At 45.5% G+C, this 53,450-nt stretch overlaps 6 protein-coding genes across 6 annotated transcripts in view; 3 read left to right on the forward strand and 3 right to left on the reverse strand.

Annotated features, from left to right (window-relative positions):
- Positions 1-9,431: 9,431 nt before the first annotated feature.
- LAESUDRAFT_650016 (uncharacterized protein) lies at positions 9,432-9,731 on the reverse strand (the record flags this gene model as incomplete). The annotated part of the gene is made up of 1 exon (XM_040904212.1): positions 9,432-9,731. A coding segment is annotated over one exon (300 nt), but the record flags the coding sequence as incomplete, so codon positions are not given.
- Positions 9,732-10,204: 473 nt separating this feature from the next.
- Positions 10,205-12,047, reverse strand: LAESUDRAFT_713185 (uncharacterized protein; the record flags this gene model as incomplete). The annotated part of the gene is made up of 9 exons (XM_040906947.1): positions 10,205-10,407; positions 10,486-10,538; positions 10,598-10,752; positions 10,881-11,019; positions 11,069-11,147; positions 11,258-11,366; positions 11,421-11,495; positions 11,547-11,936; positions 11,985-12,047. 9 exons carry the CDS (start codon positions 12,045-12,047, stop codon positions 10,205-10,207), a joined length of 1,266 nt encoding a protein of 421 aa, XP_040765582.1.
- Positions 12,048-18,654: 6,607 nt separating this feature from the next.
- Positions 18,655-18,912, forward strand: LAESUDRAFT_650306 (uncharacterized protein; the record flags this gene model as incomplete). Its single annotated transcript, XM_040904234.1, has 1 exon — positions 18,655-18,912. One exon carries the CDS (start codon positions 18,655-18,657, stop codon positions 18,910-18,912), a length of 258 nt encoding a protein of 85 aa, XP_040765583.1.
- Positions 18,913-31,345: 12,433 nt separating this feature from the next.
- LAESUDRAFT_713186 (uncharacterized protein) lies at positions 31,346-32,225 on the forward strand (the record flags this gene model as incomplete). The annotated part of the gene is made up of 2 exons (XM_040906948.1): positions 31,346-31,361; positions 31,462-32,225. 2 exons carry the CDS (start codon positions 31,346-31,348, stop codon positions 32,223-32,225), a joined length of 780 nt encoding a protein of 259 aa, XP_040765584.1.
- Positions 32,226-36,433: 4,208 nt separating this feature from the next.
- LAESUDRAFT_650433 (uncharacterized protein) lies at positions 36,434-36,943 on the forward strand (the record flags this gene model as incomplete). Its single annotated transcript, XM_040904248.1, has 1 exon — positions 36,434-36,943. A coding segment is annotated over one exon (510 nt), but the record flags the coding sequence as incomplete, so codon positions are not given.
- An 11,278-nt stretch (positions 36,944-48,221) lies between these two features.
- The window catches only part of LAESUDRAFT_697859 (FAD/NAD(P)-binding domain-containing protein), a gene marked incomplete at its 3' end in the record, with an annotated part of 6,741 nt that continues 1,512 nt past the window's right edge, over positions 48,222-53,450 (reverse strand). The window contains exons 3-12 of the mRNA XM_040906325.1: positions 49,847-49,933; positions 49,760-49,788; positions 49,681-49,727; positions 49,427-49,597; positions 49,145-49,366; positions 48,907-49,054; positions 48,769-48,854; positions 48,589-48,706; positions 48,409-48,525; positions 48,222-48,346 (exon numbers count right to left, since the gene is read on the reverse strand). Of these exons, the coding sequence (XP_040765586.1) occupies positions 48,222-48,346; positions 48,409-48,525; positions 48,589-48,706; positions 48,769-48,854; positions 48,907-49,054; positions 49,145-49,366; positions 49,427-49,597; positions 49,681-49,727; positions 49,760-49,788; positions 49,847-49,933 (1,150 nt within the window). The remainder of the gene's footprint in view (positions 48,347-48,408; positions 48,526-48,588; positions 48,707-48,768; positions 48,855-48,906; positions 49,055-49,144; positions 49,367-49,426; positions 49,598-49,680; positions 49,728-49,759; positions 49,789-49,846; positions 49,934-53,450) is intronic.

Below are 53,450 nucleotides of genomic sequence, written 5' to 3' on the forward strand. Positions count from 1 at the left end.
ATCTGAGGCACACGTTGAAGACGTGCTAAAAGCCCTTCCCAGGGAAGGCAATCTAGGAATCTTAGGACAAGACAAGATTCAAAACGACTACTTTCTGAGAACACGATCCAGTATCTGAGGAAGATACCCCAGAAACACGACCGGTGACTTCTGACGAAGAAGTACCATCATTTACGCTTAGCGACACCACTACAGAGGAGTTAACAGACCTCTACGATAAAAAGTCGACAGAAGCGGTTCAACTTCGACTTCAATTTAGGCTAGGACGTGCCTACGAACCAACAGATCGCCCAAGGCTAGAGCAGCTCGAGGGTGAGATCGAAGAAATAAGACAAGTTCTTCACGGAAGGGAAAACTTTGACGAAGAATCTCTACAACTCTTTGACGAAGCAACAGAACTTCCACGAGGAGAATCAATCCACGTTGAACGACAGGAAGGGCGTTCACAGAAAATCGGTGGATTACAGCCAGTTAATCCTCTCGGAACAAGAGCAGTCCCGCTCGAGAGATCTATCTCGGACAATACTACTTGACCAGATTATTCAGGAATCACACACCTCAGAAGGGACCAGCCACCCCATCTACCCAACGCACCTGGAATCACACGTTCGGTTTCAACCGGATCAAGACCAACCGGTAGCTTCCAGTTCTCAGGAAGTATGGCGACACATGCACGATATGACCCAGCTCTCAGACCACCAGTCCATCCTGGAACTTGTACCGATGCTGTCTGGAACGAGTACCAACAAGCCTTGGCACTCTATGCACAATACCAGGGAGCAATCCCCAAGCAGCCAGTGGCACGGGAAAAAAAGATGGGAAAAATCAAGGAGTTTAGGGGAGACAAACGAGAATATGCATCGTTCCTCCGAAACGTGGAACGATACCTACAGGCAAATGTGGGAGTCTACAATGATGACTTCAGCAAAATTGCCTTCGTCCTCTCTCAAATCGACTCCTCATCCACAGCAGGAAAGTGGGCCGAGTCATGGAAAGCCAATCAAATGGCAAAACACAGCAATCTGGGGACGTACCAGGATTTCAAGACGACGCTTACTGAAAAGTATGGAGGTGTCGCAACCAAAGACCAAGCCTGGCAAGTACTTCTCGAAGGGAAGTACAAGCAGGACAAGCAAACCGTCGACGAGTATATCGGAAATCTTGACATCCTCTACCGATATGCTGAAATCGACGACGAATACGCCAAGCTCATCCACTTCAAGCGAGGCCTTAATGAGAAGCTTGCAGAAAAAGTCTTCATCACGGAAAATCCGCCAACGACCTATGCAGCAGCATGCAAGGCCGCAAGAAAAGTCACGGACCTCCAGGACATTCATAGCGGAAAGACAAATATCTTCAAGTTCATCTCAGGCTCTTCAGGAAGCGGAAGAAGGACGAAGAAGGACCCTGACGCAATGGACGTTGACCGGATCTCCCCAGAAACCCATCAGAAATGTTCTGTGGGTGGACTCTGCTACAACTGCAGAAAGTCAGAACATGTCGCCGCACAATGCACGAGTCCAGAATATGATCCGGCACCAGATCGCTCAGGAAAGACAACTTCATATGCCAAGACCAAGACGTCCAATTCCAGGACGAAGAAATACTCCGGATCTGGCAGATGAAGAAAGACTTCCAAGCTGACTAAATCTTACTCCAAGGGAACGGAGAAGAAATGCCGACGAGTAAAGAAAGCGACTCTGAGGATAACTCGGAGGAGTCGGAACAGGAAGAATCAGAATCCTCATCATCGGAAGAATCAGAATCTGAGTCATCGGAATCTGAAGAAGTATCCGAACAAGAAACGGTTGTTCACAGGGTACGAAGAGCTCGCCCTGTTAAAACCAAAACAGTTCGCAAAATCAGGCGAACCAAGGATGAATCCAGTGACTCAGAAGAAGAGTCATATGTGGTTCGAAGATTCATCCCCAAAGAAGAACTTGCTAGGATATGACGGGAAGATGCACTCAAAATGCGAGGAGACCGTATCAAGAAATGTAACATGACGATGCCTCATCTCGACGATCTTCTGGAATTCGGAGACAATCCAGACAGATATGAATATGCACGCCGATATCCACCACCCATGGAAAAAGATGACCCAGAGGGTTTTGGAATTGGGTGCGCGTTGGGATCTCGTGGCACCCAGATAAAGAAACGGTCCCTGAGGAAGTAATAATATGAGGCGATATCAAACGAGGAAGTGAAATATACCTCAATATCATCTTCCAAGATTACGATGGCACAAAAACCCGAAGTATTCCAGCAAGAGCCTTAGTCGATTCTGGAGCAAAAGGAATGTTCATCAATGAATCGTTTGCGAAGAAAGCAGGACTCCATCTGCTCAAATCGCAGAAGGAAGTCAAGATTCGCAGTGTCGATGGGAGTCCCATCAACTCTACAAACCAACGATTCAAAGGAACTGTTCGTGCAGGAACGTACAAATGGAATGATGACTTCCTTGTCATCGACTTAGGAAAAGAAGACGTGATCATCGGCAATACGTGGCTTCATGATCACAACCCAATTATCAATTGGCAAATGGGTGAAGTCAAGGTCCGTCAATACGTAGAAGACGTACCAAACGAGGAACCATGGCCTTTCAAAGATAAAGACACTGTTCGTCTTCCAATCACCAAAAAGGAGAAAGCCAAAGCCAAGCGAACCTTGAGAAGGATCGACTGGTCTGATGTCGATCCTGTACCAGATGAAGCAGGAACCATTGACTCGGACCTCTTGCTTGCATACATAAAAGGTGCACCATACTTGGAGGATCAGGAAATAGGAGAAAAAGAAGCTATTTTCACCTATCAACCTGATACTGGCATACTTCAAGAAGTTACGCTCGAAGAAAAAGACCATCGCTCAGCTGGAGAAAGGAAGATGCAGTATCTTGCACTGCGACGAACAAATCAAACATCAGTCAAAAAACGACTATGTTACCAGTGCAGGAAATCAGGACATGAAGCGAATCAATGTCCAATGATAAATTCCAAAAAGGACCATCACCAGACGCGGAAAGAAGGTGATACCTTCTGGAAGGCATCAAATAAGGCGCAGGAACTCGCACAAAAGAAAGCACTCGAAGAGAAGAAGAATTCCAAGAAGAAAGTGATGATACCATCGTATCTTCTCAAATACAAGCGGATTTTCGAAGAAAAGGCATCGGAACGGTTACCACTGCATAGATCTTATGATCACAACATAGACTTCAAGCCGGACTTTGTTCCTAGACGAGGAAAGGTCTATAACCTATCAAAGCCAGAAGAAGAAGCTATGAATGCCTTTATCGACGAAAATCTTGCAAAAGGATATATTCATCCTTCACAATCTGCGATGGCATCACCTTTCTTCTTTGTAGGAAAGAAAGATGGTGGGCTGCATCCATGCCAGGACTACCGCTATGCGAATGAAGGAACGATTAAGGACGCCTATCCACTTCCACTCATATCGGACCTAATGGATCGACTCCACCATGCCAAGTATTTCGCGAAGCTTGACATTCGTGGAGCATATACCAATGTCCGAATTCGACAAGGAGACGAATGGAAGGCTGCCTTCATCACTAAGCGAGGATTGTTCGAACCCACAGTCATGTTCTTCGGAATGTGCAATGCACCAGCAACCTTTCAGCGAATGATGAATGAAATATTCGCAGAAGAAATTGCCGAAGGATGGCTATTATGTTATTTGAATGACATCCTCATCCTTGCCGAAAGCGAAAAGGAGTTGGAAAAGAAGCTTGAACGAATCATTAAGAAAATGGTCGATAACGACCTTTATCTCAAGCTAGAGAAATGCGTGTTCAAAACTACGTGCACTGAATTCCTAGGAATGGTCCTCCTCCCAGGACGACTTCAGATGGACCCAGCAAAAGTCAATGGGATCATCAAATGGGAAGCCCCAACTGGCGTAAAGGGAGTGCGAGCATTTCTAGGATTCGCCAACTTCTATCAAAAGTTCATTCAGAACTATTCTGAACATGCAAGACCCTTAATTGATCTTACCAAGACCAAGGGCGGGAATGTGTTTCATTGGACAAGCAAAGAACAAGCTGTGTTTGATCATCTCAAAAACGAGTTCGGCAAGGCGCCAATACTGGTTATGCCAGACAAAGACAAGCCTTTTGTCATCGAAACCGACGCATCGGACTTCGCTACAGGAGCAGTCCTCATGCAAAAAGACGATAACGGTGACCTCCATGCCTGCGCATATTATTCCAAGTCGCTCTCCGACCCAGAACGAAATTATCAGATCTATGATAAGGAGCTGCTAGGAATCATCCGCGCACTCAAAGAATGGAGACACTATCTCGACGGAACAAAGGAGCCATTCCTCATACGCACAGATCACAAGAATCTGACGTACTTCAGGCAGCCACAGGACTTGAACCCAAGACAATGAAGGTGGCAACTCTTCTTGTCTATGTTCAATTACAAGATTGTTCATACGCCAGGACGGCAAATGGTGCAAGCGGACGCACTTTCACGGTTGTCCGAATTAGACAATCGCCAGGATAACAAGTCACCTGCAATCCTGCTACCCGACGATCTCTTTATTGGTGCTATCGATACAGATATGGCAGAACAAATCCGACAAGCACTAACAAGAGACCCATCGGTACTTGCATATAAGGACGGCCTAATGGAAGAACTCCCAGTTCCACGAGGAATGACAAAGGACGACATCAAGGATGCTGACAACGGTTTAATTACCATCCATGGACGCGTCTATGTCCCAAACAATACAGCCTTGAAGAAGGAAATTGTTCGGCGATATCATGAAGCCACTCCCCATGGTCATCCAGGAATCTGGGTTACGCATCAGTTAGTGCACAAAGATTTCTGGTGGCCAGGAATGTATCGCTTCATCCAAAGTTACGTCAATGGATGCACCACCTGCCAGCAATCCAAAGCTGTTCGAAACAAGGTCAAAGTTCCACTACAGCCCATCGGCCCTTCGCCCAATGCGCTACCTTTCAAGCAAGTTAGCGTGGATTTTATTACAGATTTGCCGAAAAGCGAAGGCTTCGATTCAATAATGGTCATGGTAGACCATGGGCTTAGTAAGGGGGTAATTCTATGGCCCTGCAAGAAGACGATCACTGCTTCGGAAACCGCCGAGCTATTCAGACGACAAGTTTGGAAACGCTTCGGGTTACCCGATAAGATCATCTCTGACCGTGGAACGCAATTCGCATCCAAAGTATTTCAAGCACTGTGCACTGCACTCAAGATCAAGTCGGCTATAAGCACAGCTTATCATCCGCAGACGGATGGTGAAACGGAGCGAATGAATCAAGAATTGGAAACATATCTTCGAATGTACTGTGTGGAGCAACCGCATCGATGGAATCAATTCCTATCCGAAGCAGAGTTCGCGCACAATCTCCACACTCATTCAGTGACAAAGAAGTCACCGTTCGAAATATGGTATGGCTACGAGCCCCGAGGAATGCCAGAACTGTTTCCTCAGGACGAGATCCCCGACGTGGATGCAAGACTCAAGCTTCTCAGCATGGTTCGCAAGGAGGCCACAGAAGGAATCGTCAAGGCAAAAGCCCGTGTATCCGCCAGGATCAAAGGAGGATCTCCGACGTTCAAGAAAGGAGACAAGGTCTGGCTGGAAGCCACCAATTTGAAAAGACCTTACAAATCAAACAAACTAGCGCTGAAGCGAGAAGGACCATTCAGGATCAAGGAGGTTCTGGGACCACTCTCGTTCAAGTTAGACCTTCCTGCGACATGGAAGATCCATCCGGTGTTCCATGCAGCATTGCTCACGCCATATCGGCAGACCAATACACATGGGAAAAGTTATTCAACACCGCCTCCGGATCTTATCGAAGGAGAGGAAGAATTTGAAATCGAGTCTATAATTGGACACCGACTACGGCACAGCAAAAATGAATATCTGGTAAAATGGGCTGGATATCCACTCAGCGAAAGGTCGTGGGTAAAAGAAACAGAAATGGGCAATGCAGGAGAGTTGCTGAACGAGTATAAAAAGGAGCATGACTTGGCCTGAACCCTCAGTCCATGCCCTCATGCCTGTGCAACATCCCGAGTTTCTCGAATCTGCTATCACCACTTTTGTGCATCTTATCGAAGTTCTCAAAGACGTCGAATCCCACTCCTCCCACGATCATCGTTACCAGGTCTTCCAACAGCTCGGAGTCTATCTCGCTATCAGAGGGGCCGGATTCACCATCGAGGATCTTGCTGACTTCGACCATACTAACGTCGAGTTCAACACGACCCATCCAAGTCATGATGGACCATCTCATCCAGAGAGCGGACGACGTCCACGAAGTCCACCTCCTGGACGGCTTCAGGTCAACTCGACGACAGCCATATCTAACCCCTCGCCCCAGCGGGCTAATCAGAATCCCCTACCCGTTTCCATTCCAAACGGACAAGCCGAAAGTAACGCTAGAGGACGACGTCGATATCGACCTAGACGGAACATGGGGAACGTTCATGAGAATGAACTACCCAATGTACCTAACGGAGGAACTTCACCTGCCCCGGCTAGAGCCAGATTGATGCTGGACTATCCTAACAGCCATCTACGCCGGCCTTCCAGTGGGAATCCTCCCACCGTCGTATGCTCTAGATCATCCGCTACACTTTGATATCTTACCGGCAGCACTCTCATTCGCTCTGGATGCATTCAGTGTCATACACGGTACCGTATCAAGAACAATGACAATACCAGCAGAGGAACGTACGGGAATGGTGAACATTCACATCACGGACTGGTATGAAGAAGAGGAATGGCTACTCGAAGGTATAAGTAGCGGCCCTCCTTTCCCTCTACTGGACCATCGCCTCCTCCTACTCGAGTGGGAACTTTACGAGGAAATTTACCCTTGGGACAAAGAGAACTGCCCCGCTCTACCACCTCCACCAATGTCACTCAACATCCGTGTCACCACCACTGTCACTTGCAGCGCAGCGGAGCCAGGACTATTGCTCGACAGCGATGGAGATGAGCTCCCACTTCTAGGCAACCTTAGCGATGAAGCACTGGCTGAGTCATGGAGGAGTGCACGGTGGGGAGATGATGAAGATGAGACAGGTCGTTGGACGACGGGAGGCTCTTGGACGACAGGGAGAGCTTGGGGTGGCGACGATGAACAGGCAAGGAGTGCCGATGATGAACAACCCGGCTACCCTCACCATCCTGGTGCCACCTACCCCTACAACACCACACCCAAGGATGGATCGCAACCTGCCCCGGCTGACACCATTAAGGAGCAGATAAGGTACGCTCAAATGGTCAAGTCTTCGAGCAACCCAGCGGCAGGGCAGGTATCGCTCATCGCCCTGGACGTAGCATCACCCTATGATGTCTTCATTGCCATGCCACTAACATTTCTCATGGAATGTGATGGCCATCGACTCTACGTCCATCGTACTGGCACGGGCGACTTCGCCACCTTTCACACCTTCGTCTTCACTTGGGACAACCAGAAGGTCGCCTGGCATCTCTACTCAGAAGACTCACCTCATCGCGTCTTCAGTCAATGGGTTGCTCTTCTCTATCCGCCACCCCTTCCAGGCATGCATGATTGGCATCCAACACCCAACCGGACGCGCATCCTCAGCGTTCGCTTCGCGGGCAAGGAAGAAGGCGTTGAACAATACGAGGTCGAACTTTTCAGGACGTTCTCCGATCAAGTCCACTACGGAGATGCCAAGACACCTCGTGAGTTCACGCTGGTCATCTTCCAACCCCTCGTCGCCATGATCGAGAAGCCTGGGTGGCTTACCGATGGGGTCGAGGCACTGAAGGTGGTCCTTTATGAAGACGGGTCCATCTCGCACTGGGCACCCACCGAGTTCCATCCTCAACCCCAAGAGGATCTCGACGAGGAATGGGAGGTCGTACCTCATACCACCATCCCAGTCTATGGCCATGTAGGTGTCCGCGGCGGACGATGAGGGGTTAGTTTGGTGAGTGGTCGTCAAGGGTCTTGCTGGTTGGAAGGGGGAGCTTGTGTTACGGTTTCAGCGCTTCATGGTCACGTGACAGTTTACGTTGCACGTGACACTTACTATTTATGGTTCATAGGTCTTGTGGACATATGCTAGGGTTAGCAGTTTTCGTTTTTACGATTTACTCACTCAGGCCATGCAAACTAGACCTTCGTGTTTCAGGTTTCTATTTCACCTGTACTAACATTAGCTCGCCAATTACTTGGCTCGCAGCGGTTAGTATTTGTCTCGTCTATTTCATTTACTTATGAATAGCTGTAGGAGACCCCTTGTACTAGTACCCCAGACTATAGGTCTGCAACTATATAAAGGGGCGGAGCAGCAGCTGGAAGATAACCTCTTCCACCTGTGACTCTGAACGTTCTCAGTTCTAGAACCCTCGTGCAATCGTACTCGCTCTCAAGAGGTAGTAAGCTTGTACACTTGCTAGAGTCAGAACAGCGAACCTAGTAACCTGCGGGTGAATGTGCAGTAGCTGTAGCGGCCAAGGCCTAGCAAGGGTAGAGTGAGGACCTCACTGCTACATCGTCTACTAGGCTTGACCACACTATAAACCCTGCTAATAGTCTGCCTGACTATTGGGGATGTTAGGTATATTTGGTATCTAAGTCTCTGTCCACGGTGTGGACTAGTACGTGTGAGAAAGCACACGTTTCTGAACGTTCTAGCAGGGAACGCTTCATAACAAGTACTGGCAATCATCCTGCATTGCTCTGGGATTCACCAGTGGTGGTGAGCAACCCTCACACGGCAGCAAGTCTGTCAGTAGGGCTTACAACTACGTGGATGCATACCCCTCAACGTTCTAGAAATGCCTGTGATCCAACCAGTTCAGGATATTGTTTTCCCCTGAAAGTATTTGTCCACTGACATTCTCGCTTTTGCAGATCCGTTGCATTATTTTTGTGGACTTAAACGTATGTTGCTATCATTATTCGACTATCTCACCGTAAGCATCTTACACAGTGGTGTTGTTGCATTAGCGTTACGTTATCTGCCTATTTTCCTATTGGACATGTAGTTTAAATCAAAGAACTTGATGTCTGCAACGGTCGCCATTAGACTTATCTGTACATTAGTGCGCTCTTTTCATTTTTATCCGACCACGAACTCTGCACACACTTCTGTGACCACAATCTGTCTCATCCAACTAATTCATCCAATGGATGATGCAAACGTTGCTGCTTGCACCGCAGCTCCGCATGGTCGACCTCTTTACTATGCATATTCAATCGCTACTCAGAAGTGGTCCAAAGTAAATGCGTGCGATAAAGATAACTACGGTGTACAACAATTATGATAGCTGCTGCAGTTTACATGGGTCCAACCAAGAGCTAGACAACTGAAACTATCGAAAGCATAGATGGATATGCAGATGACATAGACCATGGGTGAGGAATTATGAGATATACTGTATTCACTACTGTCCCATCACATGAAGTTTAGGCTGGAGAATTTAGATAGACGTCCCTTCATAGACCCGATACTGCCTATATTTGATCCCGTCACTGATGCTGCACCTGAGAGTGTCGTGATGAGCATTCCATTGTTCAGGTACGAATCTTTCAGAGACTCTTCCGAAATACTGTCACTGCCAACATCTCCAGGTCCAGCTGACACATCGTTAAATCCATGTTGAGCCAAGTGTGCCAGACGTCTTTGCCATGGTGTCTGTTTGGATGACATTTCCGCAGGTTGGCCGATATCTGAGTTTGATCTGTTGGACAGTGGAGAGAGAGCGGGGGAAATGGCTGCATGCACTTGGACGCGCGCAAGTCCAAGTTGAGGCCGCCCGTTAATGAACAAATATCTGAGTCAGTTCCCAAATATGTGAGGTATAACATCACACCCACATGTGACATTGAGATTGAGCCAATGGCCATGACGCCGACGGAGAAGGTGTCAGCAGATTGCGCGACGACTGACCAGAGTCCATTTCCAATCATTGAAACTCCTCTTAGAAATTTTTGCGGAAGAATTTCTCAAGTGTTCCATGGAAGGACATCATCTCCGGAGGACACAGTTGTCCATGCAGTTGTAGACAGCTATCAATGATGTGGGCCTGATAAAGCCAATCGTTCAGATTGACCTGACGCAAACCAGGGGGAACAATTCACCTGATCATCAATGGCATTATGCAAATTCTTTATTTCTTCTGCCCTATCAGGATGTTTTGAGATATACTCTTCATCCAAGTATGCCTGTCAGGATGCCCCAATACCACTACCTGCTGGCACGTCGATGATGGTGTTGAGGTTCATAGCTAGAGAATTGGTTGGAACAGCCTGCGATGTCTTGGCGAGAATAGAGTATCTCAAATTCAGTCCAGCCACCTCGCACATTTTTTCTTCCACCTCTTGAATGGCACTTTGAACAGGTGAAATTTGTAAGATCTGCATGCCAATTACTTCAGAATGACAGAGAATGGTGGAAAATGCCTCCTCCATGGTGAGATACATTTTCTCAATCCGTACTTCTTACGAACCGTCAGGCGATATTCTTGTTGCTGGCCTTGAGTAGCTGAATAGTTTAATCGCACTGCGAATGATGTTTAGAGGGGACACCTTCAAGGATTATATTGATTGCGTTCTCCGTACCTGTGTTCGTGATATGCCCGGATCTGAGAGGACACGTCTGGATTAGTGAAGATGGGCAAATCCTGCCCGGGTCCGGGAGTGACAGTGGTGTATTGGATGTACTGGTCAGTCCCAAAGTGAATGTCAACTGGTAGATCTCCCATGGGCTTTAGAAGCTGGACACTGGGATGCTTGTTCAGCATTCGTTCGCAGAAAGCACCAACTTTTTCTCATTCATATCTGCGATACTGCCAGGCAGTAAGTCATCTGCCTACATCTGCACGCATTGGAGTGAGACATGCACTATGAACTGTTTGTTGTGAATAGCGGCAGGGAAGCTGCCATAGAAAGCCACTCTGAAGTAATCAGAATAATAGCGCTGGTCGGTGACGATACGTTCCAGTAGGGCAGCTTTATGATGCAGAATCTCTGCGAGCCGAGCGCTGGTGAAGAATTAGTCATTTAAAAATCGATCAACAGAGGAATGTGTACTAGTTGAACATCACCTCGGCATGCTGCACTGCCAATTCCTTGCAGATCTCGATGGTGCTCTCCCACGCTTTACCCTTACCTAGCACTACAATCAGCTTGGTCAGGAAATTGCATATTACACTCATATCACTTGCCAAGATAATCCAGGATCAACAGGTACAATGTGAAAATGTGACTGCTGTGGAAGACCAAGGTCTTCCATAGCTGGGGTGAAGCTGTTAAGATCCCAGTCATGTAGGTCTGCATGTAGCTTCAAAGTGAGGGCAGCTTCCACATAGTTCTGGGCTTGGAGATGCATCTGCGGTGACATGATTTCAGCCCCTGTGTTTGAGTGATCCACGGCAGGACTTACATTGACCAGCTGATGCACATATTTGATGTATATCTCATCTCGGCCGATCTGCTGGATGAAGTTTATCAGATGAAGCTATAACAAAGACATCTCAGCAATGCCACAATACACATCTGAAGCGCATACCGTTGCAATCACTCGATCATCTGCGAACTCTTCTGATTCAGAAAGAGCACAAACACTGAGCAAGAGATCCAAAAACATATTGACCTCTTGCAAGAAGGTATCGACAAGGGCACGTAATTGCTCATCTATGTCTGATTCCTCAAAGAGACGATGAAGGTTTCCAATGAAGAATGCACAGGTAATATCATCACCTTTGCTGTCGGACATGAACAAGGTGTCCAAATTGCTGACCAGTTCATGCTCGATGTGGTTGAAAATGCCTGAGACGTGATACTTGGAGATGATCATACAGTAAAGGATGTGTACTGCAACCAACCGCAGCTGATCGTGGTGGCTCAGACACAGGTTCACAATGTGACCGACTAATGGATTTAGTGCAGCTTGGTAGTTCTACTTTAAAGCTGAGTACATTTCCTTGATTTCGATGAAGAAACATACCTCATGCACCGTCATCATGCCTCCATTCGCTAGTTCTTCAGACCATCCAAGGGCATCCCACATCCATGATAGGAGGGCTACTCCTTCTCCTCATATGTCTCCAGCAAGATGTCAGACCGTCCGACGTTTCTACAGATTATCTGAGTTCAGATCTCAGCTTTTGAGAAGGATACTCACCCGCGGGATAAATTCCTCTATAACCAAATGTTCAGATGAAAGCACTTTAAGAAGGACATTAAATGCCTCTCGCCAAATCTTTGAGTTGACCTCGCATCACAATTCTTGGTTGGGAATGAATTCATGTTCCATCAAGTTTATGATCGAATCCATCAGCTTGAACATGTCGCACAAGTGTGAAAGAAGCATGCTCTTCTGCTCGATGCCCTCACTTAAGCCAACCATGGGGTGGATGACCAGCGCAGCCATCCAGCATATCTCATCGACGGTGATGATGCATGAAGCAGAGGTGGCTCAAGCAAGCTAAGGAGCGATCAGATCCATCTACGTAACGTGAGAGTGTTGGTAAAGAGACCGGTGCCTGCGCCTCCTACAAATGCTAGATCTCACACAAGCAGCACAGATGGATGTCTCCAGATGTGAATGCCATGAATAGCTTTGCTGAGACTCGATAGTCATCTCAGGTGTGGAGTAATAGCCAACAGAGAAAACAACCACATACCAAGCAAAACATTGAATAGGTTGGATGTCTTCACACTGACAGCCGACGTCCCATGCTTGATCTGCTATCGATGAGAGAGTAATCGGAGATTATCAGGCCAAAAGTACCGTTTCAAGGCCTACCATGGAGCTGAACGGAGTAGCATACTAGGCATTATAAAGTGCGTCGTCGGTGGCGGCAAAGGCAGAGCGCGTTGGTGAGGTGAGATGAAAGACAGAGGCAGCCTATGAAATCGACTCATGAGCGAGACAGTTTAGCAGAAGCCCAACCATCGATATAATCCTGCATGCACCATAATATCCCTATCCTGGCATATCTCCTGTCATGACAACGTTTGAACTGTCACCCTGCTGCTCTGCGACAGCCGGATACCATACGAACACCCTTCCGCAGATGCAAGCTGACAGACGCTTCTCGTTCTCCATCTGCAATAGCATAGCGAGTGCAGAAAGGTGCATTTTTTCAGCCAGAACGAGAGCGGTCCAGTACTGCTTCGCGAGTAGGATGGTGATGAACGCGTTGACGGGTTGCGTAGTATTTGTGCTTGCAGTGGTTCAGTATCAGTGTGCAAGGATCGAGCATCATGAGGTCCCTGTCAGATGCTGAGAAGATAGTTGAGGTAGCAATGAATAGAGTGCTCTCTGGAAGCACTGATGGCGGAGTGAGGCGACTCGACTTCAGAGTTCACATTCAACGTTCAACGTTCAACGTTGCAACGTACGCACTGCGTGTTGACTCAAAATATCTTGGGGGGATATTGCCAGGAAAGTTGGAATGTCCTGGCAATATCCTGGAAATATCTTTTGAAACGAATATTCTGACGATGTTCTGGACAGGATAAGGCAAGATATGCTCATGTGATTGGTGCGTGTCGCACCTTTAACACCGCAGACACGAAGCAATTTGTGCACGTGGCAAATGCTTAGCAAATGTGTACAGGTTTTTTGCCTTTGTGATCTCGATTTGCTACAGTTCCTTCCCACATTCCATATTAAGTATTTGCATATAATATTTTAGAGGAAGAAATTTAATTTATATATTTTAAAAAATGACACCATTTTCAAACTCACCAAGGACATTTGAAATTTGAATGCCATTGAATGTTATACATACATTTTTGAAGTCCAAAACATCACACATATAAAAATGCCCAATAGCAAATAAATTTAAATTTTGAGTGCTGTTGAATGTAATTATACATTTTTGAATATAAAACCATCTCATATATAAAACACCCAGTAGCAGATGAAGATGACCTTCATAGTAATCTTGGTACGGAGTGAGACAGCTATACAAAATTAAAAGCCAGAGGCCTGCTTCAGCCACTCATTAGACGTGCCCACTGCCTATTTGAGATGCACAGCCACTGCTGCACTGGCCTGGGCGCTCTGGCAAACTGGCAAATACCATCAGACCGGCCCAGTGAGGGAGCGCCCAGGCCACTGCTGCAGCAGTGGCTGCATCTCAAATCGGCAGTGGGCACCCATGCCATCACAGCAGTGGGTGCTCCATCAAAGATCCCATCAGACCAGCCCTAAACTGGAGGCCTTGAATTACCCACAGATCTGCTACGGGCGCCTCTTCTCTCTCACTTCCGCTCCACCTCCTAGGCTTTCTTTGTGCACGCACCTTAGTGTAATAATGTAGCAGCTGATGAACTCAACATAGTGTAGACTTGTGTAGACTTAGTGTGGACGTTAGCCATGGATGTTAGTGTAGACTTGCGATAGAACGACCATTCATGAACTTCTGACAACTGCATCACGACCGTGTTATGACTCGTCTCGAATCAGAGAGAAAGGATGGATACAAAAATGAGGAATCGTCGGCACACGGAGCGCTACTCACATTGGTCGCTGAACGTTTTACGTCACCCAGCACAGGCAAAGTCTCTGCGGCAAAGGAGGAGGGAGCGAGACTCATATCGGTCACGTAACGGGTCGATACACGGTGGAAGCCTGACAGCGATGCACATCATCATGCTCTGCCCATTTATCCTGTGCATCATATGTAGCCTGCCCCTTGGCTGGTGCAATGCTCTCATCAAATGGATGCCCATACCGGCCCTACGTGAGATGCACGAAATCGTGGGCACACTCGACAATTCATGATCATTTAGCACTGTTGGCTGCCAGAGTTTCATTCACCCTTCAGAGACATGAAACGGATAGTGCCTGGAAGGAATCGTAGGGTGCGTAACAGATTTCTAGGAAATGAGACATGCACGTTGACTGATCTTTTCTCCACACCTGCTTTCTAGCAGTTGTCGATGTTCGATCTCGTGCCTTCATCTGCAACATATGACGAGGAATATGTGACCGTACAGCTTTGCGGCACTAACAACAGCGATCCGGAGGAGCAAGACTGCGGACCATCATCGCGAACGCCTTCGAAGTCACCGCAGAAGCATTGATGAGAGAATTGAGCAATCGAATCTTGGTGTGCAAGTTTATCGTCAAACGCCTTGCCTCGTGGAAAACAGCATTGGTTTGCTCACAGTAAGTGATTGGACATTAAAATCATTGTGATTCATCTGAAGGTATGGCGATATAGATCTCCAAGCTGCTGTTCTGCCGTCCACTTTCATGCACTTCTGTGGTGGTATCCTTCTGATCTTCCCCATTGCTGATGAAGAGGGAGCATATGTAGATTGCAATCAATCCTCAGACCAAGGTCTGTTCGTATACATGCGCTATGGATTTATTCTTATCATCTTTCCGGTCTGCCTCATCTGCTGTGGGCACAAAAGCACCTATCAACAGTTCTGAATATGCGCGTGCACGTCGCCAGCTTCTAGTCTCATTACCTCCCCCATGGAAGCATTCATAACGGTGATGAACGGGTTTTCTCACTTGGAAATTGATTGTTCGACATCAAGTTCCACAAAGGCGGCCATAGAAAGGTATGGCCATTTGGTTTAGCAGCACTATTACAAGCTCACACCTATATAATGACAGCATTCCAAGGCCGGAAGTTGTCAAGAGGATAATGAACGTCGATAGTATGCACTCTCGAGCGGAAGTGACTTGCGCACTTGCAAAACTCATATCGTGCGCACCTAGACTGGTTTCAATGAATCCAGAGGTCACAATCAGCGTGACTCCTCCTCTGAGCAAGGTCGTCCAGTCACTGTCTCTCGTGGAGGTGCATCACCGCTTGTGCAACTGCCAAGACCAATGGTGCCCTCTCCATATGTCAATGGCCCAACACACTTTGCAAAAAAAAAAGATTCCTCAATCAGCTAGATTGCACTGAACAGATGAAAGGAAAGTTGGTCGGACAGAGCTGTCGCAAATCATGCCACATACCATTTCAAGCCAAACTGTCTCAGCTCAGAAGCTCAGAGGAACTGCCTAGCAGACCTGTGCAGAGAAGGCCGAAGAAAAGACGGGCCAGTCCATTGCACACGCAGCCCCTTTACCATCCTCTCGCCGATGCTCTCCGTCTTTTTCTACTCATCTAGGAGCTAGACATGCGAGTTTGGACAGTCGCGTGAGCAGCGATCGTCGTTGTACCTGGATGAGAAGCGAGAGCGTGAGGGGAGTCAGGAAGCTCACGAAATATCTCATCAGGCACAGCACGTGAAAAGCGTGGCTCGAGAGGAGGATGTGAGGCTGAGAATGAGTTGGATTGTGATAGAGAGAGGGGTCTAGAAAGGTAGAGACTTCGTGATAGAGACAGGGAAAGAGAGCACAAAGGAGACAAGGATTGTGAGCATGATCGGGACAAAGACAGAGATTGGGACCAGAACGGGATAGACATTTCAGGGACAACAAGGACCGCGATCAGTCCTGGGGGGGGGGGGACATCATGAATGTTGCTTTCATGGCTTCTGTGCAAACTGTTCCCTCCATGGACAAATGTGGCCTCCTCACAAGGCTCGATCTACCAAGACATTGAGAGACTGAGCATCGAGAGGAAGCGTTAGGCAAGAGAAGATATGCAATTGATTAGTGGACTCAACAACTTAGCACAGGCCTAGCATAGAATCATGAGACATGAATGCATGACCAGCGACGGAGCATCAGTAAAGGGTCAGTGCAATCCCTTGATCACCAGTTTTGGCGGAGAGCCTTGCACACTCCAGGACCATCAGAACCCGCTACTGACATTGTGGAAATAATGGAATCAGATGGAGAGAAAAGGCACCTACTGTCGGCACAGATACAGAACGAGACTCGCGCTGACAGCACACGGAATGAGGCTCACATCGATACGTGGGTAGCATATGCGAATTAGGTTGATCATTCTAATAGTATGTCCATCCTCCCACCAGTGACATTAGGTGATTATTGTTTGTTCAGAGCATCATGAAGGTCACCATCCAATACTGCCGATCCGCTGCTATACAGCACCATCCAGAGTCGCTGGGACCCGCTAAACATCAAAGGATGTTTCCTGAGGTTTTCGTGCCATTTAGCTGAGCAGCTTATTGTCTGTTCTCGGTGCCCCCCCTTCGATCCAGAGCTGCTATTCAGAATTGAGCTAGTGTGATGGTTTTGATGGTACATCTGTCCTCCTGCCTGTATCTAGCTGAACAACTTATTGTATATTTTCAGTGCCCTCACCCAGAGCCACCGTCCAGAGTTGTTGGTGTCATCCGCTCATGCACCCTTTCCATGATGGGCAGCGTACATGAGTTAAGGTGTTCATTTTGATGGTACGTCCGTCCTTCCACCGGTTTCACTAGATAGGTGCTTATTGTCTATTAGGAGCGCCCTGAATGTCGTCATCCGTAATCGCCTTCCAATATCGCTATTCAGCACCATCCAGAGTCATTGGGACACTCTAAGCGTCGAAAGACAAGATTGTCAGTCGCTTTCCAGAATCAATCTTGCCATCTGACGGACTCGTCCTAATCAAGCAATTAAGATGTGATGCTTCTCTAATTGTCCATTCTCAGAGCCATCACCAGAGCATCCAAAATTGTCAAGACCCTCCCGTGAGTTGCAGGATACGAAAGATGCACGTGGAACTCTCTGAGGTGGGTGTTTCATGTCGTGCCCATTTATTGTCTTCTTACTTGTCCTTTCTAACTTACACCATTTCCTCATCTTCTCGCAGCATGACTGGCATTCGTGTACGTGAAGAATTCCATCGTTTACACTTTCATGTAATGTGTGCGACAGTTTACATTTAAGAAGACATTGTACGGCCATGATCTTTCTGTGAATACTGTGGCTGTCAGCCATGACGGTCTGACATTGCTCACAGGTGGTTTGTTTTCAACATACGCTGCTCACCCCCAGTTCTCACCCAAGACATTGCAGCTGATGATGGACGTGTTATTGTTTGGGATCTCGAGACCACGCGCCAGATACAGGACATATCATGCATGTTTCACGGCTAAGTGGTTTGCATATGCTGGATTGATCTTGGCAAGGGTGACAATCTGGCTTTCATCATTGGCTGTGCTGATGGCAGCCTGCAGGTTTATCAGAGAGTGGACTTGAAGGTGCATCTCGCCAGCAAATAAGCCATGCATTACCTACTGTTCTGCCACAGGCCCCCTTCACATACTGTTCTATGACGGTTGGCCACAAAGCCTTCGTTCAAAACATTAGCTATGATCACAGTAGTGGTCACATAACCAGTGTTGGCGGGGGCACAATTCAGCTGTGGAAGCTGATCACAGGCAGTTTGTCTCCATTTTCTATTTCTATAACAGTGATGTACGTGTGCCTCATGAACCTACACACAGGCTGTTTGGAGAAAATTTCTACAGACTTTGAACAGGAGGGAGTAATGGTGCAGAGCGTTCACTTTTTAGACAATGGAACCAACGTCATTCTTTGTCTCTGCGAGTCACATGAAGTGTATGTATCTAGGTCAGTGTTGTTCAACAAGCCCTGCTGATTGCCAACCCTTCATAGACTATGCTACAATGTGGACCCTTGAAATCTGCAGTGGGCTAAGCAGATCCCAACTCACATGTGCGTAGTCATCCATGTTCACTTACCCATAACCTCAAATGAATCCAGCGATCATTCTATGCTCTCTTTCAACGAGCAGTCTCTGTTCATCTCGAACCTTCTTTCTGGCATTGATCAATACAGACTGCCATCCATGGAGCGAACTCGTTCATATTCCTATCCAATTCTATGCAACTACATGATGCAAGTCAGCCTCTTCGACAACGAGGTTGTTATGGGTGGGGATGATGGTTTTGCACGAGTATTTGACATCAGGACTAGGCGATTAACTCAGATGCTCGACCATTCCCATGGTGAGCAATGTGCAGTGGCTTAGACGTGAGGTAATCTCACGCTTCGGTCTTCTTTCAGACACGACGCTGGTGCAGATTGTTTCTGTAGGTTAGATGCACCCTTTGCTCAGGCATAATGCTGACATCCTCGTAGACACATGAAAGTGAGCAGCAGTGCCTAATTGTGACTGCATTCACCGATGATGGCCCATCGGAGCTGAGGATATGGTCATGCGTAGGTTCATAAAAACAAATACATCTGACTTTAAGTTGATTGAATGCACTGTAGAACTTGACTTCTCAAAGCGTGGTGCCCTCGGCTTCTTTCACGTATTGGGTCCAATTGTTCCTGGTAGCATTTTCCACTGCCATGTTTGTGAGCTTTATTACTTCGAAAAGGCGTGTGGATCTGTGGCAATGGACCACAACGCAGGCACTGGGTGTGTTTGCAGTAGAAGCCGATGAAATTGTTGATACGTAGTGCCATTCACCGGCTTTCTCTCATTGTGTTCGATAAAGTTTGCTAGCATTCCTGTGGAAGCGGGTTTCAAGGCTTCAGTAATGACAAGCAAGAGACTAACTAGGCAAGTTAAGAGCTGAATAGCCACTGCCGCAGTGTCTGCAACCTTTCAAAGTTTGCAGGCTTGATGATCACACAATGTACGATGCTCACAGTGTGCAATAGGGAGTGCAGAAGATGTCTGCAGGGGCAAGCGATGAACTAGAGTGAGACTCATTCATTGCTTCCTACCCAGCATCGTGGGAACTGTACACAGATTTATTGCATGATTCAAGGTATTGCCACTCTCTTGACATCACCGCACAGGTGCTAAATCATTTTCTATTGAGACTCATGGATTAGCACCATCTGATTGTCACGGTAACACCGGACAAGAGATCAAAAAGACTAAAAAGGGACAGTCACGTGGAACGTGCCGCCCTGATCCCCCTGATCCCAAAAGTATCCCCCTGATCCCTATGTGGCGCAAGAGCCTGTTGACTTACTGGTCGATGTGGCAGATGCAGGAAAGGGTGAGAGATATATGAAGGAGCTGGTGAGCTCAGTGAGTGCTATGGGTAGTAGATGAGGAGAAACAATCTGAGGTTTCGTCCCCTACATGGCTGGTCTTATATACACGTACAGCAGGCTATCTTACCTAAGCTACCTATCTACGGGTATAAGCAAATGGCCGTACATGAAACAATAGGATGTCCGGAAGTAGAACAATAAGTGGGAAGATCGATGGTTGCCGCAGTAATGCGTGTGCACATCGTGCCTATCTTGATTTCCCTTTTGTTCTCCGGTGTGAACATCGTACCTATCTAGGCTTCTGGCTAAACTAATAGGAAGCGGAAGGCCGATGCATAACAATAGTCCTTGTTCCCTTTGTTCCCAAATGGGTGCCTCTATTGTATTCTGGAATAGACAGGTCCGACCGTATCATCCACGGGTCTGGACCATAACATGTGATGTGGACTATCACCTGATCTCTACGCATCGCATCTGTGGCTGAGTGGCGTGAGATATTGGTGAAGCACGTGATCTGTGGTGTGAGAAAAGTCACGTGCGGACTTTGTGGCGAAAATCTGTGACACTGATGCTGCCATCTAGGAATGCTCAGGATCTGCCAAAGATCTCCAGCTGGCTGCGAGTGATGCGAGAATAGCTGTCTCATATCTCCGTATCCCCAATACTGAGCCTTATTCCCTCCTTTTGTTGCTGTCTTAGCAGTCAACTGTGGGCAATGTAGTGTGCATAAGTTAGGCTGATAGTTTTAGTGGTACGTCCGTCCTCCCGCCTGTGATGCTATAGGTGCTTATTGTGTATCCACCACCGTTCAGGGCTACCCAGAGCTGTCAGGACCTGCTTAGCATTGAAGAATGAATATCCAGAATCATTCGTGCCATCTAGCTAAGCAACTTATTTGTTTTCCGTGCCAACCACCCAGAGCCGCCATCCAGAATTGTTGATGTCATTTCCAGATGCATCGTTTCCATTGTGGGCAGCCTTTATGAGTCAGGCCAATCGCCTTCAGGTACAGTCGCTTTCAGGATACGCAGACACCTGTTGTCTATTCGAAGTGCCACAAATGTCACTGTTTGATTCTGCCATCCAATGCCGCCGTCCATAGCTGCCGGGATCCACCAAACACCTCCAGTGGATCACCTGTTGATGCGAAGGACGGGAGATAATGAAATTGCTCTCGGTATCATCAGCACGTGGTGTTCAAGACATTATTGTCCGTTGACAGCTGAAGATGTGCTCCACCAAGAGCTGCCCTGACCGGCCAGGTGCATGCTTACTGCCGAGCATGAGAAGCTCTATTTTTTTGGCTTGTGAACATGCTGTCGAAATCAATGCAGATAGCCACGCATATATAAATGCGGTGTCTTCATGTTCGATGGGATGTCAGCATGTCAAATCATGGGCTTGGTTCTCAGCTTGTTATTTCCCTTCTGGTGGAGGATTTGGGTTGTGTCTGCAGACACTGTTCCTGTGAGTTCAGCTTCATAGTGTACGATCGCTGATCTTGATACTACGCACACATTTCCAGGTGGCAGATGAGAAGTTTGGCTCAACAGACAGCTTCATATCCTCTGATAATGATGGTGGCATTTGTCTCGTTAATGATCTCAGCAAATCCTTCCTCTCCGTACGCAAGTCAGTGAATAATCGCATGAAGGGTAACTAAGTCATTGTGATCTCATTGGATTGTCACTTCGGAGAGCCTGAATCATCCTCCATCTCACCCTCCGCTGTGATGCCTGAAGATTTGTCTATTCTTGTAAGTGAAATGATACCATTTTTATCGAAAGGTACCATCTGAGTTCTGACACAGTCACCTCTCCTGTACGAAGCGGAGGAGAAAACTGACATATTTTCTCATGTACTGACCAAACTAGTCATTGCAATCGTGAAGTTGTTGCCAGATGATGATCTCATCAGTTTCATGATGATATCGTGCTGCTTGCACTTCATCGGTGTTCCAATCTATCTGGATCACTATGGCGTACACATTGAAGCCGAGAAGAACGATTTCACTTTGTCTGGATGGAGATGCACTTCCATTCTAGGTTTTTGGTGTTATTCTCTTATTTTTCAATGCCCGACGACTCTACGCATCACATTATCTGATGATTCCATCAAAGACGGTCAAATCAGTCATTTCCTTTTGTTCTTGCAGTGCATTCCTGCATTGAAAACCGTGCAGCTCAGATTCATGGTGACTCCACATGCAGAACTAGCCCAGCTGTTAGAGAGCCTCGAGGGCACGGCTGTCGTAAATCTTATGGTTTGGCACTGCAGTTTCGAAGTCTATCATCTGTTCAAACTCACGAGATGTGTACCACCTCATTCTCCGCTCTCCCTACCTTCACTGAAGGTTTTCGAGCCTCAGGCATCTGCACTATTCGATGCCTCGCTTTATCGATGGACAGTGGCGAGGATTAATGCCTCCAACATCACTGAACTCACTTTGAACATCCTGGGCATCGGAACACCTCCTTGGACTCATATTCTTGAGTGACTCGCAGTGCTGACCTTGCAGGTCCTGCAAATTGAGGGTGAACTCACGCAGCTCATGCTTGATCGATTCCTACATCGTCATGATGACCTTCGCAAACTCCATATTGGGTTCCACTCTCATTGTGGTGGCGCCACATGTCGACACTGCCTCCTCCCTTCATTGCCTCGACTGCAGATCCTGGATGGCCCGCTTACAGCTTGCACAGTGGTGCACAGAGACAGTGGTCTCCTGTCCTCCACAACCTACCACTTCTACTTCACAAACTAATCAAGTTCTTTGCTCTCACTGTTGAACTCACTTGACTGACCACTGGGACATTGCCACTGAGACAGTACATCCATCTCCTGAGATTCCTGTACTCTGTCTGGAAGTCATTAGACTCACTCTGGAATCATTCTATTACATGTATCTCACATACATCACCCCGGCTCGTACACTCTATGTGGCTGCTGGCCTTTTGGCTGCCTTGTCTGTTCACCTCTTCACCATATTTTATATTTGGCTCTTGCATCACCTCTAGATGCAGACCTTCCCTGCACTGTTCCCCCTTCATTCCACTTGGTTGTTTGCTGTCATTTCACAGCTAGCTGAGTACTTGCAATCACACTGTCTCTATTCACCTTGGGCTGCAGTTGCAGAGACTTCAGCTGATAATGCTTTGAGGGGTGGCTGCGAGTCATTCGGTGTTGTGCTTGAAATGGAGCGGTGAGTGATGATTGAGACTAGGGCAGTATCCCTGACTTTGGATAAGTTGAGAGATGGGTGGATCATGTGTATGGGTTTAGTAGAGTGCGACTCGAATGAGCAGGCATAGAGGTGTGAGGATCAAGTGGTGATGTGGGTCTTTGCCTGTCTAAGCTAGTGTCTTTGAGCACTATAGGCAGCTCTCCCCATCACTACAGACAAGGTTTGGGCACTCCCTAGATCCCCAGAACATCTATACTATGCTCCCCAGTGCTACAGATGAGGTCTAGGTGCTTGCTGAAGCTACGGAGTCTGATAGAGATGAGAATCTGAGTTGTTGGAGCTCATGACTGATGGCATGACTTATCTGGGTGCTACTCGAGTCGTGTTGTGGGCCACTTAAAGAGAGTGCTGCCCTAGCTGGTGTCAAGAGCTAACAAAGCATTGGTTTCAAGCATAGATGGGTAGAACTGAATAGGGCACTCCACCCTATTGTGAGGACAATGTAGAACTGAGAACTGAAGGGTGAACACTTTGTTATCTTCGTGCTATGTACACAAGCCATTATATAGGTGTATAATGACATTTTCTAGTGTAGCAGAAGACATTTCTGATTCTCTGAAACAGTCCTTAGACGTTCCCCACCTCCTTCTCCTCATCACTTGCAGTTGGAAAACTGGAAGGTATGGGCCCTCAATGGTCTGGTGGTCTGCTGCCCTGTGAATCTCTCGCTTAGAGTGCATTCTCATTTTCATTCTATCAAACTCCTTCTGCTCCACCCTTATTCTTTGTTCTTGTAATCAGTGGTGCTAGCATGCAGGTCCTGGCTCATTTTTGAGCCTCATGTGTGACCCTTCTTGATGTTTTACTGCTTCCACGAGTTCTCCAAAGTTGGAGGTCCTTGTGCTGTTCTGCCTGGAGTATTCTGCTTGACAGATATGCATTATTGAGTTGCACGGTCTTCAGCTGCTCTTCCAGATGGGCTTCTAAATGCAGAGCTTTTTCAGTGAATACCAATGCATATTGTTTAAGCCTGGTGTGTGCTCATGTCCTGGCACAAGTAAAGGATGTTATGATGTCAAACTGGTAAGATGCTCAGGGCATTTCTATTTGAGGAAGTACTGTGCTGATGGAGAGCAGTTGCAGAGATAATCATGAATAACAGGGCACCATTTATTGCACCCCTGAAACACCTTCACAAACAATATGGGATCATCCATATTCAGATCTCAGTGTACAACTCACAAGCCAATGGTATCATGAAACAGCAGCACTTTGATGTTCAGAAAGTGGCTATGAAGGTCTGTGATGAAGGGAACACAATGGACCGGCCGAAGGTCATACATGCTGTTTTCTGAGTGAAATAGGTGTCTATTCAAAAGAGTACTGGGCAGTCTCTGTACTTCATGGTACATGGGGTAAAACCAGTATTTCTGTTCAATCTCACAGAAGCTATGAACCTCTCTCTGATGACCAATGAGCCAATGTTTGACAGAGCAGCTCATCATGATTTACGCTCAACAACTACTCAAGCAGCATGAGGATCTGCAGGAAGTTCAGCAACAGGTTCAGGCCATGCAGTCCAAGTCAATCAAGCAGTTTGAGAAAGCTTTCAAGAACATGGTCCATGAGTTTAAATTTATGGTGGGTGACCTGGTGTTGGTACAGAACTCGCAGTTAGAAATGGATCATAATTGAAAGTCAAAACTGCACTATGTCAGGCTGATGGTCATGGTCTGATTCAATACAGAGAGGTCATACATTTTGGCTGAGCTGAATGGTTCTATTTCAAAGCACCACTACATGGCTTTTAGAGTAATTCCTTACAGATCCTGGATAGATGCCCAAGTATCACTACAGGATGTGCTACATCAGGACCTGGGTGAGATGCAAGAAGACTTGGATGCAATTGAGTGAGAATGGGAAGCAGAGAAACCACCTGAAATTGAAGAAGTCCTGCCCAAGGAGGATTAGGCAGTCTCTCAAAGGGTCTGCACAAGGAGGCTGTAGTTGAGTTTTCAAGCCATGTCCAATGCAGATGTGATGAGGAGTAGAAATTGGGGCTGCTCACAAGGCTAGAAAGCTCATCTTGGAGATGCTCATATTGTTTGAGAGATTCAGCAAAGGCATGAAAGAGGCAGGCAAGAGTGAAGCTGAATTTGGTGTTTGGAAGAGACACCATCTGAAGGTCATGTATCAGGGTGAGTAAGGCAACATGGTCATGACAGATGAAGTTGTGGAGTTCAGCCTTCAAGTCAATGGCCTCCTCCTCCACAGCATCATGGATCGAAGTCTGGAGATTCTGGGTCAAGCTGTCTTTAATAGCTATACAGATGTGATCAAAAATGCATTTGTACCTGGCCTCCCACTGGGTGAAACAATCAATAATTTGAGATGAAAGATGATAAAAATATTGAAGAAAAAGTTCAAATCTTTTAAGCATCTTCACTGTCAATTTTTGACAAAAGTATTTAAAATATTTTTAACATCTTTTGTTGAAAAAGATGATGAAAAGATTGAAAGGAGATTGCATAAAATATTAATAATTATTTCTTTGATCATTTTACAATCTTTCATACAAAACTATGATGAAAAGTTTCAAAAACAAATTCCCCTTTTTTTGATCAAAGATGATAAAAATATTGTGACTATGTCACACTCTTATTTTTATATACTAAGCTAATACTAAGATCTGGAGGTAAATACTCAGATTTATATATTAGCACTGCACTAGTACTATAGTCATAAGAGTAATACTAAGATTTCAATGTTAGCAGTATGCTAATACTAAGATTTAAATGCTAGTACTATGCTAGTATTAAGGTCTGAAGATTAGAACTAAGCTAGTACTAAGGTCTGCAGATTAGTACTAAGGTTTGAAGGTTAGTACTATGCTAGTACTATGCTAGTACTAAGGTGAAGGCTAGTACTAAGGTCTGGAGGTCAGTACTAAGGTCTAAATGCTAGTACTAGCATAGTACTAGCATAGTATTGATCTCTAAATGTTAGCACTAGCTTAGTACTAGCATACTACTAGCCTCCAGACTTTAGTATTAGCATAGTACTAGCATTCAGATCTTAGTACTAGCTTGGTACTAGCGTAGTACTAGCATTCAGACTTTAGTACTAGCTGAATGCTAGCATAGTTACTAACCTTCAAACCTTAGTACGAGCTTAGTACTAGCATAGTACTAACCTTCAGATCTTAATACTAGCATAGTAGTAGCATTTAAAATTTAGTATTAGCATACTGCTAATATTAGAATCTTAGTCTTACTCTTCTGACTATAGCACTAGTATAATGTTAACACATAAACCTGAGTATTAACCTCCACATCTTAGTACTAGCTTAGAAAATAAGGGTGTGACACAGTCACAATATTTTCATCATCTTTGATCAAAAAAAGTGAAAAAAGATTTTGAAACTTTTTATCATAGTTTTGTATGAAAGATTGTAAAATGATCGAAGAAATAATTATTAATATTTCATGCAATCTCCCTGCAATCTTTTCATCATCTTTCGCAACAAAAATGTTAAAAATATTCTAAATACTTTTATCACAAATTGACAGTAAAGATGCTTAAAAGATTTGAACTTTTTTTTAATATTTTTATCCTCTTTTACCCTAAATTATTGATTGCTTCACCTAGTGTCCAGACTATTAAACATTGCAACCAAGACATCCTCTATGATGGAAATTTTCATGTAACTGATTATACTTACGGTGTGATCTTGGCTGGTTGAAATGATTGTCATCATCATCATGAGTCATGTGAGAGGTGGACACTACAGGTGCAATGAAAACTCACAAGGCTTGATTGACTGATATCAGAAACATCATCATTCTCCACTCTGAGTATCCCTTCCTCCCTCTCTCATTCCATTTATGGAAGCACAACCTCAAGTCTGAGATTGAGAGTGCTGAGGTCCGATGACCCCCATCATCTTGAGTCGCACGAGAGGTGGACGCTACAGGCTCAGTGTAATTGCACCTCATCTGGATAGACATGAGACTGGTCTCTGGCTCAGCAGTGTCACTATGAGGTTGTCTCAGATAAGAAGAAGACAAGTCATCCTCACCTATCTCCCAGATTGCACCCTCGATGATCAGGACTCAACTTACAGCTCACCATGAATCAGGAAAGATGCAAAATGGGGTAACAAAAAGCATGAAAGATACAGCACACAATGTCTGCACTAGCCAGAAAGGCTCAGTAGTGAGAGGTCACCCCAGGGAGAAACAACCGCAAATGATGCTGATGCATGGCTTCACAAATTCATACCCAGCAATGACGGAGTGCTGAATCTCAACCCAGAGAGGGTTGAGATGTCTGTCGCAGGAGAGCGCGGCACTTACATCGTGTGGTGTTTGCTGCAGTTGTGCCTTAAATACATCACTGAGATGGTATAATTAAGTATACGATAATAATCAATTGTGAGCCCTTATCTTCATCTCATGCGGAATGTGCATAATAATCAATTGATACAATTCAGGTGTCTAACAATCTCATATCAAAGTCTAAAAATATTTGCCAGTGAATATGTCTCATATGGACGACCATATTGTCGTCAATGTAGCGTACTACTGGATAGTATGTGTGTTTCTTCAGTACCTAATTATTCAATAAAATATATTGTGGCACTATGTGCTGCTATGCAGTGACCCTAACTGGGGGTGACAACCAAATCCAGAGTCCAACCTAATTCACCTGCAGGAGGTGGAGAGCCACATAATAATAATGCCATAGCATAATATGTACTTGTATGCCACCCAATAAATATGAAATTCAATTTAGTCGATGTAGTAATGACTCACTTCACACCTTTCGACCCCTAACTTTCTATTTCATTCAATAATACTCGGCACTGCAAAAATGAAACTAATTGTGTAAGGTGACAACGAGTGCCAGTCTCAAGTAACTGGCGATGCACAGATGATGGTTCAGCATTTAAATACAGCTGACAATGTCCAGTGCGAGAATGGCTGACTCTGGTACTGGTGAGTGCTTGAGCACTGGAGTGTAGTCCATATATGTCATTTAGAGAGTGGATCAGGGATGCATGTGGCAAAGTGGTGACAAAGATGAACCAGAAATCAATCAGCTCAAAATGGAAGAATTCGGGAGGACAAGGAAACGGCCAGGCAAATTCAATCAATTGCACTGGTGCAATGGTGCAATGGTAAAATCACGCCTTCGACATCGAGCATCGTGCTCCGTAACCCTGCACTTGTTCTCTCGTGCATATCTATTCAGAATTCCCGCATTGAAAATTATTACTACTTTAACATATACATTTATTGTTATCAATTGTTTCCCATGTACTACTGTGAACAGTTTTGCCTAACAAATGCGCGGCAATGAAACTCGATAGTGTATGCTGCACTTTGTCACCTTTTAATGAAAGTACTTCAGCAGGTAATAGCCATGTCAGCATTTAAAGTTGGCATACAGCTTTACAAATATCCCAAACAATATTGATGGCTATAAATGTATTTCCTTATATGGCAACCCTTACCCTCACCTTCAGCGATTGAATTCAAGAATTCTCTATAAATAGCCAATGTCAGCATTTAAAGTTGGCATACAGCTTTACAAATATTCCAAACAATATTGATGGCTATAAATGTATTTCCTTATATGGCAACCCTTACCCTCACCTTCAGCGATTGAATTCAAGAATTCTCTATAATTTTGACTTGGATGGTCCACTAAGCTGATCTGGGACTGTCCAGACCTATCCGAGTGAGTTATGGTCTATCCGTACCTATAACAATTATGACTTGGATAGTTCACCAAGCTAATTTGGGACTGTCCGAATCTATCTGAGTGAGTTATGGTCTGTCCGTACTCAATAATGATTTTAACTTAAATAGGTTTATAATCTGACCTAAAACTGTCCAGACCTATTCAAAGATAGATTGATGCACACAGTATCATAAGCAATATTGCAAAATAAGTCATGAAAGTTTACATTCAAGGTAAATGATATCATCCTGCATAGACTTTATCTATTTTCTCACTTCAAATTGCTAATGTGCACTTCAAATGAAGCACCGCAATCAACCGATAATACCGAGCTATCCAAAATGCTCATCAGTTCATTCCTATCAGTGCACTAGTATAATGATTATACATTCATATCAGACTAGATCAGAATGTATATAAAAACATTTATCAATTTTATGATTTTTGAAAGTTCTCAAATTAAGCCTCCCTGACACTCCGTGACAGTGATAAAATCCTGGTAAAACCATTTGGTAAGTGTTGTAATAGGTCAGTTGAAGTATCAGAAACACTCCTAAACATTCACCAAAACACTCCCAAACTATGCTCAAAAATATGTTAAAACACTCCCAGACTGTGTCCAAAAATATGTCAAAACACTCCCAGGCTGCACCCAAAAACTTGTCAAAACACTCCCACACTTTATCCAAATAATACCCTCTATTGTGTCCGAAAGCATCCTCAAATGTGACCAGAACTGGGTAATACCACTCAAAAGCCTATTAGGTTCAACTCTGAAGTGATTAAGTTCAGCCTAAGAGGTACCATAAGAGGAGAGCCTGAAGTGAAGCGGAACTGTCATCTCCTACAGTAGCATAATATTTTTAAATAAATAAGTAAATAATTAAACAACTAAAAAAGAATGAAACTAGCTCCCTGAAATGCTGATAAGGATTAATTGCTGGATGCTGTTGTAGTGGTTCCGTTGCTGCAAAATATCTCTTGATCAAGTTTAGCAGCTGAGACAGGTTAAACATAAGTAGCTATAGTGTGAGAAATAATGGTCAGGTGATCAGTTGACATTTAATGTCACAGTTTAGTCTCAGTTATGTCCTCCATCTTGCCTCCAGCTATAGCGAGTACTATAGCCTTCTTACTCATCTTGCAGAACTAAAATTCTTTGTGCACGGTCCTCGTATTACCCTATGCTAATTTTGTTTACTTTGTCCATTGCACTCCCATACTATTACGATTGGAAAGAAAAATGTCATCACATGTGAGCCTCTATGCAGTGATATCTATCTACCGATGGCTAACACACAGTTCTCAAAAATTGTCCATCAGAGATTCAGTATATCTGATGATAATGCTCGCACATTCAATACAGCCTATGCTGATGTTAAGGCTGCTAGGGAAGCTGGTGATCATATTCTTCAATGAGGTGTAGGTACAACTCTCTACTAGATTTATTTAGATGTGAAGCTCTCCTTAATTTAGATTTTTGTGAAACCTGCAGAACAGCCTGTGGCACAGCAACTTAAGCCTGTAAAAGCATGCTGCCAGCATGGCACTCAGACACATGCATGACCTTCTTGGATTTAGAACAGCAGACGAATTGGTGAAGAATGGGACCAGTATGATATTTACTACAAAATTGATTCAAATGGGCAGTGTCTTCATCATGAGCTTGTGAAGCAGAATCGTTTCAGATATTGGATGATAAGTAGTGCAGTAGATTGATTAGCAATAGCTCATTGAGCTGTCTTCTTCAGCTGGAGGATTCTCAGCATCTGGTTTATACAGCCACTGTGGAGGTTCCCATAAAAATGTGGCTTTCTGAGAATCAGTATCAGGCTGCAAAGGACAACCACAAACTTGTGTGGCAGGAAGAGCATATTCATGATAATGTGGACATGAGAGCTCTGTAATCAATGGACATTATATGACTCATGCCATCACTAAAACCTTGTGAAGGTAAATAAAGCCTCACCATATGCCTTCAGCATGGCATTGTGTGCCATGCCAAGCATTTTCAGGCTTCAAAGGCATGTGAACCTCTTCCAGCAATCATGATTTGACATTATATAGGAACAAGACAGTCTTCACAAAGAATTGAGCACTGTCAAGGCCAATTTTGAGGATATCACCTATATCACAACAAGCAAAGAAACCATCACGATGAGGTACTGCATGAGCAAGATGAGCTTCATGAGAAATGAGATAATCTTCACAAACAACTGAGCGCTGTCAAGGCCAATTTCAAAGAGGTCACTGAATGCCACAAGAAGCTAAGGAACCATCACAATGAGGATATCACGAAACACCACAACAAGCTAATGAACCATCATGATGAGGTCCTACACCAGCAAGACAAGCTTAATGAGAAATTTAATAGGACCAGTGATCAAGTCACATGGCTCAAGGTGCTCTGAGCTCAGTATGAAATGGAACAATAAATGAGAAAGGTGAGTAGGAATCTCTGCTACTTCCAGATATTCAACTGACCTTATTCAAATGATCTTGTTAAGCATCATCATCAATGTCAGGCAACCAAGGTGAGCATGGAGCTGGACACACTCAGAGAGGAGGTTTCCTAGTCTGAAAGCATTATGATGACTTTCATAACTTGAATTACAATTACAATGTTCATTGAAGCAGTAGAAGCCCAGGATGAAAAGCGCATGATTTGCTTCCTAACTTTCATCAAATTGCTCATTTTAACAGGAACCCAGGATGGAGAATTTCAGCCACCATCAGCACTCATGCCCATCACAGAAATCATCACATCCATTCTAGCAGCAGCTGATGGGCCAATTACATGCACATTCCAGTTGCCATCAGAACCCACACCTGCTGCAGAAATAAGCATACACTCTCTAGCAGTAGCTGATGGACCTATCACTCTATTTGTATCCACATTTCAGCTATCATCAGCACTAACATCCACTGCAGAAATGAGCACACCCTCTTCAGCAGCAGCTGATGGGGCTAATCACTCCAATTACATTCACACCCCAGTTACCGTCAGGACCCATGCCCAATGCAGAACCAGCACATTCATTCTAGCAGCAGCTGATGAGCCTATTGCTTCAATTACATGCACATCCCACTTGCCATTGGGACCCATGTCTGCTGCAGAAATGAGCACACCCTCTTTAGCAGTAGCTGATGGGCCTATCACTTCAATTATATTCACATCCCAGTTGTCATCAGGACTCACACCTGATGCAGAAACTGGCACATTCATTCTAGCAGCAGCTAATGGGCCTATCACTCCAATTACATTCACATTTCTAGCTGCTGTTGGCACCAACACCCACTGCAAAATGAGCATGTTCTTTCTAGTAATGACTGACAAGCCTGATTGCAACTGCAATATGTTGAGTTGTGCAAAATGTACTCAAGAAGAATATTTCTAAATCTTGTCATGCCATTGCGTGGATCGCTAAGCACTGAGGTCCCAAGTGCATCCTTAAAGGGATTGTCAAAAAAACAATTCTTCCTGTTAAGCAGGTTCATCTTGGAGTCTATGTGGCTCCAGAAATTCTTCAGATCTAACAAGCTGCAAATGGTGAGAATGCTCTCATGGCATTCTTTGATAATTTGTAAATACGGGCTTTGAACTGCTACAATGTGATGGACAGCATGAAATGGTTTACATCCCACATGAAGTGAGGTAGGCCAGGCTTATTGTACATGAGGGTGGACAGTAAAGCCATCCTTTATCATAGCAGAGTGAATGTTGTCTGTGGACCATCAGTTAGATATTGGTGCATATCAGAAATGTATGCTCTATACAAACAATAAGCTGAAGAATTGACAGATAAATGACATTGCTCACTTGACATCATTGTTATCATGGTGAACACTACGATAAAGAGTTTCTTGAGTGGCGGTCGCTCTGAAGCACCATTGCACCTTGGATATATTTAGAGTAATCCTCACAGTGGCATATGTACATGTTTCCATGGTTATCTCGAAGATGGTATGTGATCAAAAAGATAGAAAATAGGTTTTTCCACTCTGCTCTTAAAAACCCATCACTGCCACAAGTCAGGATGGAGAGAATCACCCAGTGAATCATTGGCATTTATTGGCTTTTGAAAAGTGACACCCTAATGACATAGACAAGGTCATCCAGTGATTGTCAGTGCATGGCATAGAACTTGAGTTGGAGGTCTGGCAAAGGCTGCTGATGATGTTGCAGAAGAAAAATCACAAAGCGAGTCATAAAATAGGAGTATCCTATGATAGTGTCATGCTCTTGGAGGTGGCTGAATGGATGAGGCTTCAATCCCTGACCAGGATTGCTGGTCGCTATGTGCCATAGGGTGAGGATCTGAAGATCTTGAAGATGATCTGCAATGTTGAGATAGTACTCCCTCATATGGTATTGCAATGCAGAATATCCATCTTCCAGAGAAGGATCAAAGACCTCCATGGTGGCATGAAACACCTTGAGGTCAACATCCTGAATACATTGCACATTTGGGTTACCTTGAGCACATGGTCTACACGTCACATATCTCAGACCTGATATGGTTTGATGGTGTCATTTAATCCTTTCCTCTCATTTCAGCTCAATAAACTCATCAGAAATGGGCATTAACTTGCACTCTGTGATGAAGCATGACATCAGGATGTACTTCATGACAATGGGCATCATGCAACTTTGTGCTTCCAAAAACACCACATCCCATACAGCCTGAAATCTTGCATCACCATGCATGGATAATCTCAACATCTTGTATAATTGGGATAGGTCCAGGAAATGGACTCTTTGAATGGTGCACGCCAAGTTGGGCCAGCATTTTCATCAATGATTCCTTGTCAGGAAGGTGACTGCTTTCAGGAATATAGCATGAGAGTTTATGTTTGCGAGTATGATGAGAGTGGATGTACTCCAAGGAAACAATGTTATGGCACTCCATACAGATCACAAGGTGATACTTGTGATTCACTTGGAAGATCACTTGAGAAGCTCTTGCCAGGTTGCTCTGGATACAACAGCATTGACAGCATTGGTGGGTAGGATAGGTATGTCAACCTGCATACAATCATGCATGGAAAGGTCTATAGCAGCTTGGTCATCAGAGAGAGTGGGTATATGCAGGTCAGACATTAGGTATGAGTTATGTTCATTGGGAACATTAGGAGTGTTGAAGACTTTGGCTGTGTCTGCATCATGATCACCAGATTCAATGGTCTGCTCCATTTTGGCATTCAAAGGAATATCCCATGGTAGTGACCCTTGGCCTGGCTGATCATCTAGCAACTGACTTGCATTCTGTTTCACATCAGAAGAATCTTTGTATGCTTCATCATCATGCCTGGTGACAGCTTCAGTGTGGTTTACCATATGAAGAATGGGATACATCTTAGTATAGAAATAGTGAGAATGGCTGAGTTCACTGCATGGACAAGGCATCTTTCCAGTATATATATCTCTTTCAATCTGAATTGCCTGGTCTACATTCTGGCTCAATATTGATTTCAAATCAAATGCAATAACACAGCGCACCATTCCACTGGAACATATACTTTTAATTGTGATAGTGACGATCATGTGTTTTCTGCAGCTCCAAAATATGAGGATGAGGACAACTGTGAATAGGACATCTATTGGCCAGTAAGCACCACAATAACAGTGATTGAAAGCATGGCTTATCATCGAGGTACCAAGAACATCTGGATGTCTTCGTTGATTTAGGCATTCTGAATCCTGACACAGAGAGCACAGCAGAATAGAAAGCATCTCAGCTCTTGATACAGAAATTGCTGCATAGACACTGCAAATAAGCTAAATACAGGCCTCCAATTGAAGTAAAACTTGATAGGTGGCTGCAGGCCAGGTGGACCGAGAGCATTTCTTAATGTATGTGCAACTTATCAGAGTATTACCTGATAAGATGCTTAGGATGATGTGTACAGTGACAGAGCAGTGAGTACAAAGCAAAGAGTGACAGAGGAGTGAGGACAAAGTGTAAAGCAACAGAGGGTGAGATATAAATGAGTGCGAGATGAAAGCTAAGAGGAAGAAAGAGGTTAGACGCCCAATGATCTTCGATCAAACTGTGTCCCAATCACATTTGAAAATGATCTTCCATGCATGCTGTGTTTTACATGTGACTATGGGTGAGTTAGCATGCACTGATCTTGCTGCTAACACTCATCATCCATCTTGGCAGAATCTGTATTCATTTGATAATACCGAATGGAGCATAGTTAGAAACACCTTTGCTCTTCACTGTGACCCTTGGATAATACCGAACAGAGTGGATATGAATAAGGGTTTTGCATTGATTGTCTACACCATCTATCTCTGTCCATAGTCAAAATCTGAGAATCTGAAGCAGATAATTCTGATTGATTACACCATTTAATTGACAATCCTTGGCTTTTGCCCAAAAATCATCATAAGTCAATGGTTTCAACTACAAGAAGCTGAGAGTGTGATAGACAAGGGTGTCAGACCCAATATCTCCCTAGGTATGTGATTTACTGTCACCCTGCCTGTAACCCCACCATTGAAGTGTGGATCTGAGATTTGAAACCCAGATAATGGTGAAGCAGGCTGGTTTTCTGCCCTCCAATAATTTACTGATGTGTCATTATTCTAGCAGGGGGGCATGGAGTGTTCCTCCTACAGAAAGACCTGGTCCGGAGCAGAATTTCACTTATGGTCATGTGAGTTAGGTGATCCCATCTATGTAACATGAGAATTCGATCTCAATGTTGCAGTTATGGAAGCAATGGAAGAAGAATCTCAGTGCAAAACTGCAATAGACCAAGATTCCAATGAGGCACTGGTGTGTGATGATGAATGACCTATAGATTTCGTTGACCACCTCACTGAGGCAGCCTCCAAAAAGCACGTTAGAGAGAGCACAAAGGAGGATTACCACCAGAGGCAGCATGGAAAATGGAGGAGAAGAGAGATGAGAGAAGCACAGAGGAAAAAGACAGATGGTGCCAAGCACATCTCACAGAAAATCTGAGAGTGCAGCTTGACTGTGCTTTGTGACTGTTCAATCAAAGAGGACATAACTGATACCTTAACTGCAGATGCAAACATGCCACAACCTGGCCCACAGAGGCTGCCTACTGGCTTTGCTCTGAATATGAAAAAAGACTCGGTAGCTTTCACAGCATTTGTCAGCAAACCCATTCCTCAGAAACAATCAGACGGAAAAGGTCTTACACTGCAAAAGGTTCTCGCACAAGAAGGCATGCAGCTGATTGAATGAGACAGAATGTGAGTACTTTACAAATGTACACTGGACAATATTCTTCTGCTCATGCATGTTGGAAGAGTCCCAGACCTCTGGTGGATTGTGATGGATGTGTATTCAGATCACTCGCTGGATGTTCTCACAACCCATGGTGGGGTGACATCACAAAGCAGGCCAGTGACCTCATCTTACAGTGCAAAGAACTTTGTGTCTTCAGCCCAAAACAAGCAACCCATAGCCAGAGCAACTATCCAGCATCATTAAAAGGAATTTCATATAGCAGATATCAGAAGGTGAGCCTCTCACTGTCACATCTACTCCAAACTGACAGAGCATCGTCATGTCAAAAATTTGAAAAACAGCACCAATAACACAACAATTCTCAACATGCTGAATCAAATGTGGCCATCTGTCACCTCACCAAGTTTGAAAATGCTGCACTACAGCTCTTTGCCCTGGGATTGTATACTTTCTACACTGAGAACATTGCTAAGCTGAAGGAGGACAACCAGATCCTCCACTCAAATTTTAATAGCTCAGTTTTTGGTGCTGTGAGCTACAACTTTGGCCCCAATGTGGTCATCACAATGCACACTGACCACACAAATCTTGCATGGGGCTGGTGTTCAATCACAGCCCTGGAGAATTTTGATCACAAGCAAGGAGAACATGTGATATTGTGGGACCTTCACCTTGTCATTGAGTTTTCTGCAGGCACTACCATCCTCATCCCTTCTGCCATCTTGCTTCATTCAAATGTTAACATAAATGCAAATAAGACATGCTGTTCATTCACTCAGTACTCCACTGATGGTCTGTTCAGATGGGTAAATTATAGATGTTGGATACAAAAAGAATTCGAAGCACAAGAGGGAGACATAAAACAGCTTGGGCCTGAACGTTGAAAACATGGGCTGAGCATGCTCTCACAGTGGAAGAACTTTAATTTACAAGATTGTTGTCTGCCAGCATTATATGTCAAAATGAGCTAAATTGCATATCACAGTTTACAAAGGGCACATGCCAGACTATTCAGATTATCTCAGTCATCGTTCACTTATTAAAGACAAGATGAATCTGATGACCATGATTCAACAGGCACTAAGGCCTCCATCAATGACAGCGCTACAGCTGATGCTGGCTCAGAGGCCTGTAGCACCATTGAGCACACCCAGAGTACATTTTCTACCAAGCTAAGAATGCCCGAATCTGATGCATCACTGACAGTGTTGCAGCACTTGATGAAAATCATGTTGCATTGCTCACTAGAGCCAGAAGTAAGTGAAGGTGCAGTGGTGGTGCAATGAGCAAGGTGGTCAGGAAGGGAAAAGTAGAGAGTGTCTCTCAAGTTGAGCTGAACAGGATGGGTAAGGACCAGATAGTGGGCCATACAGGAATCAGGATGTTGATCGTGAAGGCAGTCTCAGTGAAAAAGAAAGGAGTGATGCCCCAGGTAGAGGTCATGAACTCAGCCCAGCCTAAGTGGATGAGAATGACTCAGTACCAGGCTCCAGATTAGCATGACAGATGAGTGCCACTCACTAGCAGATGTGGTCTCAGTGATGGTTGGGCAGACATTGATGATCATGGTTATGGTAAGCAGATCAAAAGTGAAAGTGGCACACACAGCAATGAGCATGGTCACAGAGGCTCAGCGTGGAATGCATCATATCACAGAAAGGAGTGGCATTAACAAGTGAGTAATGTCAATGATTACTGGACAGGAGGCAACCTGTTGAAGGCTGAGGAGGATCAATGGTGCTATGAGATGGCAATGGCACTGCATTGCGACAGAGTCATGAAGACCAGGAGATCTGCCTCCTTCAAGGCATGTATGCAAATTGCACAAATATATATAGCCCAATGTTCAAGTCACGATTCCATTTCGTTGAGATCAAAGAGTTTTGTAACATTGTCACAGCGATGCTGGACAAGAGATCAAAAAGACTAAAAAAGGAACGGTCATGTGGAATGTGTCGCCCTGATCCCCCTGATCCCTTAAGTGGCTGGAGAGCCTAACACTTACTAGCTGGGTAGCAAGCATATGGAAGGGTGAAAGATATATGATGGAGCTGGTAAGCTCAGTGGTCACTACAGGGGTAGACAAGGAGAAACAATCTGAAGTTTCATCCTCTACATGCTGGTCTTATATATGTGTACAGGTGCTGACTACTACGAGGTATGCCATTGGCTATCTACTGTCTATTCAACTAAACTATACATGGAACAATAAGTGGGAAGATCCATCCATAAGTAGAACAATAGGTGAGAAGATCAGTCTTCATCAGTAACAATGGTGAGACTATCCATCCTATCGTGGTAATGGCTATTCCTTGAGCTGATTGCCTAGACAATCCCAAACAATAGTTCTTGTTCCCTTTGTTCCCAAATGGGTGCCTCTATTGTATCCTGAAATAGACAGGTCCGACCGTATCATCTGCGAGTCTGAGCCATAACATGTGATGTTGACTATCACCTGACCTCTACACATCATGTCTGTGGCTGAGTGGCGTGAGGTATTGGTGAAGCACGTGATCTGTGGTGTGGGTAAAGTCACATGCAGACTTTTGTGGCAAAAATCTGTGACAAACATACATGCACATCAAATTGAGAGATCATATCAAGTCAGAATTACATGAGTCATCACTGTCAACCAGTGGAGTTGGCTGTAAAGCTATGTGATCAAGTGGGAAAGATGGAATACCCTCTTTCACAGACACACCCAGTGAGGGCATCACAAACTGCAATGAAAATCTGGAGATCGAGGACAATGATAAAAGTTGTTCTAGTGCAGGGTCCAACTGAAGTGTCATAGGTGATGTGTTACGAAGCAGCCCGTCGCTCATGGTCACGTGATCCCCATGAACAAGCACCCAGAAAAGACGCCCAATCACAGTCAGGTGATATCAGTTACTATGTGATCGAGGACAGCTTCTAGTCACTATGTGACCGAGGACAGCTTCTAGAGTTCTCAAACTCTAACCCCAGGATCTGCGATCCGGGACTTTGGTTCTCATTCCATATTTCAGGTATTTCACCTACGCTTTTCCTAGCTCGCCAATTACCTGGCTCGCAGCAGCTAAGCTCTGGTGTGTTTCACCTATCTTTATCACTGAGGCAGTGTAGAGGACCCCTTGTACTAGTACCCCAGACTATAGGTCTGCGACTATATAAAGGGGCGGAGCAGCAGTGGGAAGACTAACCTCTTCCACCTGTGACTCTGAATGTTCTCAGTTCTAGAACCCTCGTGCAATCGTACTCGCTCTCAAGAGGTAGTAAGCTCATACGCTTGCTAGAGTCAGAACAGCGAACCTAGTAGCCTGCGGGTGAACGTGCAGTAGCTGTAGCGGCCAAGGCCTAGCAAGGGTAGAGTGAGGACCTCACTGCTACATCGTCTACTAGGCTTGACCACACTATAAACCCTGTTAATAGTCTGCCTGACTATTGGAGACGTTAGGTATATTTGGTATCTAAGTCTCCGTCCACATTGTGGACTAGTACGTGTGAGAAAGCACACGTGGTTCTGAACGTTCTAGCAGGGAACACTTCATAACATTTGGAAGAGGTTTTTCTATAGGTCAACCTGTTTAGGTTTAGAACCACTTACAAGAAGTGGGATCTACTTGGACGCTACAGGAGAATCAAGAACTGTGTGGTTACTTCCAGGAACTGTGTGGTTCAATTAAATCTGTGTGTTTATCGAACTCAAGCACTAGCGGTTACCCGTGTGGTAATCCAGAAGAGAAGCCCTCAACTGAGGCACACGTAGAAGACGTGCTAAAGCCCTTTCCAGGAAAGGCAATTCAGAATTAAGAAGATTCAAGGAACTAGCGGTAGTCTGTGAGACTATCCAGAAGAATACTGTGTGAAGACGCGGACCTGTGCGTTCGACAAACAATTGGTTAAGGGCCACCAAGAAAAGGCAAGATGTCGTATCGCGAAAGCAAAGGATACGAATCGGACTCCGGAGATGAGCCGGTAGGATACCAAGGAGACAAAGGATACATGACGCCGTTGTCATGGAACGATGCAACCAATGAAGAATTGGATTGGTTCGCCGACGTCAGGAATACACGAGCCATTGCATTGCGAAGACGACAGCGGTTGGGGAACCTTACAACCCCAGAAGAACAGCAAGAGCTGCGAGAGCTCGAACATGACATTGAAGAAATTCAACGGGTCATCAATAATCGAAAGGACATTGCAAAGGATTTCGAGGACGAATTCCTAACGCATATGGACCTTCCTCGCGGAGAAGTAATACAAGTCGATCTGAGGCCAGAGGACGCTGAAGGATCGAACAAGGATAAAGGACGAGAGGAATGGAATCCTCTCGGCAGCAATCCAAGTTTACCAAGAAGTGGCAACTCTAGTGTTACGCCAACATCCAAGAAACCTTACGATGGGTTAGGATTATGGAAAGGAGTCAGGACGACACCTTTAACCAGGACGTCCTCGGAAGGAGGAAGGCCAGTAACACTCATTGGAGTACCAATAAGGCCACAGTCAGCCATGGCGCAAACAGGTAGTTTGGGAACTACTAGCCAAAATCCCACCAAGACACGGTATGATCCAGCCAATGGACCACCAGTGCATCCAGGACTGACGTGTCTGGAATTCCAGTGGCAGGAATATCTCCTGGAAATGAATCTCTACGCGCTGTATAATTCTGCACAACCAGAATTGGAAAAGGAAGAGTTACAGCTAGGAGAGATCCGGCCGTTCGCAGGAGATAAGCGAACGGTTACGTCATTCCTCCAGGCTGGAGAACGACATCTCCAGGCAAACATCCACATATACAACGACGACTATAGTCAGATAACGTTCATCCTATCCCACTTCGAACCAGGGTCGGCAGCAGCAAAATGGATCGAATCATGGGAAGCAGCGATGATCGCATCTACAGGAAGATCAGATGATCTAGGACTTTACCGCGACTTTCGGATGACACTCCAAGAAAAGTATGGAGGAGTCGCAACCAAGGACCAAGCATGGCAAACGTTACTCGACAATCAGTGTAGGCAGAAGAAAGGAAAAGTCGACGATTACATCGGGAATCTCGACATCCTATTTCACTATGCTGAAATCGATGACGACTATACCAAGCTCGTTCATCTCAAGCGAGGCTTGGAATCAAAGTTGGCAGAAAAAGTCTTCCTTACTCCGAATCCTCCAACCACGTATGAGGATGCTTGCGACAGTGCAAGACAAGTCAACGACCTTCGAAACGTCCATAAGGGAAAAAGCAATATCTTCGATTTCATCACGCATATGGATCAGGGCGATTCAATGAATGAAGGAGACTCGATGGATATAGATGATCCCAATGCAATGGACGTCGACAGGACACGACGAATAGGACAAGTGCGGAGCCGTCCGGTCAAGAAACGTCTATGCTATCGATGCAGAAAGCCGGGACACGAGATGGATCAATGTCCTGCAAAGAAGCCGAACATCGATCGAACCCTGCCTGTACAAGTCGTATCAAAGAAGAAGCAGAAGGAGACTTCTTCAATTAAGAAGAAAGATGCACACGCGTCTACCGGATCAAAAGAACCCTCAAAAGATCCGTCGATCACAAAGAAGATGCAAAAGCAGATTGAGCAACTGGTAACGAAGTTGGTCAATGCAAAGCTTGTTAAGCTTCTTCTCGGAGGTAACAATCAAGACCACCATGTCGATCAGAAGAAGAAGGAAGCCGAAGAAGACGATGATGAACCTATGGATATCGATCGAATGTCTGAACATATTCTTGGCATGAACACCATTCAAATTGGCGCCATCCATACTCATTCATCGCATACCGACCAGACCGCCTTCCCTACGTCAATATGGAAGGAAGTCCTTATGTCATCGCTCGATCTCAGTCAAAAAGAATGGTGTGGTATCAAGGCCATTGTTCAAAGAAAATTTGACAAGAGGCGACGAGGAGATGACGATACTTCATCGTCTACATCTTCCTCTTCAGCAGACAGTATGCCTGATCAGCATATGAAGACGTGTCCTAATCAGAAAGGCAAACAGAAGAAGACAAAGCAGCGGCAGTCGACTAAGCCTGACCAGCAGTCTTCACCTTTCATTAACCAATGGATCAATCAGCCATTCAAAGGGACTCGTGAAGATTCCCGCCGTTCACAACCAGGACAAGGACAGTTCTCTGGTCGATGCTGGAACTGCAATCGTATCGGACATCATGCATTTGAATGTCCACAGCCACCTCGAGCGAACAATATTTCTGAAAACAGTAACCAATCAAGGGCACGACCACTGCGCAAGAATGACTGATGGAATGCAGGACGAATCCCCGATTCGCTATCACCTAAGCATCCCAAGTCAGCCTACGCATGAAACTCCAGTATCGATTCCTCGAATCCAAGCACTGGCAGTGATGCGAAGCAAGGAACTCATCTGAGTCCTTCACGCCCTCAAGCGTATAACAGTGAACGTACTGTCAAGTTGTTCAACAGTGATTCTGAATCATCCAGCGCCAATCCGAAGTCTTGGACAGATCAAGTCGAAGAGCGATACTTGTCTTTGGGCAGTCCTGCACCAGAACAGTCAAGCATCGGCACGAATGATCAATCCTCCGCTGAATCACACGACAGTTCCAAGTATACTGTTTCAAGAATACTTCCTTCCTCGAAGCGGAAGCGCAGACGGAGAAGAAAAGATCTTATGGTTTAATTGCCAAGAGGTCTTGGTGGTTGGAGAGGGAAGCTTGTGTTACGAAGCAGCCCGTCGCTCATGGTCACATGATCCCCATGAACAAGCGCCCAGAAAAGACGCCCAATCACAGTCAGGTGATATCAGTTACTATGTGACCGAGGACAGCTTCTAGTCACTATGTGACCGAGGACAGCTTCTAGAGTTCTCAAACTCTAACCCCAGGATCTGCGATCTGGAACTTTGGTTCTCATTCCATATTTCAGATATTTCACCTACGCTTTTCCTAGCTCGCCAATTACCTGGCTCGCAGCAGCTAAGCTCCGGTGTGTTTCACCTATCTTTATCACTGAGGCAGTGTAGAGGACCCCTTGTACTAGTACCCCAGACTATAGGTCTGCGACTATATAAAGGGGCGGAGCAGCAGTGGGAAGACTAACCTCTTCCACCTGTGACTCTGAACGTTCTCAGTTCTAGAACCCTCGTGCAATCGTACTCGCTCTCAAGAGGTAGTAAGCTCGTACGCTTGCTAGAGTCAGAACAGCGAACCTAGTAGCCTGCGGGTGAACGTGCAGTAGCTGTAGCGGCCAAGGCCTAGCAAGGGTAGAGTGAGGACCTCACTGCTACATCGTCTACTAGGCTTGACCACACTATAAACCCTGTTAATAGTCTGCCTGACTATTGGAGACGTTAGGTATATTTGGTATCTAAGTCTCCGTCCACATTGTGGACTAGTACGTGTGAGAAAGCACACGTGGTTCTGAACGTTCTAGCAGGGAACGCTTCATAACATGATGGAATCAAGCTCAAAAGGGGTGATGAGAATGCAGAAGCATAGCTCGATAAAGATATAATGTTGTGAGCATGATGGCTGAGGACCAGTGATGATGTTGCAGTCTGCACTGACACAAAAACTGGCAGAGGCATCTCAAACCCAGTCACAGAACTGAAAACTGGGGATGACAGAGTACTTAGCACTAATGAGGATATGGGTATGTGTGAGCCAAGATAATCAAGTGAGGAAGAGAGGGTATTCTCCTCTATAGCCACACCTGGTGGGGGCATCACAAACTGCAATGAAAATCTGGCTATAGGATGGACAGAATGCACTAGTGCATTCTGTCCAGAATTATGCTGAGCCTTTGCCAAGTCTTTGAATCACTAACATTGTTTTGTGTGCTAACCTTAACATTGTGAAAAGGACTAAATATAGCTCATTGTAAGGTCTCATATATGATTAGTGTGTCTTCTGCCTGCTCCTCTATTTTGTTTTGATAAGCAGAAGCAAGTGATTGCTCACTGCACCATCATAACCTTCTTTCTGACAAGGACACACCATCTTCTCTATTGTTCATTGATTGTTCTGCTCATTGTACTCCAGATACATGAATGATATACATAAACCAGTTGGCTTTCCTGAGCTGCTGGCTCTTCAGAAGGATGGGCATCTTTATGTTGGTGGTGGCTGCCATGGTGAAATATTAGGTACAAATATTGATGCGAATATGATGAATAATGATAATTGGCTCTTGAATATTGGAGAGTCGACATTGATAAGAGTGCTTTATATGACTATATGTGCTGCTCAGGGCTCATAATCTGTTGCAATCACAAGGTTATGTCTCAGCTGCACTGTATGTTAATGTCTCAACTATATTGCTGTACTGTACCTGTTACAATTACAAGGCTATGTCTACTCGATACAGTTAGTTCTCGGTCTAATAAATGAAGAAAAGCATGTCTGAAACTCACCTCAGCTGTGCCATATATTAATTGCTTGATTGAGGTTCCAGATTGTTGAATAACAGTGGTCAAAGACAGGCCACCATGTCAATATCACACCACCACTAGGAATTTAGGTTACGAACAAGCAAGGTATGCTCACATTTATCTACCTCTTTTATACTGTGCCACTTTAGGACAGGCAGTGCAGCTCACACACCCGGCACTTTCTGGACCTCAAAAGCCAACACGCCCCCTCAAGCCAGCTGTCATTTCAGCCCTACCTGGCATCGCAGTGTTCCACCACATTTCTATAGTGCCCTGGATACAGGTGCTTCTTCTCAATGCCCTGCCCTGGCCCACATCTTCTTAATGCCCTGCCTCAGCCTGCATCTTTATCATTCTGTGCATTTCACTGCCTAATCCAGCCCAGTTGCACCCACCACGTCATCTCAGCCCACCTCAGCCTCAGCTCCTTTTGTCCCTGTGCTCCACCCTCTTATTCAGCCTGGCACTTCATGTATGATCTTGCATTGACATCATCTCTTCAACCTGCACAGCTCAGGAACCACCAGATAATCCTGGGTCTCTCTGCCATGCCTCGTGCTCACATTCACACCTAGACTAAACAGCCTCCTTCCCTAACTCCCTCCCCACTCTTCAATGGATGCTACTCACCAGCACCTCCTTGACCTCCACCTCCTTCCTACCCTTTCTGCCATCCATTCTCATGCTTTTGCCCTGAAGGGCCCAGTGCACGACATCACAATGTCAGCTATGTTGAAGGAGATTAGCCCAGATTGACTAGATGAGAGTTCAGAGTATCTTCAGGAAGTCCCAAAGTAGGTGCAGCTCATTTGTGTTGGACAATGGTGGCCAAAGACAGGCTGCCATGTCAATATCATGCTAACATTAGAGATTTAGATTATGAACGAGCAAGATATGCTCACATCTATCTATCCCTTTTATACTGTGCCACATTAGGGCAGATGGTGCAGCTTGCACATCCAGCACTTTTTGGACCTCAAAAGCCAACACAAATAACAAAAGGTTATTTGGCTATTGACATGACTGCTTGACAGGCTTATGTGAGCCTTCAGCTGACAAATTTGCTCCTTTCAGTTTAGCATCTTTTGTGCATACCACACCCCTCCATGTTGGCTTTTGGGGCCTGAGAGGCACTATAAAATTGTGGGGGACCTTGAAGGTACCAGGCAGAATAGAGAGGCTGCAGGAATGGCAGCTGGATAAGTGCCTGGTATGCAAGCTGCACTGCCTGTCCTGAAGTGACATGGTATAAAAGAGGTAGTTAGGTGAGAGTGTTTCTCACTCATTTGTACCTAAATTCCTAGTGGTGTTTGACAGTAATTGGACGTGGTGCCAGTCTTAGCTGCCATTGTTCAATACTCCACTTCTGTGAATGTTACTTTCTAGGAGCCTTTCACAGCGACCTCACCTGTTTACAGTGTCTTCTAGTCCTCTATGCTGCTGTTCGTGCATCGAGTCATGGTGATTGTCAGATGTGCCATGTAGACCTAACCATTTGTGTTTGTTACAGGTCCTCTCATACAGTATCTCCTGATAATACATCATAGATAATGTTCACTGAATTTCTGTATTTTACCTACACCCCATTTATCCACTACATATATCCCTCTGCATCAATGTTATTTGGAACTGGCGCTGCTATGCCAACTTCACCGAAGTGCTATTCATGAGAAACATATCACTATGTATGTATGTATCAATCATGTGACCATGCTGTCAAAGCTGTCAATCCATTACTCCTCATTCTCCCCATAGTTCTGCAGTGGTCTCCTTCCAACAAGATTACTATTACACAGTTAAATTGCATAGGTTTAGCTCTGTGACCCTCAACTGCTAATGCTCGAATGCAGGCTATGACATAAGTTTACTATTTTATAGACAATCCCATTCTGCTCTACATATGGCTAGTGTTGTCCAAGGCTGGGCTAAGCTGAGCCCAAGCCCACTTTAAGCTTGTATGAAGGTCTGGCTTTTAATTGGAGAAAGCCTGAGCTGTACTGCAGGAGTTGGCCAGCTGGACGGTGTGAGTGAGGACAAGGGCGTACAAGAAGGTATGTCATAAAGATCTTACATTATGTCCTCTAGGTCTGATACTCTTTTGTCAGCACTGCGAGTCGAATGGTGCAAGGTGCGTGTGCACGCACAGTGCTGGACTGAAGAATGTGAGCTCCTGGTAGAGGAAATGTGATGAGTTATCACTTTTCACAAGCATCATGCGTGTTGGTAGCTGGAGCAAGTAGATAGAAAGGAAGGGGAGACAGAGGAGCATCGAGAAGGCATCATGGCATATGCTATGCACCAGATGGAATTGTGCACAACCATGGGCACATTCTGCAGCCATGCATGAAGGTATGTCGCAGAGTGGGTGAAGTTAGATTACCAGATGTCCGATTCCTTCAAGAGCTAAGAATGCTATTTATTGCAATGAATTTACTATACATTGAATAATGCTTGAGCTGGTGCTTCACAAGTCAGTCGGTGAAACAATGCACAGGTGCTTGGCACCGAAGTGTAGATTTATAATATATATAAGCTAAATCAGTAGATGATACATGCAGGCTTATGTGTCATGGTGAGCCTGCACCCTCAATGTAATGACTCATTGCTGCTGAAGCTGTGGTGATATATCCTTGCATGGTGGAAATGATATATCACAGCTGGAATGGTGATGTATGGAGTGGGCCTGAACGGTCAAAGCAGAAAGTGATACATTGCTGCTCGAGCTGTGGTGATATATATCCTCGCATGGCGAGGATGATACATTACAGCTGAAATGGTGATGTATCATGGCAGGCATGATCACTGAATTTGGAAGGTTATAACCACTCACAAGTAAAAATGCCATGCACAATGATGTGCCAAAGTGAATACCAGGAGGGGAAGAGTGGGGCAGTGGAAGCACACATAAGGAACAGCCAAGGAGGTGGTCATGAAGCCGCATTGAGCAATAGATTGTCAGCAACCTGCATAGCAAATGTGCAGGAGAGATCAAGCATCCTGATGGGAAGGACAGAGCGACAAAAATCAGGCTATGCCAAGAGAAGCCAGGAATAATGATGGAGAAGTCAGGCACGATAATGCAGAAGTGAATATGAGGAGGGGAGAGTGGGGCAGTGAAAGTGCATGTGATGGAGAAGCCAGGCACCATGACACAGAAAGCGAAGACCAGGAGGGAAGGAGTGGGGCAGTGCATGTGCATGTGAGCAACAGCTGGGGAGGTGGTCAATGATGCCATGCTGAGTGGTAGATTGTCAGCAGATTGCGTAGTGGATGTGCAGGAGAAAGGAAGCATCCAGATGGGAAGGATGGAGTGACAGCAGGGTCTGGTGCAGGTGGCTGCATCGAGGAAAGCCAGGAACATTGATGGAGAAGTGAGGCTCAATCATGAAGAAGCTAAGTAGAGAATCGGGAAGGGCAGGGCAGCAGCAATGATGCAACTAGCAATGACGTACTGAAGTGAACTGTGAAGAGATAAGAAAATGATGGCAGGCAGTTGAAGGTGCAGAGGCACAGGAATTCCCACCATTAGCACAGATGCATCGAAAAGGGAAGGAGGCTGGCAGAGTGGCACCAGGCTGTGGTTGACCAGGGACTGCCAGAGGTGAAGCGCTGCTATCCAAAATGGGCAGGTGCTGCGATAGCAGCACCATGATGTATCACGCCGAGCTCTAACAATCATGGATAATGTATCACTGGTTATGCTGTAATGACAGAAACTGATGTATTATACTGCCAGCCTCTGGTGAAACATCAAAGCCTTCCATAAGGAGTGAAGACAGACGTTAGCGGAGGCAAGGTGGGTGGACAGACAGGCAGACCAGTGGCACAAATGATGGCATCGAAATCAGTATGCTGCCCATTGACTGTCTCGATGCCTCATGGAGTGACTCACCAAATCTCTTTGGGTACAAAGTCTACCTATGTCAGATAGCTTCACTCGCATCCAAATTATTGGATAAAACAAACATGCAGCTTACATTCTCCTCACACAGTGCTTCCAAGTATCCAGGTGCCGGCGTCAACCGTCTGCATGCGATGCTCCAGTCAGGAAGCACTGCATACAGTTTTCAAGCCATCAAAAACAGAACAGAAACAACAGGAACATCAGGTCATGTACGGTGATCCATAATCCACGGCTTTTCCGAGAGCTGTTTATGCATGTGCTCCATGCATTCCTCATGTTCTGCAGCTTGCTGTATGCTGTCCTGCAGGATGAGTCCATGATAAGAGTAAGACTGAGCAGACAAAGTGCAATCAAATCTCAGCATAGATATCAATTGCACTGATGAGGACATACGTGGACTAACGATTCCAACTCGTGCCGGAAGTGCTTGCAGAAAACCTGGTCTTTGAATGACCCTTTGGCCTCTTCCGTCAACGTGTCTATCTCAATATCAAGAGCAAGATTAACCAGGTCTGGCACATAGCAACCTACAGTTCTCAATGCTCTGATCACGATTGATCAGTATCGCGCTTTGTGCGCTCGCAAACATCAGAGTTATCCAAGTCACGCTGCGCACAAACTGGACCAGCAGACCGATGCACGGCTGCAACGCAGCAACGATTTGAATCACACTTGAGCCCTGATCAAGAGCAGCCATGGATTTCACACCACAGCAACTGTCATCACTCATGCCAGGTTACGATTCATGCCAGGCAAAAATATTGCTCACCGCACCAATCACGCCAATCTTCTTGTCCTTCCATTTCCACTGCTCAGTTGCCTCCTGCCATGTGCGATTGCCAACATCGAAGTTGGCACTGTGCAGCAGCTTGCCTTCAAATGTTTGCAGGCCGTCGATATCAGGCCAGTTCCATCGGCTGAGAATGCCAATGCCCGTCAGGAAGAAACTGGCAGAATCTGTGGACTCTTCGTACTCCTCGGCCAGATTGGCCTGGTTGTCAGTGCCATTTGATGTATCAGAGTCAGCGGAGGCAGTAGAGAAAGGGGACACAGATCGCGGATGCCTCACGCACAGGTGCCATTTACCCATTGGCTCATCGTACCGGGCTTCCACAATGCGATGTTGCAGCTTAATGTAGCACATGAGCTTGTATTTATCAACAACGGACTCGAGGTAGGACAAAGTCTCCAGGCCAGGCAGATAGAAGCTGGACCAGTCGGTCTGGGGAGACATCAACAGTGAGCACCATCAATGTCGCAGGCTTGAATCTGGACACAAAAACAGCCAGCGGTGAGCGGACTGACCTTCGGCTCAAACGTGAGCTGGTACTGATAACAAGTGAAATGAACCGCTGAGACTCATGATGGATTCAGCGATACATACGGTGAGATGGTGTGTCACATGCTACACTGCTGCAGTGAGACAGCCTCGTGAAAGATGTCTGGCATCCAAGTTGCATCGCACACTCACAGATACTTATTGACATACCATGTCCCGCCCATGCCTGCATTCTTCTCGTATATCGTCAGCTCAACATTTGGTATCCTCTGAGTAAACCTGATAGCGTGTGTATGACATCAGCAAAAGTGCAAAAACGTTGAAGTAGATTTTAAGGTTCTTAAAAACCTCTGAGTATATTAGGGGGGGATTATCATGGTCTATAACACGTTATAAACTCTTGTAAACTGTCTTTCACAATTATCAACCTCGTAATTCTTATTTTTCTAAGCAATTTGCACTGATCGGATCCAAGAATCACATAGGATTGCAATGTCCGCACCAGATAGATTACAAGCGCGGCCAATTTACTTCAAGCTCGCTCTCCCCCAAAGCAATATTCGTGCGAGCCAATTTCAAGTCTAAATAATCGAACTCAATGTGAACGCATATAGGCGCCTTGAATAGACAGACTGCAACTTGTTTCTTTTTACGTTCTGGGTCACCATTCTCATACTATGGCATCCTCTGTGTGTTCCACTGTCACATACTACACCCCCTGCCTACCCTGCCTATTTCAGCCTACGTTGATGACCACGGTGACTCAAGCCTGGGATGCCAGATCATCTCTTGCAGGTTTTGTATCAGCTAGTGCATCCTCATTGAAATCCCTACCTCCACGCGCGCTCTGTCCACCCTTCACGAAGCTCATAATGAGCAAGGACAACATCCTCTCGACCTCGAAGTCAAGCCCATCACGATGAATGCATTATTCCCCAACAGACCACACCTTTCCTCCTGTACATGCTCACAGAAATCATTGTTTTCATGTAACATTTTATAGAAACGTGTATGTGCGACTCGAATCACGCCCTCCCCTCGCTGTCACTTCTCCCATCTTGGCTTCTATGCAGCTGCTTCTTTTGTCACAAGCATGCTTATGGCTCATAACATGCAGCATTGAGGATCTCACCAGAGGGGTGGAAGGGAAGGGCATCACTTTCTTTGCTGCCATGCAGGGCAACCATGGTCGAGCTGTGGCGAGGATGGCGAGGCTGCTGGGAATAGTGGTGAGTCTTCATTGTGGGATGTTCTCTTCACTCGCATTGCCAATTCTCCAGGATGGCATTGACATAAGTCTGTATGCTGGCAGCATGGTTACAGGAGATGCATTGCAGCTGCAAGTGGACGCAACGTCTTGAGGATGTGGGGCACATGGCCATTGGCGCGTCAATCATGTGATCGCCACCTTAGCCCCCAGCAGAATCCATCGTCGCTTTTCTCCACACTCCCTGGAGACTTGCACCTTTCTGACCACCTGGCTTCCTTCTGAACACTGCACAATCCCACAAGGTCAAAAGAGTAAGACTGCCACCATTGACTCTAACGGAGGCAAGGGTACGCGCAAAGACAGCGTATATATGCGCAATATAGAGAGAAGGACGATTAGTTGAATATAAGATAAGCTGACGATGTATCATAGCATTATCAATGCGATGAGACACTTGGTATCACCTGAAGAGATGGCAGTCGAAGCCGGATGTGTCATCATTCTGGCTGACTTCGTAAGTGTAGCCGTTTAAGTGAAGAGATACATAGAGTCATGCTTACACATCATGTGAGATTGAGAAACGTGCATGTAATGCAAGGAGTGATGACGTCCAGAAGGTCAAGACGCATTGTTTGCACTACTCTCCTCACCATCATCTCATAGCATTCTCACATAGCTTTTCGCATCTTTCAGCCATTTTCCAGCTCGCTTACCACTTCTCATGTGTGTACGTGACTAAGGAGCATGACCACAGGTGCTGGATCGAAGTTTGCTCAAGGCATGGCTGGCAGTTCAGAGGGCTCCGACAGCACGGATGGATCCTCACGCAACCATTGGTCCGGCGCTTCGGCAGGAATCAGCGAGTTCGAGAACGTCCAATGCACTGAAAGCAACATCTCAGATGATGAAGATTTGCTTGACACTGACGGAAACTAATTTTCTGCAGGTGTTACACCACCCGGGAATGGCTCTGAGATGGCATTTTGAAAGCTATCCAGGTGGCTTCCTGTGCTCATGCATCCACTAAAGAGGTCAAAAACATACCAGAACTCGTGCACACTTCTGAGAAAAAGCTTTTTATAACCAAGATCAAGGTGAATGCCCTCTGTGTGGGCAAATAGGAGCAAAGAAAGTGCTGATCTTGACCCGCTCCAGCATCGGAAAGAGAATTTGATGCAACGCATATATGTAATGCTTATATCTGTCAAACATGCTCAGGATTGGCTTACCAAGATGTTTCAGGAAATTGTGCAGTGAGGAGTCTTTAAACATGGGAAAGATGGAGAGGTCTTCGTCCGCTTCAAGTTCGGACACCGCACTGGTAAGGTTTTCTAGGTGCCGTTCTCCCCTTGTGCACCAGTGTCCCTTCATCATGCTCATATGTGTACTACTAGCCGGAGGAGGCCCGGTGACACAAACGTCCACTGAGGGTGACCAGAAGCACGTGCTACATGCAGCGATCATGTGAGTAATAAAGGAGCGAAAAAAGCTGCAACACGAGAAGAAAGCAAGATGATCGTCTTGGTGAAGAACCCCTTTTCGCCCGAGGTGAGCATGAATAGCAGTGCATCTGAGGGTTAACGGATCAAGAACATTTGCAGCAGGATGAGAAGAACATGAATCTGCACACTTATGTGGTGTTAACCAGACTATAAGTGTTTGTATGTATCGCATGTCCTCTTTGGATGCACGTCCTGCCCCTGGAGCCAACTTCTTCAAGCTCACGACCAACGATGATGAGAACATCGAGAGTGCCATCTGGCACATCAACGCTTCCACGAGCGTGATCACGGCACACTGGGTGATCCTCCTGCTCACCGGTGATGATGCAGCATTCGCTCGTGCTTACGTGACGACTCCTGTCATGGTACGTTTGCCATGCTGCTCACTTCATTGACTTTTATAAAATCAACATGTACTGATGGAAATTCTCGAGCACTCGATTGTTGGTGTGTGCATTCTGGATATATGGAATGAGTAAGTGATACAGAATGATGCATGCACATACTGATGGGTCGATTAGAAACTTATTTGGGAGATCGCTAGTCACCACATGGGGAACACGCTCGAGTGAGGAATGTGCTGGTATCACAGTATTAGGTGGCACCTTTCTTTTTGCACCATAAAAGTCCTCATTTGGCAATCACAAGTGGTTATTCAGACACCAACCTTCATATTGGTCTCACAAAGTGGATACTTCGACAAACAGCACAATACTGTCACATACATTGCGGATATGACTGTGTCTACCGCATAACCACCAAGCGTCCAGGATTCAGCCACCCAGTCATGTGACACTGGCCACTTGCCCTATTCAGAAGTTGTCAGATGTTGATCACGTGACATCAGGCCACTTGCCCAGAAAGGAACCCATTGGACCATCAAGCTAGCAAGCGCCCAATTCATCACTCAAGATAGTGGCACCACTTTGCTGCCTAAATCAATAGGCAGATACCACAACAGAGGATCCCCCTACCAACCGGCATACAGTATAGCCAGGTACAGGATAGGCTAGATCTTCTCACAACCCTATCCAGATGAAGACTGATCGTCACACTCATTGTTCTGAGTTTGGACAGATCCTCT

Source organism: Laetiporus sulphureus (genome assembly GCF_001632365.1).
Source record: "Laetiporus sulphureus 93-53 unplaced genomic scaffold LAESUscaffold_13, whole genome shotgun sequence".
Lineage (NCBI taxonomy): Eukaryota > Fungi > Basidiomycota > Agaricomycetes > Polyporales > Laetiporaceae > Laetiporus > Laetiporus sulphureus.